Source organism: Mesoplodon densirostris, chromosome 13 (genome assembly GCF_025265405.1).
Source record: "Mesoplodon densirostris isolate mMesDen1 chromosome 13, mMesDen1 primary haplotype, whole genome shotgun sequence".
NCBI classification, from domain to species: domain Eukaryota; kingdom Metazoa; phylum Chordata; class Mammalia; order Artiodactyla; family Ziphiidae; genus Mesoplodon; species Mesoplodon densirostris.
In genome coordinates this window covers 26,095,742-26,167,830 of record NC_082673.1, presented here as the reverse complement: position 1 = coordinate 26,167,830, position 72,089 = coordinate 26,095,742, and positions in this window count along the sequence as shown.

Here is a 72,089-nt window from a genome sequence, read left to right as displayed (position 1 = left end):
CTTGCTACTCCTCACTCCCAAAAGCTTCAGATGAGATCTGGGTCAGCCAGTGGTCAAAGAGAGGCTGACCTACAGTCATACAATACTTCTTATCATCTGTTTTGGTTAAAGTGCATGCCATGAATTTTAAAGTAAAGAAAGAAGACAGGATCAAGGTAGCAGGGTAGGAAGACCCAGAGTTCACCTTCCCCCATGACCACATCAAAATTACAACTATATATATAAAAAAATAACTCTGGTTGAGAATGATCTGAGGACTAGAAGAATGGCTCTTCTACAACCAAGGCTGTAAAGAAAGAAACACATGGAGTCTGGTAGTAGGGGAGGAGAAATAATCTACTTGGGACCCACACCCTTAGCAGGTGACCCAGAAAAGGAGAGGTACATCACAGGTTTGAGGTTCCTCCTTTAGTTTGAAGGGTTTAAGTCCTATATTAGACACCACAGCCCTGAGGTCTAATGCTGGGAAAAGGAGCCTCCCCTTAGTAGGTTGGAAAAACAGTGGGGTTTACCTGAGGGGTGTAAGTAATCAAGACTCTGCTCTTGAAAAACATGCCCACAGACTTACTTGCTCCCAGTCTCAGTGAAGAGGAAGCAAACTGAAAAATGTATGGTGCTCTGGCTGAACTTCCAGGACCACACAGAGTGCGGTTGAACTTGCACTAGGCTCCCGCTTCAACCCCTCCAGCCCTAGCACTGCTTCCCGCTAAGACAGAGACCATCATTACCAATATGTGTGTCCTCATCAGGGAAGGATGGAGCCAGATCACAATCTGTTCTGCCACTAGTCAGGGCAGAGACTCAGAGACAGCTAGAAGTACAGCTCCAATTCCTAGATCTCCGAACCCAACTTGACCAAGGTGGAGGTGGAGCCAAAATTCAGAATGAGTACTTGCCTTGCCCCTACCACCACAGAGACTGCCATTATGCCAGAGAGAAGCTCCGGCTCAGATCAGGCTCTGGCTCTAGCGACTCCAACTTCCACCAAGGCAGCACACCTCAGGAGAAGATGCAGGACATCCATGCTCACTTCAGATCCAGCTCTCCCAGCAAAGAACTTGGGAACATGCAGACTGAATAGGGACATTCTGACACACCTTCCTTGCCCATGTACTTACACACCTTCAATACCAGGATAGGTTACTGTTTTGCCTACATCTATAGACAAAAACAGAGAAAGTCAAATAAAAATAAGAAGATATAAGAATATATTTCAAATGAAAGAACAAAATAAAACAGCAGAAAAAATTCTACTGAAACAGAGATAAATAATTTACCTGATAAGGAGATCAAAAAATAGTAATTGAACTCAGGAAAATAATAGAGTAAAAAAGTAAGAACCCCAATAGAGAACTACAATATATAAAAAAGAACCAATCAGAGCTGAAAAATACAGTAACTGAAATAAAAAATACACTACAGGGAAACAACAACAGATTAGTTGATACAGAAGAATGGATAACTGACTTAGAAATCAGGATAGTGGAAGTCACTCAATCACAACTACACAAAGAAAAAGAATTTAAAAAAACACAAGGCTGGTTTAAGGGACTTCATAGGCAACATCATGCGTGCTAACTTTCATATTATAGGATCCCAAAAGGAGAAGCCAGTGAGAAAGTGGCATAAAGGGTATTTGATAAAATTATGGCCAAAAACTTACCTAACCTGCAGAAGGAAAGAGATATACAGAAAGCACAGAGAGTCTCAAACATGATGAATCGAAAGAGACCCACACCAAGACATATCATAATTAAAATGGCAAAATTTATAGTTAAAGAAATAATTTTAAAGGCAGGAAGAAAACAACAGTCACATATTCCTAGTCAACACAAGGGAATTCCCATAAAACTATCAGCTGATTTTTCAGCAGAAACTTTTCAGGACAGAAGTGAGTGGCATGGTATATTTAAAGTGCTTAAAAGTAAAAATGTACAAACTGGATACTCTACCCAGTAAGGTTATCATTCAGAATTGAAGGAGATATTAAAAACTTCTCAGATGAACAAAAACTAAGAGTTTATCAATACTAAACTGACCCTAAAAGAAGTGTTAAAGGGTCTTCTCTAAGTGGGAAAGAAAAGTCTACAACAAGAAGTAAGAATTTATAAGAATGGAAAAATTCCACTAGTAAAAATATAGATAATCCAAACAGAATGATTACTAATACTGAAGTTGAATCAATAATCAAAAAATTCCCAAAAAACAAAAGTGAAAGACAAGTTGGCTTCTCAGGGGAATTCTATCCTATATATATATATATATATATATATATATATATATATATATATATATATATATATATATATATATATATATTTTTTTTTTTTTTGCAGTATGCAGGCCTCTCGCTGTTGTGGTCTCTCCTGTTGCAGAGTACAGGCTCCGAATGCACAGGCTCAGCGGCCATGGCTCAAGGGCCTAGCTGCTCTGTGGCATGTGGGATCTTCCCAGACCGGAGCACAAACCCATGTCCCCTGCATCAGCAGGCGGACTCTGAACCACTGCGCCACCAGGGACGCCCTATCCAATATTTAAAAAAGAGTTAATATCTATACTTCTTAAACAATTCCCAAAAATTTAAGAGGAGGGAACTACCAAACCCATTGCATGAGGCCAGCATTACCCTGATTACAAAAGTAGACAAAGACACTAAAAAATAAATAAATAAACTATAGGTCAATATTCCTGATGAACATATTTTCAAAAGTCCTCAACTAAATATTAAGAAACCAAATTCAATAATATATAAATTGATAATACACAATGATCAATGGAATTTATTCCAGGGGTGCAAGCATGGTTCAATACCTGCAAATCAACATGATACACCATATCTCAAAACAAAGGGGAAAAAAATGATGCTCAAAGTCACTAATCATCAGGGAAATGCAAATCAAAACCATGATGAGATATCACCTCACACATGTCAGAAGGACTACATCAAACATAGAAAAAGATAACAAGTGTTGTTGAAGATGTGGAGAAAAGGAAACACAAGTACACTGTTGGTGGGATTATAAATTGGTGAAGCCACTATAGAAAACAGTATAAAGGTTTCAAAAAAAATAAAAATAACACTATGATATGTTCCAAAGAAAATGAAAGCATTAATTCAGAAAGATATATGTACCCCATTGTTCGTAGCAGAATTATTTATAATAGCCAAGATATGGAAACAATCTAAGTGTCCATCAAGTGTTGAATGGATAAAGAAGATGTGGTATATACACATATACGTATATAAAACAAAATATTACTCAGTCATAAAAAAGAATGAAATTTTGCCAATTGCAACAACATGGTTAGATATGGAGGGTATTATGTTTAGTGAAATAAGTAAGACAGTAAGAAACAGATAAAGTATATTTCTATTAATGTATAGAATGTAAAATATAAAATAAATGAGTGAATATAACAAAGCAGAAACGACTATCAGATACAGAGAACAAACTAGTGGTTACCCATGGGGAGAGTGGTGGGTGGAAGGGCAAAATAAGTAACAGGAATTAAGAGGCATAAACTACCTTGCATAAAATAAATATGATACAAAGATGTAATGTACAGCACAAGGAATACAGCCAATATTTTATAATAACTTTATGTGAATATAAAATGAAATATATATCTATGAAAATATCAAAGCATTATGTTGTACACATGAAAATAATATAATATTTAAGTAAACTATAATTTTTAAAGATGAAATTAACACATTAAAAAGTAAAGCAACAAGAAAATTAACTTGCAACTGGAAGATGAATAAGTTATGGCAATCTATGGCACAGCAGTGTGATTATAGGCAACAATACTGGATTTCATACTTCAGAGTTGCCAAGAGACTAGATCTTAAAACTTTTCAGCACAAAAACAAAATAATTATGTGACACGATAGAAGTGTTAGTTAATGTTATGGTGGTAATCACATTGCAATGAATAAGTGCATCAAATCAACATGTTGTATACCTTAAGTTTATACCATGTTGTATGTCTGTTATATCTCAATTAAAAAAAAAAGAGAAAGAATCAGATGTCACTGTTTAGTTCAGACAGAGAGTGAAGAACCACATGTCTCTAAGCCTACCTTGAGGCAATTGACAGTCACCTTTCATAGAAAGTAGTTTAATTATAGGCTTTTTCTTAGTATTTTAAAATTGATTTTTGAGCTCTGGTGTGGCCACTCTAGAACACAGGGCTTTGCTATCCTCCATGTCTCTGTCACTCAGCAAGTGAGGTTAGTGTACTTATCAGAAGCAATAACAAACCCACAGGTTCTGGAAAACAACACTGATGCATAAAATTTCCTACAGCAAATGAGAAATCCAATAGAGAGGTAAATGGGCATTAGAACTGAACAGACATTTTGGAGAGGAGAAAATAAATCAGGACAATAAGCATATAAAGAGATTACTAATCTTAGTAATAACCAGAAAATTAAAAATTAAATCAGGTAGTATATCATTTTATATCCTTTTTATTGACAAAAACAAAGAAGTTTTTATCAGTACCAGAGGCTGGAGAGGGTGTGCATGAACAGGATCTCCTGTAATTGCTGAGGAAGCATAACTTGGTAGAGCCACTTTTAGAAATTTTGACTTATCTGGTATACTTGAAACCTCATTTATCTCATGATTCAACAAACCCACACCTAGATATATACCTAAGAGAATTAGTCACACCTCTACAATGTAGAGATTATGTACAGGATCATTCATAGTAGAACCTTTCATAAGAGCAAGAATCTGGCAACAAACCAAATCCTCACTGATGGGAGAGGGCACAAATAAACATTAATAAAGTCAGAGAATAGCATTAATATACCAGTAGTCTGAACAATTGAACCACACCCAGATAAAAAATGATGAACATAACAATATACTATTAACACATTTAATTTCCAAAAGATATTTAGCATAATCTGTTTTATAAGGTTAAAAAAATCATAAATATATTATTTAGAAATACATGGTGAAGAGAATGAACTATTTGAGGCATCAATCTAGGAAATGATAATCAAAGATTCAGGATGATGTTAAGTCAGAGGAAACAGAGTTGAGATCTTTCATAACTACATACACACATTTGAGTGTTGGGAATTTCTATTGGCATATCTTCAAGCTCACTGTCTTTTCTCAGCCGTGTCCAGTCCACTGATGAGCACGTCAGAGGCATCCTTTATTTCTGTTATTTATTTTATTTCAAGCATTTTATTTTGATTCTTTCTTAGGATTTTCATCTCACTGCTTACATTATACATTCATTCTTACATAGTGCCTACTTTTTCCATTAGATCCCTTAACATATTAGTCAGAGTTATTTCATATTCCTGTTCTGATACTCGTGAAATCTCTACCATATCTGAATATGGTCCTGAGGCTTGATTTATAACTTCCAACTATGTTTTTCTTGCCTTTTAGCCGATCTTGTAAAATTTTGTTGAAAGTCTGACATGATTGATCATAGAAGTTCTGCTGATGTGGTGGTAATATTTGTGTGTGGGTGGGAAACAAATATTCTATAATCCTTTGATTAAGTCTTAGTGTTTAGTGGCCTGTGTTCCTAAGTTATGACTTTTGCAATTGTATGTCATCTTTTACTTTCCTCTTTTGTTGAGCTAAAAGTGGTGTTAGTTGGGTAACATTCCTTCTTTCACATATGATAAATCTGTATTAAATCTTTTTACTTGATGATTACATCTTTCTTATAAAGAATACTGGGTAGATTAAAAAATAACTACTTCTCCCTTATCTATTCCAGAAACATAAGAGTTATTCTTGGCTATTCATCATCAGAACCTGCTGGGATTACTGGAGGAAAGACCCATAAAAATGTAGGGGCTCCCCAAACCCCAGTCTCCAGGAGTTTCTCTTTCACTATTCTACACTCTAGCTTTTGTACTAGCCTCAGCAAACAGTCAAGTTACTGTTTCATTGTACCTACCAGTCTATGGCTCCACATAAGCTGATATGGCCTGTGATTTTCTGTATTTGCCCATCTTTCTAGATTTTAGAGTAGTGCTTTTTTCATGTGACCTTAATTCTCTGAATAAGAAATGTCATTGATTTTCAGTTTTTCAGTATTTTCCTTATTAGAAAGAGAGAGTGATGACCTCTAATCTCTTTCTATATGAGAACTGAAACTGGAAATATTCAGGCTATATCTTAATGGCCTGTCATTTGGTTTAATCTTTGATCAAGTAAATGTCTCAATACGATACCTTTTACCTGTAAATGCAAATTCTACATTGTCTACATTTCCTGTATATTCCAGTTGCAGGCTAGCCAGTTTTTTAATTTTATTTTATTTTTCTGAACTCATCTGTTTAATGTAGACCTTAAATGTAGCAAAGTCAAGCTTTCCACCTTCTGCATGAACATCATCTTCCCTAAGTCCATACATAGTTTGATATAATTTTTGTATTATGATTTCCTTCAGATGACAGTTTTACCAATGTTTCAACACTACATAACAGTTTTTCCCAGGTATCTCTCACCCAATACCAAATACACTGCCGCATGTTTTAAATGTTTGTTATGGCGATGCTCCACTTGTAGTTATTAATTTATGCATTTATCAGATCCTGGTGCAAAATAAACACCTCAGAAATCTCAGTGGCATAACACACAAAAAAGCATTTATATGCTCACTAATCTGATTAGAGTAGATCACTTGGGGAAGCTCTGTTTCAATTCAGTTTGGGAGATGGGGAACTTAACTGATTAGGTCTATTGCAGAGGGGATGATTTGGGCACCAAACTAGGTGGAGCAAACTTACCAAGGGAAGCATTTTCACACAGTGATATTTTTGCAAAGGTATAGAGAAAACAGTACATGTTTTGTGGTGAGTCTGAAAAGTTATATCACAAATTGTGTGGATATTGTGACCAAAAAATTGTGAAAAATTGTGAGGGGTGAAAAATTGTGACCAAAGATTTTATCCTAAATAAATTAGATAGTCATTGTATCAATCTGTTAAGTCTACTGTGAGTAATATAGGAAAATGCCTTGGACAATTACCAGCGTTTGCTGAATGAAAATGCATGTCAGCTATTATTTAAGAGGTCATTTTTAAAAAGTAGTATAAGTAGTCATGGAAACTAAAGTGATTGTGTTTCTATGCATTTATTGTTGGGCTAAACTAATGAGTTTTAAACAACTAGCTTTCATTTAGATGGCATTTTGAACCTCTATATTGGCTTATAATAAATGACTGTAATCAGATAAGGAGCATGAAATTTCTAATACATGTCTCATGAAGATTTTAGTTTAAGGCAACCCATAGATTGGGAGAAAATATTTGCAAATTATTATCTGATAAAGGGTTAATCTCCAAAATATGTAAGGAACACTTACCACTCAATACTAAACAAACAAACAAGAAAATGTAATAACCCAACTGAAAAATGGGCTAAGGACTTGAATAGACATTTTTCCAAAGAAGACATAAAAATGACCTATAGGTGTATTTTTAAAAAAATGTTTAGTATCACTAATCACAGGAAAGTGAAAACCAAAACCACAATGAGATATCACTGCACAGCTGTCAGAGTGGCTACCATCAAAAAGCAAAAGGTGACAGTTGGTGAGGATGTGGAGAGACTGGAAGCTTTGAACTTTTTAGTGGGACTGCAAAATAGTGTAGCTGCTATGGAAAATAGTATGGAGTAAAATTGAATTATAATAGTATAATTGAAATTGGGATCTCTAAGTGATACTATAAAGTCTAAACATCCATTGCCAGATGAATAGATTGTATATATATATATATAGATAGATAGATAGATAGATAGATAGATAGATAGATAGATAGATAATATAGATAATCTATATGGATATTGGAATATTATTCAGGCTTAAAATAAAGAAGCCTATGCCATGATATGTAACAACATGGATGAAGTATAATGAGGACATAATTCTAAGTAAAACAAGTCAGTCTCAGAAAGACAATCTCTGAATGATTCCACTTACACGAGGTATCTAAAATAGTTAAATTCACAGAACCAGAGTGGAATGCTGGTTGCCAGTGTCTTGGGAGAGGGAAAATGGGGAGTTACTAATCAACTGACATAAGTTATCAGTTAAGCTCTAGAGATCTGCTATACAACATTGTACCAGTAGTCAACAATAATGTATCATACACGTAAAATTTTGTTAAGAAGGAAGATGAAAAAATTTAAAAAAATCAATTGTATGGTCCCATTTAAATGACAGTACATTTATTCAAAAAATATACTTGAGCTGTTTTAAATGTTATACACTGAAATGTTCATAACCAGCTAATGCACCAAAATTTTGTATAAAGATATTTCTAGATGGTGAAATGAGGAGTACTTTAATAAAACGAGAGAGAGAGAGAGAGAGAGAGAGAGAGAGAGAGAGAGAGCGAGCAATTCTTTGGCTTACCAAAAATGGAGAAATTAGAGAGCTAATTTTGCTTTATATTCCCACAATAAAAGTCAGTGTTGTGAGTATTGGAAATTTGGTGATGAAAGAGACAGAGAAGGAGAAGGGATTGTGCAGCTGACACTGCTTTCCTCTCCCACGTTTCTAAATTTGGTAAAGTAGAAAATCATTTCAGAAACAGAATGCCATAGCAGACGTTTTTTAAACAGATGAACCATGTTTGCTAATTTTATTAAGGCATTTATGCAATGTTTAGCATTCCTAAATTATTACTTGCTTTATTTTTAAACTTTTATGTACTATCAGTAGAACAGTAAATGTTCTTAAATACTGGATATAATTTTAACTACATACATTTATGTGGTCTATTTTCAATCCTGTTTGACCCACTTACTTTAACCATCTATTGTGTCTAATATTATTCAGTTTCTATTATTGGTCTAAACATCCATCAGTTGTCTACATATGAGTGAACCTATTTTTAAGTATATGTATTAACACATTTATACATATATATTAGTTTATATAACTGACTAATAAAATTGTAACTATAATCTCTCTATATATTTTCACATATACTATCAATAAGAAAGTGATAGGTATCCAGGAAATCTCTTTTCCTGATAATGGAGGATTATCTCATTTATATAAACATACATGTGTATATTTGTCTGTAGTTTTCTTCCTGTTTTTCCCCTTTCTTCTTCCCTTGCTTTAAATAGGAAGACACATTGCCTCAGAGGCAGAATATCTGAGGGTAGAAAATACAGAGTTTTGACAGGTATTGTGTTACTTTGGCAAAAGGACTCTTTTAGGCATATGTAAAGCATATTGGACAGAAGTGATAGAAAGAGCAGAGTTTCCCATCCAGGCAGTAATGCTGAATATAAACAAACAAAAATACAAACCTGGGAAGTGACAGGGAGAAATGAGTGAGAAGGAGAAAAGGGAAGATAGGACTGAACTTTTAGTAGAGATAAATGACTGCGTAGTGTATATGTGGAGATAGAATCTTAGCCTGTTTCACCAGATTTCTTCAACCCAGATAGAATTCAGAAGTCACAGAAAATAGCAACTCCTTAAAGGGCCACATTAAAACCTGCAGTAGAAGTCTCAGTAAACTCATGTATACATTGATGACCAATGCCTGGAGCCTTAATCAGTTCTCATATTCCTACAGGTATCGTGGCACATGTGAGTTCCTACAATCAGGGTACAACCTCTGGGATGACTGAAGTGAAATTTTCCAGTGAAATATCAGAATAGGTATCTGAATTCCAATTTTTAAAAAATTACATTGTTGAATTTGAGCACAATTTTAAACCCACACTCTCATTTCATTGTAAACACTAAAAATAGGATTCTTAATAATTTATATTCAATTTTCCCCATGATATTTACATTTACCAAACGTATGCAGTTTTTGTTGAACTGTGGCCATATTTATTAATGATTGCATTGCTGTGCTGCATTATAATTAAACAGATTAATGATTTATTAGGCCATGTGTTACATAACAAGCAAAGGTCTTGAGTTTCATCCCTTGCTGTCAGATTTGTTAGCCCTTCTTTCTTAACCTCTAGTAACTTTTCTCTTCTCAATTAATGTTCATCTTTTAAGTTTTTTAGATTGGGAAATATAACTAATCGTTTCACAATTGTTTCTAAATATAAATAAGCTCTGAGGTACAGTATGAAAATTTATTAAGCATGTAATATGAGTTAAGTTCAACAAATTTAATTGTGACATTTAGATAAATTTTCTGCTTTTATAAATGGAAATTAAGTGATTTTTGTTTGAATAGGAGAATACAAGTACTTATTTATTACTGAATGATGGATAGGTATATTTCTTTTCTATATGGAAATCTTGTCTTCTGCATAAGTATGTCACCTAAGGATCTGACATTGTACTGTGAAGAAGAAATCCTAAATTAGACCAAGTGTGATTAATGTTTTGGCTTTTTGTTCACTTGAACCTAATCCATAGTGAGGACAGAGATTTGTTTATATACTCTCTCGGGTCCCCCTGCACCTGGCACCATAATCAAATCTGTCAACTTACCTATTTATCTCCCTTTGTTAATAGCAGGATTTATTTATTTTTCTAGGTTGCTCTCAGGCTGTGAATGAGCCTTTTTTAGAGTCCTAATTTTTTGAGTGAGAGAGAGTCCTGTTTCTAATTTCTATCCTTACACAGGGCCATAGCTTTGCTTCCTATTCCTTAAGAATCATTCCTGTGAGATTCATTTTTTAGTCATGGTGATATAGTTTATTGCAATCCATTTGGTATACTGAACTAAAATTCAAAATCATCAATTTTAAAGCATAAGAGAGCTATCAACACAGCTAGGACAAAATGTGAGATCTAAGAGAGGAGAGGAATGCATGAAGGGAATTTGACCACCTGTACTTTCCCTTCTAGGCATTTCTTATGACTAGGATGGAGATGTTGATAAGACAAGAAGTTTGTAGGAGCTGAGAAGTTGTGTGGCTCCACTGAGTTCTCATGTTTGAGGAATAAAAAATATGTATATGACTGAGTTGTGGTTTGCCATGGTTGTCAGGACAGGAAGAGCCAAGATACTGGAATGAAAAAAAGCACACTAAGTAGCAGAAGGCTGAGGGTCTAAGAGACTGGGAAGCCATATCTGCACCCCCAGGTTCATCGCAACATTACTTAACAATAACAAAGACATGGAAACAATCTAAGTGTCCATGAATGGATGAATAGATAAAGAAAATGGTAAGTAGATATATCTATATTTTCTCTATTTAATATTCATCTATATATGTACAAAAACACAATGAAATATTTTTCAGCTGTAAAAAAAGAAAATCTTGCCATTTGCAAAAACATGGATGGATGTTGAGGGCATTATGCTAAGTGAAATAAGGCAAACAGAGGAAGATAAATACTGTGTGACCTCATTCATATGTGGAATCTAAATAAAAAACAAAAGCAAAACACATTCATAGGTACAAAGAATAGATTGGTAGTTGCCCGAGGTGGGGGGTGGTGAATGAGGTTGATCCAAAGTTATAAATTTCCAGATATAAGACAATGGGAATGTAATGCACAGCATGGAGACTATACTTTATACTATACTGTATATTTCAAAATTGCTAACAGTAGATCTTAAAAGTTCTCATCACAAGAAAAGAAAAAAAAAATTGTACCTATGTGTGGTGATGGAAATTAACTAAGCTTCCTGTCATAATCATTTAACAATATATACCAAATCATTATGTTGTACTCATAAAATGAATACAATGCTATATGTCAATTACATTTCATGAAAAAACTTTAAAATTACAAATAAAATTCCAAAAATAAAATCTGAAATAAGTATTAAATGAGTGTTTTAAAAGAGAATTGCACTTAGCAGTTTAGAGGACTAAAGAACTGAAAGATAAGACAACAGAAAACCAGCATAAAAAACAAAATCAAAAAGTTTGAAAATACATAAAATATTTAACGTCATTGAGCTAAATATTTATCTGAAGAAGTCAAAACATGTGTGACAAATTAAAATAAAGAAAATAAAATGAACATGACTATAAGAGTAGAAATAAATAAAAGAGAAAACTACATATAGTAAATAAGCAAAACCAAGATGATTTGTTTTTAAATATTAATGAAATTGAAAAAATTGACAAAGCAAAGGTTACCAAAATCAGTAGTAAATGAGGTGCATTAATAAATCTTGCAAGTATTAAAATGATAATTAGAGAGTCATATAATCTACCTTATGCTACAAATTTGAAGATTCAAATAAAATGGACAAATGTTTGGAACCACAACTTAAAAGTGACATAAAAAGAATTAGAAAATATTTTACCTGAAATTGAAGTTCAAATTACACATCTTCTTTTAAAGAAAATTCTAGGCCCAGGTAAATTATATATTGATCAAATAAATGGACATATTTTCACAACAACAAAAGGACTAAGAAGCTTGAAATAATTCACTTGATGAGGTCTGAATAATAATCATCATAAAATCAAATAAAGATAATACAAGAAAAATTACAGTTCTGTATTTTCCATGGACATAGCCATGTAAAGAGATTCTAAACCAAATACTAGCAGACCAATTCCAACTATATGTAAGAATAATTGAGAAATGCAATTTTGGTGTAAAAATCAATGTATCACATTAACATAATAAAGTAGAAAGATTATATGGATCTCTAATATATAACAAATAGCCACATTATCAATTCATGATAATGAATCATAGAAAAAACTCGGTGTAAGGATCAGTGGCATGTTGTTTGGCAGAGTCGTCGTTTACACATTCTTGTTTTTGTTAATATGTAGGGTCCTAGATTTCCATCAATGTGTTTTGTATTAAAATCTGTTGATTCTGATATTAATATAACGTCTTCAGCTTCTTTAGGTCAATATTTACAAAGTGCAACCCCTTTCTTTATTTTCAATCTTTCTGAGGAATTTGCTTTACTTAAATCACTTGTGAAGAGCAGAAAGTTGGATTTAAATTTGTAAACTAATCTAATAATCTCTGCATTGATTGTTAGTCTTTTGGTTATTTTAATTTGTTTTTTTACATTTCTGTATATCACTTTTTCCTTCTTTCATCCTTTTTTCTTTCTTGATTTCTGTTAAACTGAATAATTTTTCTTGAGGAACAGCTTTTGGTTGCCACTGCTGGTTAGGAAGCCACATAGTATTATGACTATTCTTTTAGTAATTTTTCTTAAATCAGTAATTTATGAAAACAAGTTTGAATTAGCCTCACAAAATACCCTAGTTATTCCTTAATTCCATTCTCTTCCCAATTATAAGAGGAACTATAGCACACTTTAATTACATTTGAACCAGGCTCCAATTTTCTCCCTTACTACTTCTTACACAGTGGCAATATCTTACTTTGGGTGTGAGGGGATTTTAAACATATGTTATTTATAATAAGTCTAACATAACTTAATTGGTATATGGATCAATTAATATTTTCAGGTTCATTCCATGAGTCTCATATCTTCCATTTTATTCACTTTTCTTCTTCCTTTCACTAGATCCCTTAGAGGTGGCCAGTGTGGGAATATATCAATGTAAATGAATCTGAAAATGTCTTCATTTCTTAATAATGTTTTGTTCAGGTATAAAATACTAGTTTTCAGTACTTTCTATTATTAATTTGAACTTATCTTTCCACTGTGTTCACATCCATAGGTTTTGATGAGATATTTATTATACATCTTTATAATATCTTTAATTATGATATTTTAAAAATTTATTTATCCTTGATAATTTTGAGTTCTATTATGATGCTTTTAAATGTGTAATTATCACATGTGGTACTTTTCCAATCTAAGTTTCCTATCTTGAATTAGGAAAATTTCAGGTATTATTATTATTATTATTTTAAATTGCTTTTCTGTCATCCACTATGTCAAGATTGAGAACTCCCAAAATAATATATGCCTCTACTAGAAACTAAGATTTCCGTTTTTGCGGCTAAATGAATGCTAAAAGTGGAAAGCTGAAGTGGTTTGAATCACTATTCTGTAATAATATGCAGTATCTGAACAACAAAAAAATTGGTTTAGACCTTATATATATGAACAAAAATTCCATAGTGAGGAAATCAAAATGATTCTTACCTGCTTCCAGACAGGTAAGATTTCTCCCTTTCAGAGGTTAAAACAGTTTTGTATATTTCAGTATAATGCCATCAGTTCTAGCAGTTAACAGAAAATACTCTCAAATTTTAAAAATTAGTTAAATGATTGTCTTAAATTTCCGTGTTGCACTTATATTTATTTTCTATCTTCATAAGGATTTCATTGAAAAGCTAAGAGGGTCTCTGTCAGGGATTAGTAGCTGTACATTTAAATCAATTCTATTTTAAGGTGGAAGGATAGAATTTAAAGAAACCACTCAGTAACAAGGCAGTTCCATTTGACTACTTAGATGTATCTAATTGGTCCTATATACTGGGGAGTGGGGTGTGTAAAGGTGGCAGTAAGCATTTCACACATGTGAATAAATAAAGAACACTCATACAAACTGTAGAGACCTAAAATAAAATATTTTATTCAACACAATTAGAAATAAGATAAATATAAATACATCCTCAGTATTCAGTACAAAATGTTCTAACATTTATTACAAGCTATCTAGATTTTCTGTGTGATAAATAACAACATGAATATTAGCTTTTACAAGGAAGATCATGTTATTTCAAAGTTAAATAAAGAATAGTGTGGTTTTTATGCTTTAGAAATTAAAAAAAACAAGACAAACATAATTTCAAATAAAGTAGGTGCTACTAATGTGAATAAACTCAATTTCGGTCCATTAGACTAAAAATGTCTAGTGACCAAAATAAAAGTTCATTTTGGTTTATATAAAGATTTCTTAAAGATAAGGAAAAAAGAAAAATGGATGGGAAAATTATCTCTCGAAACATATAGTTGTTTACCCACATGATTGTTTGTCTTTCCTTTGGCAATGAACAAATCTGATTATAGTTGGTGATTGATAAAAGTTATTTCCCCTGACACATGTATACCAAGAATAAAATAAGACTTAAACAAAACACAACAAAACAAAACCTAAATCACTCTATCATCTACATAATTTTAACATGCTTTTTTTGCTTTTGGTTGCTTTTAAATACTTCAGTAAGCATCTCATTACTGACAGAAAGCTCTATTTAGCAGAAAATTATTCTTACCCATAGGAATGACATTTTAGTTTCAGTCTGCCAAAGTGAGTTTAATACTATGTCGTTAATCATTGCCTTGGGGGTGACACCTGGGGAAAATGATTTAGTGGAGATTAGAGCACTTAAATATAACACTGAAAATATCCAATGTGGTCAGTGAAATATATTTCAGTAAATAATTATACTGATAAATATTTAAATCAGCTAGAGATTAAATTCATTTCTATTTATTAATACTATTAGCTCAATTTTGCTTACTAAATACAATAAATGTATTCAATTGATACATTGTTAAATATACTCTAATATATAATTATAAATTTTACAATGTAAAGTTATTATTATGTAATACTAAGCACAGAAATTCTCAGTTTATTTTTATTTATTTTTATTCTCAAAGTTTCTTATTTCAAATTCCATGAAATTGGTCTGCTGGTATTTGGTTTAAAATCTCTTTTAATACAGAAATTTCCTATTGTCTAATAAAACTCAAATATAATTTTAAATAGTGCCTAATATTCAAGTTATTATAGTCTTTTTTCATTTATTTTTTATTTTTATTTAATTATTTATTATTCATTTTATTACCAACAATTTATTTTGCAACAATAACATATTGATTTCTTAATATATACCAAGCTATTTGGCTCAGTAATAAAATGTGGAATAAAACAAACAAACAAAAAATCCTTACCAATATAAAGTTTACAAGTTTCTGGGAAAGACATCCATTAGTCAATCACTCCCACAAGCAAATTTAAATTTACAAGTGTGATTGTGTACTAGGCATGCATAAATCAGTGCTAGAACTAATGAGAGGTATATCTTTTTTTCTGAGATCATGTTGGTTTTTATTGGGGATTGGACAAATGCTTTTTTTGACCTAAATATTTATGTGGATGTTAATTTTTAAAAGTTCTAATCACTTGAAAATCATAGAAGATAGTCATGGCATGTTGAGTTCTTAGGGTGTCTATACAACATGAAATCCAAGTTCTGAGGACTAGTGGTCATGCTAACCCTGATTATCATCAAAATACCACTTATTAAGTAGTGACTGTCCATGTCCCAGTCCTTAAATGTCTCACATACATTATGTGTCAACCCATAAAACAGGAGGTCAGTATTTACCCATAATGTAGTATGAGAAAAAAAAGTCCTATAGAAAATTAGTCTTCATGTAATATTTGCAAAAAATCTGGTTTACAAATATGTTCAAATAAGAAACATATAAATTCTTAAATTGTATGAAATAATATTCAAATGAATATCCAGAATTTAATAACCCCATCTCAGTTAATCAAGAGAATGTTAAGTACCATACATACTGATATTTAACTGAATCCATTTTGCTTGCTATAAAGGTCAGAGATTCATCTATAGCAGGATTATCTCTCAAATATGAAACTTTACATGGATAGACTCTCTGTTCTTAGACAGCTGCTGACTGTTGCTACCACAACCAGAAAAGTTGAAAAGAAGGATCAATGCAGTCAAAAGTAGGACAGCTAAAGTTAACACCATGATTTGAGAACAGGTTTGCTCTTCTTATTGAAAGAAATATAAGCTGGCCTATTAATTTTTTCAAACAAAACATGCACTTATTTCTTTCAAATAAAAACAATTTTACACTCCCTAACACCATACACACAAATAAACTCAAAATGGATTAAAGACCTAAATGTAAGGCCAGACACTATCAAACTCTTGGAGGAAAACATAGGCAGAACACTCTATGACATAAATCACAGCAAGATCCTTTTGGACCCACCTCCTAGAGAAATGAAAATAAAAACAAAAATAAACAAATGGGACCTAGTGAAACTTAAAAGCTTTTGCACAGCAAAGGAAATCATAAACAAGATGAAAAGACAACCCTCAGAATGGGAGAAAATATTTGGAGCAACTGACAAAGGATTCATCTCAAAAACTTATAAGCAGCTCATGCAGCTCAGTATCAAAAAAACAAACAACCCAATCCAAAAATAGGCAGAAGATGTAAATAGATATTTCTCCAAAGAAGATATACAGATTGAAACAAAAACATGAAAAGATGTTCAACATCATTAATCATTAGAGAAATGCAAATCAAAACTGCAATGCAATGTCATCTCACACTGGTTAGAACGGCCATCATCAAAAAATCTACAAAGACTAAATGCTGGAGAAAGTGTGGAGAAAAGGGAACACTCATACACTGTTGGTAGGAATGTGAATTGGTACAGCCACTATGAAGGACAGTATGGAGGTTCCTTAAAAAACTAAAAATAGGGCTTCCCTGGTGGCGCAGTGTTTGAGAGCCTATCTGTCGATGCAGGGGACACGGGTTCATGCCCTGGTCTGGGAAGATCCCACATGCCGCGGAGTGGCTTGGCCCGTGAGCTATGGCCGCTGAGCCTGCATGCGTCCGGAGCCTGTGTTCTGCAATGGGAGAGGCCACAACAATGAGAGGCCCGTGTACCACACACACACAAAAAAAAAACAACTAAAAATAAAACTACCATACGACCCAGGAATCCCACTACTGGGCACGTACCCTGAGAAAACCATAATTCAAAAAGAGTCATGTACCACAATATCCATTGCAGTTCATTTTACAATAACCAGGACATAGAAGCAGCCTAAATGTCCATCAACAGATGAATGGATAAAGAAAATGTGGAACATATATAAAATGGAATATTACTCAGCCATAAAAAGAAATGAAATTGAGTTATTTTTAGTGAGGTGGATGGACCTAGAGTCTGTCATACAGAGTGATGTGATTCAGAAAGAGAAAAGTAAATAGCATATGGTAACCCATATATATGGAATCTAAGAAAAAAAATGTCTGAAGAACCTAGGGGCAAGATGGGAATAAAGATGCAGACCTACTAGAAAATGGACTTGAGGACACGGGAAGGGGGAAGGGTAAGCTGGAACAAAATGAGAGTGGTAGGGTATATATGGGCATATATACACTACCAAATGTAAAATAGATAGCTAGTGGGAAGCAGTTGCATAACACAGGGAGATCAGCTCAGTGCTTTGTGACCAGCTAGAAGAGTGGGATAGTGAGGGTAGGAGGGAAGGAGATGCAAGAGGGAAGATATATGGGGATATATGTATATGTATAACTGATTCACTTCATTATAAAGCAGAAACTAATGTACAATTGTAAAGCAATTATACTCCAATAAAAACGTTAAAAAATTAATTAATTAATTAGAAAGAAAAATAATTTTATAGTTCAGTTGTCATTTACTTAGATATAATTTTAATATATTTTATAATTGCTATTTTCTACATGAAATTAATTTATTTGCATGTGACTGCACATTACCAAACTACATCTCCCAAAGGTGTGATCAATAATCTGGTGGGTATACTGAATAAAAGCCAATACTTGGTCATGTTCAAATAATGAAAAATTAATTACGTGTTAAACATATACTTAATTAGCTTTATGTCCATTGGATGTTGTAACAATAATATGACATTTATTTCAAATTTAAAACTCATACCCTGTTATCATTCAGTATTGTTAGAAGAACTGGTTAATCATAGATATACAAGATACGAAATAGCTTAGCAATTCCCCTTCAGGCTCGGCCAATAGTTATTCGCATTTAGAAATAGCACCCTGATATTCGGAGTCACATTTTTTTCCGTAAAATGTTATTGGCAAAATGTAGTATAAACAATGATGTTTCAAGGTGCATAGATTTTAGTTTTATATTGGGAATGTTACCTATGCTTATGAATTAATTACAATCATTATGAATTTCCCAAAAGTGTCTTTATGTTTTAAAGTTGAAAAATTAATTACAAAAGTCCATATATTTCTTCTGAGTGACTCCAGAAATCTATCACCTCTTAGTACACTGATAACCAGCTTTCTTGAGTTATAAATGATGTACAATCATATACACATGTATAAAGTATAAATTTGTAGGGAAATATCACTATAATCACAAAAATAAACATGCTTATCACCTATAAAAGTTTCCCAGTGCCATTTTATTATATTTTCTTCATGTTGTTTTTCAAATATCACTCCTTTCTTCCTCAGGCAGACACTGGTCTAGTTTGTCTCGGATTAGTCTGAATATTCTAAGATTGTGCTATAAATAAAATCATACAGACACACTTATTTTGGTCTGGATGTTTTTAACTTACAATTAGTTTGAGAGTCATCCATGTTGATGATTCATCTTTCATTTTATGGCTATATTTCATAATTTATCTATTTATCAGTTGATGGACATTTGCATAATGTCCATATTCTGGCTATTGCAGTTGATATGAATACTCATATGCTGGTTTTTGTATAGTCTTATGCCTTCATTTCTCTTGAGTAAATACACAGTAGTATAGTGATTGAGTGATATGGTAGATATATATAACTGAAAAGAGAGCCCAGAAATAAACTCAGGCATTATGGTCACATTTTTTTTGACAAAGGAATTAAGAAAATACAATGGGGAAAAAGGATAGTCTCTTTAACAAATGATGTGGGGAAGATTGGATGACCACATGCCGAAGAATGAAACTAGATTCCTATCATATACCATAGACAAAAATCCAGTAGAATTGTTTAAAGACTTGAACACAAAAGCTGAAAACATATAACTCCTAGAAGAAAACATAGGGGGTAAGATCCTTGACATTGGTCTCAGCAATAAATTTTTTGGATTCAACACCATAGCAAAGGCAACAAAAGCAAAAATAAACAAGTGACTACATCAAGCTGCAAAGCTCCTGGATAGAAAAGGAATTCATCAACAAAATGAAAAGGCAACATATGGACTGGGAGAAAATATTTACAATCCACATATCTGATAAGTGGCTTATATCAAAATATACAAGGAACTTGTACAACTCAAAAAAAAAATCCAATTAAAAATGAGTGAAGGACCTGAATAGACATTTATCCAAAGACATCTAAATGGCCAAATGGGAAATGAAAATGTGCTGAACATCACTAGTCACCAGGGGAATGTATATCAAAACCACAATGAGATATCTTCTGACACCTATTAGGGTAGCTTTTATCAAAAAGTAAGAGATAACAAGTGCTGACAGGATGTGGAGAAAAGAGAACACTTGCATACTGTTGGTGGAAATTTAAACTGGTACCATCATTATGGAAAACAGTATGTAGGTCCCTCAAGAAATTAAAAATATAACTATCGGGCCTCCCTGGTGGCGCAGTGGTTAAGAGTCCGCCTGCCGATGCAGGGGATGCGGGTTCGTGCCCCGGTCTGGGAGGATCCCATATGCCATGGAGCGGCTGGGCCCATGAGCCATGGCCGCTGGGCCTGCGCATCCGGAGCCTGTGCTCCGCAACGGGAGAGGCCACAACAGTGAGAGGCCCGCATACAGCAAAAAAAAGAAAAAATATATATATAACTATCATGTGATTCAGCAATTCCACTTCTGGGTATATATCCAAGGAAAAAAATCATTACATTGAATATATATCTGTGCTCCCATGTTTTTTGCAGCATTATTTGTACTAGCCAAGGTATGGAAACAACCAGTGTTTATCCACAGATAAATAGATAAAGAAGATGTGGTATATAAGCACAATGAAATATTATTCAGCCTTAAGAAAAAGTGAAATCCTATCACTTGCAACAGCATGGATGAAACTGAAGGGCATCATGCCAAGTGAAATAAGCCAGAGAAAGAAAAATACTACATGGTATAATTTATATGTAAAATCTAAAAATAGGGCTTCCCTGGTGGAGCAGTGGTTGAGTCCACTTGCCAATGCAGGGGACACGGGTTCATGTCCCGGTCGAGGAAGATCCCACATGCCATGGAGTGACTAGGCCCGTGAGCCATGGCCACTGAGCCTGCACATCCAGAGCCTGTGCTCTGCAACGGGAGAGTCCACAACAGTGAGAGGTCCATGTACCACAAAGAAAAAAAAAATCGAAAAATAAAAAAAGTGGAACTCATAGAAAGCCATAGAAAGTGAAAGCGAATAGAAAAATGATTACCAGAGACTGGAAAATGGCACAAATAGCGAGAAGCTGGTAAAAGGGTACAAAACTTTCAGTTATAAGCTAAATAAGGTCTGAGGCTCTAATGTGTAACATGGTTACTATACTAGATAACACTGAACTGTATGACTGAAATTTGCTAAAAGAGTAAAATTTAAATGTTCTCACTAAAAAAAGTATCAATATATATGTGAAGCAATGGGTACATTAATTAACTTAATGGGATAAATTTTTCTACAGTGTATACATACAAGTTTCTTTGTGTCTCTTTTTATTAATTTTTTTTTTTTTTTTTTTTTTTTTTTTTTGCGGTACGTGGGCCTCTCACTGCTGTGGCCTCTCCCACTGCAGAGCACAGGCTCTGGACGCGCAGGCTCAGTGGCCATGGCTCACGGGCCCCGCCGCTCCATGGCACATGGGATCTTCCCGGACTGGGGCATGAACCCGTGTCCCCTGCATCGGCAGTCAGACTCTCAACCACTGCGCCACCAGGGAAGCCCAATATTAATTTTTTAATGGTAAGAACATTTAACATGAGATCTACCTTCTTAACAAATTTTAAAGTAAACAATACAGCATCGTTAACTATAGGGACTCTGATGTACAGTAGACTTCTAGAACTTATCTATTTTGCATAAATTGGCACTCTGTACACTTTAGTATCTCACAATTTTATTTATCAATTATACCTCAATAGAGCTGAAAAAAAGAAAGAAAAAAATAAACTACCACACTGTATGTCAGGGTGATTGTGCTGTGATACATTCCAACCAACAGTGTATAAGAGGACATAAAAGTTTATATATTTGTATTTTTATTGTCCAAAATTTATTTTACTCTGATTTTTACTGAAAAGATCACAGTCAGCCAATTTGTTGAAGTTTTCACAAGCACTGATGATGAAGCTTATCATCTATTGGATTTTTCAAGAAAGAATCTAAGGGCAGAATTATATGGGGTATTTTTGAAATACTTTGCTATAGCCTGGGTATAAGAAGAAAAGCTTGGTTAGACACAAAACTTTAGATCACATTTTATTTCTTGTGTTTCTTTAAAATGTTGTATTAATATTATCTTGTTTTGTTGCTTTTGAAAAGTATATTGCTAACTTGACTTTTCTTTCTATTGTAAATTATTTAGTATTTTCAATGAAAGGATCTGTGGATTATTTCCCTTTACTTTTAAGGATAACAATTTATTAATATATCTCATATATGGTCCTTTTTAATAAGTGCATTAGATCTTCTTTTAGCTCTAGATACACTTTCCAATTACAGTTAAAGTCAGTTATTTACATCCTGGACTCCAATATTACTGTGTTGAATTTTTTTTCTCAACTTCAACATTATCCCCTTTCTCTCTGATGTTTCTTTATTGTATTTTTATTTTCTTAGCTATTTCATGCTTTTCTGCAATATTTTTAATTACACTTTTCATTTGAGTCTATCTCTGTTTTTATGAGTTTGACTATTTTAGATACCTGACATATGTGGAATCATTCAGTATTTGTCCTTTTATGACTGGGTTATTTCACTTACTTTAATGTACTCTAGATTCATCTACATTGTCATAAATAGCAGGATTTCCTTCTTTTTTAAGTCTAAATAATATTTCATTGTGTATATTCTGTATTTTATTTATTAATTCATCTGTCAATGGACATTTGAGCTGTTTCCATATCTTGGCTATAGGAAATAATGCTTTAACGGACATAGGAGTGAAGATATTTCTTTGAGATCCTGATTTCAATTATTTTGGACAAATATCCAGAAGTGGGATTACTAGATCATAGGACAGTATTATTTTTTATATATTTTAGGAACTTCCATACTGTTTTCCATGAATTCTGCACCATTTTACATCCACATCAACCTTAATATTTTGAAAAATATTAATCAGGTATTTTGAAAAATATCTTTCAGTTTGGCTATGCCCGATATGTTCTCATGGTTAGACTGGTGTTATAGATTTTTAGAACAATACCAGAGAACTGAAGTGCCCTTTTCATCACATTATATCAAGAGGTACATAATATTAACATGACCTATTGCTGGTGGTGTCAGCTTTGATAATTTGGTCAAGGCAGCGTCTGTCAGTTTCTCCAATGTAAAGTGTGCCATTTTTTGAGATCAAATTTCATCCATTTTGTCAATTTGCATTTCTAAGTTTAAAATATTTTATTTTAATAATGTTAAATGCTCTTAAATGATATTTAATCATATTAGGACATTGTATATGATTTTTATCTACTACATTTGATTATGGAAAGAATTTTGCCATCTGAAGTATTTCAATTTTCTGTTTTATCTGTAGACAATCATTGTATAGTTATTATTTGCTTCTATTTTGAAATATTATATCTTCCTGGACTTTCAATAATAGTTGTATTTGGGCAGATGTATGGTTTGAGGTTGCTTAATTACTATTTTTTAGTTGAAATTCTTTCTGTTAATCAATAATCAATATTAGTCTTGTTTGGCTGTGGTGTGTATTACAGGCCTTTTAATTTTTTTGTCTTTTTTTTTCTTCTTCTTTCTCTTTCCTACACAGACTCCAGTGATCTTCCCGCTCTTGCAAATTGTCCCACTTCCCCAAAGAATAATATTCTTCCAACACTATCATCTAGAATTTTACCCTTCTCTTTACTATAGGAATATGTAGTCCCAGCCCATTCCCTGGTTATTGGAATTGGCTCTGCTGAATTTGGATTTACTTTCCTACTAACAGTTAATTTGAAACTTGTAATATTCTCTGTTGTATTGTTATGCCTGAAGTGTGGGTGATACTCTACATGTTGTTCTGTGTGGTTTTATTGCAAAATATATGACAAGATTCAGGTTTGAGGAAGCTGTTATTGTGTGACCTCTATCATCATTCTTTTCTCTAACAATAGAAGTTCTTCTGAATAAGAAAGAGCTATTATCTTAAAAATAATAATGATATGTTCTGGATTTTCCAGTCACTGACTATAAAGACAATGCTTTAAACATAGATTTCAAGGAAATGTTTTGGAGGGAAAAAAGATGACATTTCCAGTCAGATGAGTTAATCTTGACTGTTTTTCACATTTCACACATGAAACATTAATAAAGTGTGTTGATTCATTTCAATCACTTGGTTAATCATTATTCATTTTGAAGTCTCCTGGAAGAATTGAAGAAAAATATTAAAGTAATAAAACTGCAAATAAAAACGGTATGGTAGCTTCACAGTCTTATTTTTTTAACTCATTGCATCATCAAATACCCTTTAAATGGAGTGATCTTGTTGGATTTTTACCTTTATCTCTTCCTAGTCACATCATTATTCATCTTGCTTATTCTGAGGGACACAGATCCATCAGAAATATTATTTGGAAGAAAATTATCTTCTGCTTTATGTAGTAAATATTTGTCTTTAGTTTTCATACCTATAATTGCAGTTTAGTCAATAACTACCAAAAGATCTTTCAGAATAATTTTATGGCTTTGAGACTCCTGAGAAGAGGATATCAAAACTTGATTTCTACAACGTAGAATGAACTATTTCAATACCATTTGCTGTTTATTTTAATTATGGTAGGTCATAATACTATTTGTGTTAATCATCAAAAGCAATCTGTATTATTAATTATGTTAAATTCCCATTGTAAATGTCCACACCATGTTTATTAAGTCCTTTATAACTTATTCAGAAATATTAATTCATAACATACTATACTTGGTTTAGAAAATAGAAATGAAAAATGTATAGTCCCAGGATGTAGGGAAGCAGTGAATCCAGCACTGCAATGCAAGAAGGACTTAGAGTACCAGTTTGGTTGAATAGGAAAGAAAGGACACTTGTTTAGAAGCATAATTTATTTGACTTTCACCTACATTTGTCTAGACTCTATATTTAGTTTTTGCAGTGGGTTGGGGCACACTGATAGAGATGAGGATCAGACTACCTGCCTTTCCAACTTCCTATCAACATACCAATCCCTACCTCAAGGATGTTGCAATGTAAGGAATGAATAGAAAGGAAGAAGGAAGTTGCAATTCAATGATCTAACAAGACAGTGTAGCAGTCATCTTATAGAAAAGTTATCAAATTTGGAATATGACCAGTGGAAAACAGTTTTCCAAGCATCTATGTAGAAGAGAATAATAGCACTCTTGGAAGAAGGATCAAAATTATTCCAGAAATGATACATCTCTGCAAAAGAAATGTTAACTATGCCTTGTATCTAGTATGTGAAAGATAAACATAAATAGATTAAAAACAAAGAAGGTAAAGAAGTGACAAGTACCATAGGTCTTATAGGTCATACTATAATCATGAGCATTATCATGAGGCCAAGCAGTGTTGTAAGCAAAATAAAATAAATCACATTCATGTTTGAGAAGAACCACTTTGCTTAAATTATGTAAAATGAATGAGAAGGCAGATGGGGAGGAAGAAAGTAGAATCTGTATAACAATCCAGAGAGATAAAATAATGTTATAAATTATATAAGATAATAGCAGTATATAACATTAAAATAAGGTATTAGAAAAAGAAGAAACAATGCAGTTAACTTTTAAGAATTATTTTTAAAAATGTAATCAATTTTTTAATTGAAATAACATTGCATTACAAAATTATTAGTTTCAGATGTATAAAATAGTGATTTGATTTGTTTATAGATTGTACTCCATATAAAGTTATTATAAAGTGTTGGCTATATTTACTGTGCTGTATATTACATCCTGTATAACATTTATTTTATACCTGGTAGTTTGTATCTCTTGCTCCTTTACACCTATCTTGTCCCTCTCCCCACCACTCTCTCCACTGGTAATCACCAGTTTGTTCTCTGTAAGTCTGTTTCTATTTTATTATTCATTTATTTGTTTTATTTTTTAGATTCCACATATAAAAGAAAACAGGCTTCCCTGGTGGCACAGTGGTTGAGAGTCCACCTGCCGATGCAAGGAACACGGGTTCGTGCCCTGGTCCAGGAAGATCCCACATGCCGCAGAACGGCTGGTTCCATGCACCATGGCTGCTGAGCCTGCACGTCCGGATCCTGTGCTCTGCAATGGGAGAGGCCACAACAGTGAGAGGCCCACGTACCTCAAAAAAAAAAAAAAAAAAAAAAAAGAAATCAGAGTATTTGTCTTTCTCTTTTGGACTTACTTAACTAAACGTAATACCCGCACATCCATCCATGTTGTTGCAAATGGCAAAATTTCATTCTTTTTTATATCCATATCTGTCTGTATATCTATGCATCTATCTATCCATCTATCAATGTATCTACCACATCTTCTTTATCCATCCATCTGTTGATGGACACAAGTTGATTCCATAGTTTGTTGTGTATATAAAGCTGCTGTGACCAATGGGGTGCATATATTTTCCCAAATTAGTGTTTTCACTTTCTCCAGATATATACACAGCAGTGGAATTACTGTATCATATTGTAGTTCCATCTTTAACTTTTAGATGAAACTCTTTATAGTTTTCCATAGTGGCTCTATCAATTTACAGTCCTACCAACAATGTACTATGGTTCCCTTTTATCCAAATTCTCACCAACACTTATTTTTTGGCTTTTGGATGATAGTCTTTCTGACAGGTGTGAGGTGATATTTCACTGTGGTTTTGATCTGCATTTCCCTGATGATTAGTGGTGTTGAATATCTTTTCATGTGCCTGTTGGCTACTTGTATATATTCTATGGAAAAATGGTTATTCAGGGAATTGCTTATTTTTCAATTGGGTTACTTGTTATTTTTATATTGAGTTATACAAGTTCATTATATATTGCATATTAGCCCCTTATCAGACATATTGTTTGCAAATAGTGACAGTTTTGTTTCTTCCCTTCCTATTTGGATGTCTTTTATTTATTTTTTCTTATCTAACTGCTATGGCTAGGACTACTAATACCATGTTAAATATAAATGGTGAGAGTGGGCATCCTTATCTTATTCCTGATTTTGGAAGAAAAGCTTTTAGCTTTTCATTGTTGAGTATGGTGTTAGCTACATGTTTATCATGAATAGCCTTTATTATGTTGAGATATATTTCCACTATACCAACTTTGGTGAGAGTTTTTATAATGAAGAGGTGTTGAATTTTGTGTTTTTTCTGCATCTATTGAGATGACCATGTGATTTTTCTCTGTCCTTTGTTTAATGTGGTGTATCACATTGATCAATTTGCATATATTAAACAATCCTTGCATCCCTGGGACAAATACAACTTGATCATGGTATATGATCCTTTTTATGTGTAGTGTCTTTGATTTTCTTATCGTTGTAATGCTGGCCTCATTCAATGAGTTTGGGAGTGCTTTTTTCTCTCTTATTTTTTGGAACAGTTTGAAAAAGATAGGTATTAATTCCTCTTTATATACTTCATAGAATTCCCCTGTGAGGCTGTCCCATCCAGGACTTGTTTTTTTTGGCAGAGTTTTGACTACTCATTCAATTTCAATATTTGTATTTGGTCTGTTCATGTTATACATTTCTTCCTGATTCAGTCTGGGAAAATGGTGTGTTTCTAGGAATTTATCCATCTTTTTTAGGTTTTCTAAATTGTTGGTGTATAACTGCTCTTAGTGTTCTTTTATAATTGATTAGATTTCTGTGATATCAGTTGTGACTTCTCTTTCATTTCTAATTTTATTTGTTTCCTTTCTCATTTTTATTAATGAGCCCAGCTCAAGGCTTATAGATTTTTTTTTTTTCAAAAAACACAGCTCTTGGTTTGGGCTTACCTGGTGGTGCAGTGGTTGAGGGTCCACCTGCCGATGCAGGGGACACGGGTTCGTGCCCCAGTCCAGGAAGATCCCACATGCCGCGGAGTGGCTAGGCCTGTGATCCATGGCTGCTGAGCCTGCATGTCCGGAACCTCTGCTCCACAACGGGAGAGGCCGCAACAGTAAGAGGCCTGTGTAACACACACATACACACACACACAAAACAAACAACAACAAAATAACAGCTCTTAGTTTCTATGATCTTTCCTGTTGTTTTTGTCTCTATTTTATTTATGTCCATGCTAATCTTTATTATTTTCTTTCTTGCACTAATTTTGGGATTTCCTTGCTCTTCTTTTTCTAATTCCTTTATATGATATGTTAGGTTATTTATTTGTGATTTTTCTTATTTCTTTAGGAAGGTCTGTATTGCTATAAACTTCCCTCTTAGAACTGTTTTTGCTGCTTCTCATAGATTTTGGAAAGTTGTGTTTTATTTTCACTTGCCTCAAGGTATTTTCTGATCTCTTCTTTGGTTTATTCATTGTCCCATTGTGTTTTTAGTAACATGTTCTTCAGTATTCACGTTTGTGGGTTTTTTTTCCACTTTTCTCCTTGTAATTGATTTCTAATTTCAAATTTTTGTGGTTGTAAAAGATGTTTGATAACATTTCTATCTTCTTAAATTTGTTGAGACTTGTTTTTTGGCCTAGCGTGTGATCTGTCCTGGAGAAAGTTCCATAAACACTTGAAAAGAATATGTATTCTGCTGTTTTTTGGAAGGAATATATTTTTGATTGGAACACTTAGTCCATTGATATTTAAAGTGATTACCTATAACTATACCTACTTGATTTAAACAGATAGTCATTTAAGTTCAAGCATATTCTAAAGAATGTAATTTTTTTAAACTCCCTTCCCACCCATTTTGTGTTTTTACTGTCATATTTTATATCTTCGTGCCTATCTCTTAGTGATTTATTTTACAGTTGATTTTACAATTTTTGAATTTTGTACTATGTTTTTACTTTTTTTAACTTTTGTACTAACTTACTTAAGTGGTTCATCCATTGCCTTTACTATTATTTGCCTTTACTCATGGGATTTTCCCTTTCTATATTTTCTTAGTTCTTGTTATGGCCTTTTGTTTGTTTGTTTGTTTCTGTTTTTTTTGCTCTGGGAAACTCTTTATTTCTTCTTTAATTCTGATTGATAACCTTGCTAGGTAGAGTACTGCTCATTGTAAGTTTTTCTTTTTAAAACGTTAAATATATCATACAACTCCCTTCTCTCCTTCAACTTTTCTGCTTAAAAATCAGCTGATTGCCTTATTGTTGGGGGCTGGTGTCCTTTTCATGTTAGTATTTGTTTTTCACTTACTGCCTTTAAAATTCTCTTCTTTATCTTTCACTTTTACCATTTTACTTATGTCTTGGTGAAGGTCTCTCTGGTTCATCTTGTTTGAGATTCTCTGTGGTTCTTGTACCTTGATATCTGTTTCCTTCTTCAGGTTCAGGAACATTTTAGCCACAATTTCATCAAATAGATTTTCTGCCCCTTTTTTTCTTTCTTCTCCTTCTGGTACCACTATAATGAGAATTCTAGTACCCTTGATGTTGTCCATGAAGTCCTTTAAACTTTCCTCATTTTAAACAACACTTTTCTGCTTTTGTTGCTCTGATCGGGTGATTTCCACTATTCAATCTTCGAGATAACTCTGCTTTCTTCTATATCACTTAATGCTATTAACTCCTTCTAGTGTATTTTTCATTTCAGTTTTTGTATTCTTCATCTTTGGCTGGTTCTTTTTTATATTTTCTAGTTTTGTTTTTTGCTGAGTTCTCTCTCTGTTTGTCTATTATTTCTCAAGTTCAGTTAGCATTCTTATTACTATTGCTTTGAACTCTTTATCAGGTAAATTATTTATCTCTATTGGTAGGGTTTTTTCTAGAGGTTTTATCTTGTTCATTCATTTGAAACATATTCCTCTATTTTCTCATTTTGTTTAACTTTCTGTTTTTCTCTATGAGATTAGGTGAAACTGTTAACTCCCCAGGTCTCGAAGGCATGCCCCTGGGTGGGACCATCCTTACACAATCTGCCTGTGCCTTGTATCTTTGGTGGGAGAAAGTTGGATTTGATATGATCACTGGTGGCTGCTGCCTTGGGGTAGAGCTGGATATGGAGGAGCCTGTGCCAGGTGTAAAGAGGGGTTTCTCTTAGGCTTATTATCAGTCACTGCCCTATATGGATTGGGACTGAGTCCCAAGCCACTGGAGCAGGAGCCCTGAGGGAATTGACTTCTTCCTGGTACAACAGCAGTCTCTATCTTGGTTGGGGGTGTGGTCAGGGCCCCAGGTCTTGGGGCTACAATTCTGAGCTGGTTCCACTCGTTCTGTGGCATGTCTGCCTTAGTTAGAGACTGGGCAAGGGCCAGAGGGGTTGCAGCTGAAACACTGAACTGTTTCTGTTCCTTCCTAAGTGTGTACATGCACACACCTCCTAGAAATGTCCATCTCTATCCTGGCCAGAGGCAGGGCCAGAGCCCAAGCTGACTTAGTTCCCTCCATGTGTGTGCACATTTTTTGGCAATTGTGGTTTCCATTTTAGTAAGAAGTAGTCCTGGCGCAGGAAGTGCTGAAGCAGAAACCCAGTGCAGACTGAGGGGTATGCAGGGGTGGTAATTGCAGGCCAGCCAGAGCACTGGTTTTCAATCTGCTGCTTCCTTGCTGGGACTGCACACAAGCAAATCTGTGCATTCATTCTTCAAGAGTGGAGTTTCAGATTCTTCCAGCCCTCTGGTAAACCCTACTGATTTTCAAACCAACTAAGCGTATTCATATTTTCGTATTGAACCTCAGAAATGAGGTGCTTAATATGTGGCTCAAATCCTTCACCCCCCCAGGGAGAATCCATGAGCCTTTGTTATCACCTTCCTCTTCTATATTCCCTGCTAATGGTGTGGGTCCTGTCTACATTATTTCTCCTTCTAGCAGACCTCCTATGGATCTTTCTTTACAGCCTTGATTGTAGAAGAACTGTTCTGCTAGTCTACAGGATATTCTCAGCAAAAGCTGTTCTATATGAGGTTGTAATGTTGATGTGTTTGTGAGGGGGAATGAGTTCAGTGTCCTCCTACTCTGCCATCTTGATCCATCTTCCTGTCTCAATTTATTTTTTAAGACAGTAACTTTAGCAAAAGTTAGAGACTCGGCTTAAAGCAGAGGGTATGAGTAGGGAAAGGCATTAAAACAATGAGTTGTATTGATGCATATCATTCAGATTGAATTGTGCCAAAACTAAAACATATATATTGGAGGATTTTATACTAATTGTATTTTATACATTGCATAGAATAATTTTATGATAATCACAACTTAACTTATAGAAGAAGTTTGCCATATTTTTATTGCTTTTAACCTAATAAAATAATTGGCTAAATCAAAAGTAACACAATTAGGATGCTCACTTGAGTAACTACCAATGAACAGTGTTATAAAGGAGTCACTTGATATAATTGTTACTATCTGTGTACCACAAAGGAATGAAAAAATGAATGAAATAAGCAGTATATTTATAAAGAATATGCATTTATACATATGAGCAATCTCTTGAGCAGCATGAAATGTATATTTCTATTAATTTAAAGATTCATTATATTTTTAGTAACATTTCCTCTGTTTCCAATTCTATTTTAAACATCTCAAAAATTATTGTGTCACGCAATTTATAATCAACTGTACCTAATTCACTGGCCTCATAAAAACTGTTATCTTTCTTACCTCTCACCTTCTATCTGTATTTCCTTGATATGTTAGATTTCACTAGCCTCTTTATGTAGGGATTTTGTTTCCTCCAGAGCTTGGAATGCAATATAAAGTAAATGGAGGATTGGTATAAAACACCTGTGCAGTAATGAGATAAAAAGATAGTCTGAATGAATAAATACATAGAACATCTAGCTCATCTTGCTTCCTTAAATTTAGAGAGAAAAGTAATATATTAACTGGTTTGGTAAATAGGAATCCTTATAGAGAATATCATTTTATTTTACTTACTCTTTGAGATATTTTTCTAAAAGGGAATTTGACAGTAGAGTACAATTAAGATTTTATAGGAAGGAAAATCTTTCAACTTGCCACCTGTGTTCTTTATTTGTAATAAGAATATGGGAAATAAAAGCTAATAGTGAGATTAAGTTATATCACCTGAATTTTCTAAGTTGAACATTTGGAATAGGACCTAACATTTGTTTCTATAATTGTCTCTCAGTTACATTCTCTTCATGAGGAATTTTTGTGAAATCAGTAAATAAAATTGTATAGTAATTATACTGGAACACATTTCTAGAAACTGATATCTATAAGGTTTTAGATCCAGTATCACTTCGGTTAAGGGAATTATATGTATAATTGACTTCAAACCCTTTGGAATGAAGCAGAGCAAAGTAGATACTTCTCCTTTAGAATGCTAGGTTTGAGTGCCCATATAAAATTAATTATTTTTCCATAAGTATGTGATTTGATGAACTATCTAATCCATGTGAAAGACCCACATGGAGGGCAACAGTCTACAGAACACTACTTCTCTTAACCCAGGTGTTAAGTAAAAATTCTCCTTTCATGTATATCACTTGTTATAGAAACGAAAGATGGATTAGACCTAATAATTTAAATATAGTTATTTATGGAGGAAAAGAAAGGATCATATTATTATCAGGCTTATTTTCAGTCTAGTGATAGATATCTTTTCAAACACAAAAAAAGTGTTTATGTGGTATCTCATAGGGCCTGCCTACATACCAATCTATCAATTGTTGTGTATCCAATAGGAAAGAGACTATCATTGCTCTTATGTATGAATTATTTTTTTTAAAACTTTGCCTATTTAGATTTTATCTAGTGTAATTATCTGATGTAATTCACTTGAGAATATGCTCCCCAAATATGTAACACTCGAACTGACTTTTGCTTCTTCTGTGCTCAAAGTATTAATTAATTTATGGCCCAACTAAGACATAAGAACTTTCCTCAGCACCACAGTCTATGCAGTTGCAAATTACCAATAAGCTTTAGCACTCAATATGAACCGTATTTTTCTGTTGTAATGTTAAAGAGACTATGAGAAATGTTTCAAGATATGCTAAATCAAGCCATTCTGGACTTGTTAAAACATCTTTACTTCTGGATGAAAATATAATTATTAATATCACCTGTTCTTCCATAAGACATTATAAGAATAGCAGCCAATTAATTTCATTTTATTCAATTCTAGATTTCATATGAATGTTTCCTTATGTTTAAAAACTTTAAAAGCATATAATAAAAAATAAATATCAGATATCTGTAATTTCACTGAAACCTTAGTTTATTAAACCAGTTCATGTTTATAAATTAATATAAGTTTTATAGCACTTTGCCTTTATCCCTATAAAACATATGTAAGCTGGACAGAGTAAGTTTGTCCTGGCTTGATATGTAAATAATCTAATCTAAAGCTTTTTAACTTTGTGTGTGCTTATTGAAATTATGTAAAAAAGCTAATCAGAACTGAGGGCATCAAAACATTCAAAGGAGCTGTAAATGTAAAATTAATTTGATTTGACAAGAAAAATAATATATTAAGTGATGTAAGACATCATATATAATACAAGAATAAAATGTTACAAAATATACTACATTAAGGAATTTGAAACTGAAAGAAAACTTCCATGGAATTGAAATACCAGGCAACAACATAAAAGAAATCATAACTGCAAAAAAGACACAAATTAAATCTATAATTAATTATGTTCATCTATGCTGGTTGCACATTTAAATAAAGGCAAATTCCACTTGATTTTCACATTAAAAAAGACCAATGACCTTAAAACTGACCCCTCCATGAAAATGTAGCAAACTCGTTAGCCAATATAATGATCTGTATATGAAGTCAAAACGTTATAATCTCTCATTAGATGTCACTTATTGATTTCTTGCACTCATAATGACAATAAATGAGCTGAAAGAGGTTAAAAGGCAAAAGTTATGATTTAAGGAAAATGAACACTTCAGAAGCATCATCATTATGAGACCCTGATTAATAAAAATTGAGCTAGTCAATTAATGTTGACATTTATTTTCTGTCATAAAATAAAAAGGTTGAATAGGTTGATCCTATTCATTGCATTCTCCTAATCAGGGCCATAGACTCTCATATTTTCCTATTTCTAATATCTTTGCTCCATATATTCCACTTCCAATTTAATGAGTTCCATTAGTGGCCTCTATAAAAAGGTAGCAACCAAAACTCAGTCAGGCAACATTTTCATGTGTCTTTCTTTGAAATTTTAGATATACTTTCAAAATCATTCTCTTTAAAAAAATTACTATAAGTTTGTATGTTTTCCAAGTGAAGGAAGGAGTTCTCTAAAATCATTATAACAATTTTCTCTAATAACACAATTAAGTTTCTAATATTATCCTCTAGATAAAAAGTTGTCTCATTTAGTTGGTTTTGCAGAAAAACAGAGTTTAAATATAGGGTTAGGAAATACTTCTAGAATTTAGAAAGCAGAATATTCTTTAGAGATAATGCATAAGTATTTGACAAAACCTCATTCAGTAAAGCAACAAGGGTTAGGAGAACTGCCCATATATGCGAAATCTGAGAACACATATGTTAATATTTACTTTAGTGAGGAAATATTCACCATTTTTAAGAGCATAAACTTTGATACGACACATTTTGTATTTTAAATTTTAAACTACAGTAACTGATTAGTTGTGTGACCTTTGGCTAGTTACATAACCTTTCTAAACTTACTTTATAAAGTGAGGAAACTGTTGGTGTCTATATAATTCATTAATGAATGAAATACACATATCAAGGTGTTTCACAGATGAAAGGCATTCAATGATTGCCAATTGTTATAGTTACTACTTTTTACAATAATTTGGTTTAAACTTCAGGCTTTTGAAAAATATAAGAAACTTTTAAAGGAAGAAAGTTCATAGCTTTTGCATTTCAGTAGGTAGATCAAATTTACCATCTTCACAACTACAAAAATTATTTACTGAGTGAATCTATAATTTGGTGAAATAACATTAAGTGGTGTGTGATTTAATTAGAGATTAATTTTCATGCATATAGATAGTCAATTTTTTCAGCACAATTTTGAAAAGCCAGACAGCCTCCACTATTTTTTTTCAAATTATTCAAAAATTAATTGGGCATAAACACTTCTGGGGTAGTGGAATAAATATTCTTTAAAATTGCTACTGCATAAAAATAAAAACATAGGCAACAATTTTTAACATCAACTTTTTAAGAAACCTGAGAATTAACCAGATTTGTCACAGTCCAAGAATGATTAGTTAAGAAAAATGGTTTAATTGCTGTAAGAACAATGAGCTTTGTGGAATTATAAATTTGTCAGATTAACACTTCCTTCTATCCAGATTCATAGTAGCTTTGAAAATCAATAATTGTTCAACATTCATGACTGTGAAAAAGAACAGCCTGACAGCCACACGTGGGGGATAAATGGGTTTTAAGTTCATGCAAATTTGCATCCCCAGATTGTCACTATTTGTCTGGTCTGGCAGCTCTGTGAAAAGCTCTGTTTTCAGAATTTGTCTTTATTTGATTTTATTTAGAATTACTTCTGTGCAAAAGGCCCTATTTCCCTGTCACTTGTCAAAAAACAATCAGAGACAACTGTTCAAAATCACATCTGACTGAAACAGTGAGACAAGTTGGGGCTAAGAAAAGGCTGACAAACAACGATAAAAAAATAAATTTAAAAAATAGGAGAATAAGATGGGCATAGAAAACTTGGAAAATATTTATAATATGTCTTGAATCTAGAAGACCATAGATTGCAGGGCTGTGCATATGCTTAGGACAGACTTGAGAAAATCCTAATTATTCACCTTTGGCTGACTTTAAGAATATGCACAAGCAGAAAGTGAGGTCTAAGTCACAGTTGTAAAGTACCTGCTGGAGCAAAGAACATATGTCACTACACATACACAGAGTCCCTCTACCCCTACCCCCTCAAAAGATGGGAGATTTATTGAGTCAATGAGTTAAAGGAAATTTCTGTCCAATTATTACTGACTCTGTGAACTGAGAAGAGACTGCAGTGATCACACTGAGAAATAACACAAACTTTATGGAATTATTCTAGTAAAATCCCTAAACAAATAAATAGTAATAGTGACAAAAAACAAACCTAAACTGTGAGCAAGGGGAAATCTAATTTCCAGAGTCACCATATTATATTATTTAGAACGTCCTATTAACAAAAATCAAGAGAAACTTAAAGGAATAGGAAAATATGATCACGACAAAAGGCAAAAAAGTAGTCAATAGAGAGACTGTTCTTGAGAAAGCCCAGATGTTAAACTGATTGAGAGACAGATCTAAATCAGCTGTTATATTCTTGGTTAGAGAAATAAAGGAAATCATGGCCACAGTATGAAAGGAAAGTGGAGAACAATGTCTCACTGAATAGAGAATATCAGTACATAGATATAAATAATAAAAATCATTCAGCAAAAGCTAATAGAATGGAAGGGAGATAAGAAAAATTCAACAATATTAGCTAAGGACTTCAATAACCTATTGATTTCATTGATTGTCTCTATTGTTTTCTCTTTTCACTTTCATTGAAATCTGCTCTTATATTTATCATTTTCTTGTTTTGGATTTAACTCTTTTTCTACTTTATTAAGCTAAAAGCTTATATCACTGACTTGAGAGCTTATTTCAGTTTTAATACATGTATTAAACATTGAATATCAGCATGCTATAAATTTTAATGTACAGAATATGGTCATATGAACTGGAAAATAATATATATTCTGCTATTGTTGGGTGGTGTGTTATATACATTTCATATGTTTCACATTGGTGCATAGTGTCATTCAGACCTAATTTGAATATTTCTATTTCTCTTTTAGTTCTAACAATTGTTTCTTTATAAAGCTCTGTGGTCATGTGCAAATGGCATAGAATTATTATGTCTCATTGCTGAGTTTGTTCTCTTATCAATCTGTAATGTCCCTCTTTCTCCTTGAAAACATTCCTTGTTCTGAAGAACATTTGTCTAATATTAGTATGGCCAATTCAGTTTACTTTTGACCAGTGTTTGCATGGTGTATCTTCTCCCAAGCTTGTAATTTTAAGGTAGGTCTTTATATATATAGTAGTTTATTCTAGACAGCCTATAGTTGGTATTTTTTATGTAATTTGGTAATTTTTCTTTTATTTTGGTATGTTTAGGTAAGTTGCATTTAAATAGTATAGTTAATCAAATACAATTAATACATCCTGCAGTTTATTGATATAATCTGGGGCTACCATTTTAATATTTTAAATTTGTTTGTTCTCTTTGGTTTTTATTATGGCTCCTCCTTCCTACCTACTTTTGGATTACTTGGATGTTTTTATTATTATAATTTTTCTATTTGCATAAATTAGTAAAATGTGTTTTCAATGGTTGTTGTAAGCCTCATAATATAAATACCTAATCATTCACAGATTCTTTAGTTAATATTTTACCAAAATAATTAAAATATCAAGACTTAAAACCATATAGGCACTCATCATCCCACCTTTATGTTATAGTTGTCATAATTATCGTATTTATACACACTGGAAATTTACCTGTGTTTCAATTTTTTTGTTTAAATAGTTGTACATATTTTAGCCATAGAATATCAGTGTTTTATACTTGCACAGATATTACTATATCATATCATGCTTTATGTTTAAAGTTCTAATTTTATTTGCCTTTTGTCTGAAAAGTAGGGTCTGTGTGTGTGTATGTGTGTGTGTGGAGAGAGAAAGAACACTTCCTCTGGGGAAAAATTTACTTAGTTTTCCTTTCTTTGATAATATATTTCAATTTCATTTCTACATGATATTATCATTTTGTACAGAATTGTGTATTGACAATTTTATCTTTCAACACTTTAAATTTGTTGTTCCATTGTCACTGGAATTGTTACTCATTGAAATATTGTTCATTTCTATGTAAAACGTCATTATTCTCTGGCTGCTTTCAAGATATTTTCCTTATCTTTGGCCTTCAGAAATTTTATTTTGTGATACCTGTGAATGTATTTATTTGAGTAGACCTTATTTAGGGTTTGCTGAGTTACCTGAAACTTTAGCTCTATATTTTTCACAAAAAAAATACAAATTTTGGTGATTACTTATTCCCCTATTGCCTTCAGAACCTGTTTTTTCATATTCTCTTTCTGGTCCTCATGCAATATAAATATAAGATCTTTTAATATTGTCCCATAACTTCTTATCAATTTTTTCAGTTGTTTTTCTCTGTTCTTCTTAATACATAATTACTATTATCTATCTTCCTTTATTTAATGGAATATTTTCCTGTCATTTCCATTTTTTCTATTTATCTCCATTCTACTATTTATTCCACTGAGTAAATATTTTATTTTAGATATTATATAATTCAATTCCAATTTTTTATTTGGTTCTTTTTTCACATAATTTCTACTTCTCTTCTGAGAATGACTATCTTTTTAATTCATTTTGAGAGCCTTTACTTTATCTCATTGAGTACTCTTACAGGAGCTGCTTTAATATGCTTGTCTTATAATCCCCAATTTTGGGTCATTAAAGTGTTGGCGTGCTCATTGCCCTTTCTCTTGTTTCTTTAAAAGATGTTATGAATTTTATCATGAACATTTTTAATATTACGTTTTGAGATACTGGGCTCTGTTAAAATCTGAAAATCACTGACAGTTGTTTCTTTGCTTGTTTGTTTTACATGCAATTAATACATTTGGGCAGAACATATAATTTCATTCTCATCTGGTAGATGTGATTTCAATGACTCTTCTATGATGTTATGAGTTTGTCCTTGATATATGCTATTCAGAGATTGATGTGAGACTTGCTTAAATAGTTTATATTGCAGTTTGAACTTCTCTGTTTTGCTATGTTGTTTTGCATCTGTCTCATCTTCTGTTTTCTCTTCTCTGTGAATAACTGCATAATATCCTACTCACATGGGACCTCTCTTCCAGTTTACTGGCTTAAATCCTGGGGATTCTCTCATGGCTATAACTGGCTACAATGCATAACTAAGGCCTGGCTTTATGACAGGGTCAGGAAAAAATAATTAAGAGAAAAAAACTAATAAAAATTGAAGAAGACACTCTTAAAATAATAAAAACGATGGGAGAAAATCTTTGCAAGGTGTATATCTGATAAGAGACTGGTATCCAAAATATTCAAAGATTCTTAAAGGTTGACAATAAAAGAATAAATGATACAGTTTAAAAGTGGGCAGAAAATATGAATAGACTTTTCACCAAATAATATATACAGATGGAAACTAGGCATATGCAAATATGCTCAACATTATATGTCATCAGGGAGTTGTAATCTAAAACAATAATGATATATCACTATTCACTTATTAGAATGGCTAAAATCCAAAACACTGACAATATCAAAAGCTGACAAGGATGTGAAACATAAAGAAATTCTAGTCATTGCTGGAAGGAATGCAAAATGTTATAGTCACTTTGAAATACAGTTTTCCAGTATCTTGCAAAACAAAACAAACCCTTGTAATAGTCTCTAGCAATCAGTCTTCTCTGTATTTACACAAATAAGTTGAAAACTTATATCCACACAAAATCCCATACATATGTTTATAGAAGCATTATTTATAATTGCCAAAACTTGGAAGCAACTGAAATGTCCTTTGGCAGGTGAATGTAAAGACTGAGGAATATTTTTACTGTGGAATATTATTCAGCCATAAAAATGTCATGGACTGCCAAGTCACAAAAAAATGTAGAAGAACATTAAATTAATACTGTTAGGTGAAAGAAGCCAAATTGAAAAGGGTACATACTGAATGAATCCAATTATATAATATTCTGGAAAAGAGAAAACTTATGGAGACTTGAAAAAAACTGGTGGTCGCAGGGACTGGGGTTGGGGAGGGAAAAAGCAATGAATATGTAGAACACAGGGGATTTTTAGGGGAGTGAAATTATTCTGTATGATAACTGAACTATGTCATTAAACATGTCAAAACCTATATAATGTACAACACAGAGAATATACCTAAATGTGATTTATGGAGTTCCATCAATAATAATGTATCGATATTGACTGATCAATTATAAAAAAGGTAACACACAAATGCAAGATGCTAATAATAGAAGATACCATGGGAGGAGGAGGGCCATGAGTGAGAGGGAGTATAAATGGAATTTTATGCACTTTTGACTCAAGTTTTTGTACATTTAACCTGCTACAAAAATAAAGTTGGAGTTGAGGAAGATGACAGACGAGTAAGACACAGAGATCACCTTCCTCCACACAGATACAACAGAAATGCATCTAAACGTGGAACTGCTCCTATAGAACACCTACCGAAGGCTGGCGGAAGACCTCAGACCTCCCAAAAGGCAAGAAACTCCCCACATACCAGGGTAGGGCAAAAGAAAAAAGAAAAAACAGAGACAAAAGAATAGGAACAGGACCAGCACAAGTGGGAGGGAGCTGTTAAGGAGGAAAGGTTTCCACACACTAAGAAGCCCCTTCGTGGGTGGAGACTGCGGGTGGTGGAGGGGGGAAGCTTTGGAGCAGTGGAGGAGAGAGCAGCAACAGGGGTGCAGAGGGCAAAGTGGAGAGATGACCGCACAGAGGATCTGTGCCGACTGGAACTCACCAGCAAAAGAGGATTGTCTGCTACCCCAATGGGGCAGGTGGAGGCTGGGAGCTGAGGCTTGGGCTTTGGTCAGATCCCAAGGAGAGGACTGGGGTTGGCGGCATGAACACAGCCTGAAAGGGTTAGTGCACCACGGCTAGGAGGGAGGGAATCTGGGAAAAAATCTGGAGCTGCTGAAGAGACAAGAGACATTTTCTTCCCTCTTTGCCTCCTGGTGCACAAGGAGAGGGGATTAAGAGTGCTGCTTAGAGGAGCTCCATAGATGGGCACAAGCCACGGCTATCAGCACAGACCCCAGAGACGGGCATGGGACGCTAAGGCTGCTGCTGCCACCACCAAGAAACCTGTGTGCAAGCACAGGTCACTCTCCACACCTCCCCTCCCAGGACCCTGTGCAGCCCACCACTGCCAGGGTCCCATGATCCAGGAAAAACTACCCCGGGAGAACACACAGCACACCTCAGGCTGCTGCAACATCACATTACCACTGACACAACAGGCTCGCTCTGCACCCATACCATTCCCTCCCCCTGGCCTGAGTGAAACAGAGCCCCCAAAGCAGCTGCTCCTTTAACCTCGTCCTGTCTAAATGAAGAAGAGACACCCTCAGGCGACCTACAAGCAGAGGCATGTTCAAATACAAAGCTGAACCCCCGGAGCTGTGTGAACAAAGAAGAGAAAGGGAGGGACTCCCTGGTGGCACAGTGGTTGAGAGTCTGCCTGCTGATGCAAGGGACACGGGTTCATGCCCCAGTCCAGGAAGATCCTCCAGGCCACAGAGCAGCTAGTCCCATGAGCCATGGCCACTGAGCCTGAACATCAGAAGCCTGTGCTCCGCAATGGCAGAGGCCACAACAGTGAGAGGAGGCCCACGTACTGCAAAAAAAAAAAAAAAAAAAAAAGAGGAGAAAGGGAATTCTCTCCCAGCAGTCTCAGGAGCAGTGGATTAAATCTCCACAACCTACTTGATGTACCCTGCACCTGTGGAATACCTGAATAGACAATGAATCAACCCAAGTTGCGGAGGTGGACTTTGAGAGCAAGATATATCATTTTTCCTTTTTCCTCTTTTTGTGAGTGTGTATGTGTACGCTTCTGTGTGAGATTTTGTCTGTATAGCTTTGCTTTCACCATTTGTCCTAGGATTCTGTCTGTCCATTTTTTTTACTTAAAAAAAATCTTAATATTATTTTTTATTTTCTATTTCAATAACTTTACTTTATTTTATCTTATTTAATCCTCTTTCCTTCATTCTTTCTACTTTTTCTCCCTGTTATTCTGAGCCATGTGGATGAAAGGTACTTGGTGCTCCAGCCAGGAGTCAGTGCTGTGTCTCTGAGGTGGGAGAGCCAAATTCAGGACACTGGTCCACAAGAGACTTCCCAGCACCACATAATATCAAACGGTGAAAATCTCCCAGAGATCTCCATCTCAACACCAACACCCAGCTTCATTCAACGACAAGCAAGTTACAGTGCTGGACACCCTATGCCAAACAACTAGCAAGAGAGGAACACAACCCCACGCATTAGCAGAGAGGCTGCCTAAGATCGTAATAAGGCCATAGACACCCCAAAACACACCACCAAACGTGGACATGCTCACCAGAAGAACAATATCCAGCCTCATCCACCAGAACACAGGCACTAGTCCCCTCCACCAGGAAGCCTACACAACCCACTGAACCAACTTTAACCACTGGGGACAGACACCAAAAACAACGGGAACTACGAACCTGCAGCCTGCAAAAAGGACATCCCGAAAACAGTAAGATAAGCAAAATGAGAAGACAGAAAATCACAAAGCAGACGAAGGAGCAAGGTAAAAACCCACCAGACCTAATGACTGAAGAGGAAATAGGTAGTCTACCTGTAAAAGAATTCAGAATAATGTTGGTAAAGATGATCCAAAATCTTGGAAATAGAATAGAGAAAAGCAAGAAACATTTAACAAGGACCTAGAAGAACTAAAGATGAACCACACAATAAATGAAATTAAAAATACTCTAGAAGGGATCAATAGCAGAATAACAGAGGCAGAAGAACGGATAAGTGATGTGGAAGATAAAATTATGGAAATAACTACTGCAGAGCAGAATAAGAAAAAAAGAATGAAAAGAACTGAGGACAGTCTCAGACACCTCTGGGAAAACATTAAACACACCAACATTCGAATTATACAGGTCCCAGAAGAAGAAGAGTAAAAGAAAGGGACTGAGAAAATATTTGAAGAGATTATAGTTGAAAACTTCCCTAATATGGGAAATGAAATAGTTAAACAAGTCCAGGAAACACAAAGAGTCCCATAGAGGATAAATCCAAGGAGAAACATGCCAAGACACATATTAATCAAACTATCAAAAATTAAATACAAAGAAAGGATATTAAAAGCAGCAAGGAAAAAACAACAAATAACACACAAGGGAATCTCCATAATGTTAACAGCTGATTTTTCAGCAAAAAAATCTGCAAGCCAGAAGGGAGTCGCAGGACATATTTAAAGTGATGAAAGAGAAAAACCTACAAACAAGATTACTCTGCCCAGCAAGGATCTCATTCAGATTTGATGGAGAAATTAAAACTTTACAGACAAGCAAAAGCTGAGAGAGTTCAGCACCATCAAACCAGCTTTACAACAAATGCTAAAGGAACTTCTCTAGGCAAGAAACACAAGAGAAGGAAAAGACCTACAATAACAAACCCAAAACATTTAAGAAAATGGGAAGAGGAACATATATATTGATAATTACCTTAAATGTAAATTGAATAAATGCTCCCACCAAAAGCCACAGAATGGCTAAATGGATAGAAAAATAAGACCCATATATATGCTGTCTACAAGAGACCCACTTCAGACCTAGGGACACATAGAGACTGAAAATGAGGGAATGGAAAGTGATATACCATGCAAATGGAAATCAAAAGAAAGCTGTAGTAGCAATACTCATATTGGATAAAATAGACTTTAAAATAAAGACAATTACAAGAGACAAAGAAGGACAATATATAATGATCAAGGGATCAATTCAAGAAGAAGATATAACAATTGTAAATATTTATGTACCCAACATAGGAGCACCCCAATACAAAAGACAAATACTAATAGCCATAAAAGGGGAAATCGACAGTAACACAAACATAGTAGGGGACTTTAAAATCACACTTTAACCAATGGACAGACCATCCAAAATGAAAATAAATAAGGAAACACTAGCTTTAAATGACACATTAAACAAGATGGACTTAACTGATATATATAGGACATTCCATCCCCAAACAACAGAATACAAATTCTTCTCAAGTGCTTGTGGAATGTTCTCCAGGATAAATCATATCTTGGGTCACAAATCAAGCCTTGGTAAATTTAAGAAAACTGAAATGGTATCAAGTACCTGTTCTGACCACAAGGCTATGAGACTAGATATCAATTACAGGAAAAGATCTGTAAATAAGGCAAACACATTGAGGCTAAACAATACACTACTTAATAACGAAGTGATCACTGAAGAAGTCAAAGAGGAAATAAAAAAATACCTAGAAACAAATGACAGTGGAGACACGATGACCAAAAACCTATGGGATGCAGCAAAACCTGTTATAAGAGGGAAGTTTATAGCAATACAATCCCACCTAAAGAAACAGGAAACACCTCGAGTAAACAACCTGACATTGCACCTAAAGCAATTAGAGAAAGAAGAACAAAAAAACCCCAAAGTTAGCAGAAGGAAAGAAATCATAAAAATCAGATCAGAAATAAATGAAAAAGAAATGAAGGAAATGATAGCAAAGATCAGTAAAACTAAAAGATGGTTCTTTGAGAAGATAAACAAAATTGATAAACCATTAGCCAGACTTATCAAGAAAAAAAGGGAGAAGACTCAAATCAATAGAATTAGAAATGAAAAAGGAGAAGTAACAACTGACACAGCAGAAATACAAAGGATCATGAGAGATTACTACAGGCAACTCTATGAGAATAAAATGGACAGCCTGGAAGAAATGAACAAATTCTTAGAAATACACAACCTGCCAAGACTGAATCAGGAAGAAATAGAAAATATGAACAGACCAATCACAAGCACTGAAATTGAGACTGTGATTAAAAATCTTCCAACAACAACAAAAAATAGCCCAGAACCAGATGGCTTCACAAGTGAATTCTATCAAATATTTAGAGAAGAGCTAATGCCTATCCTTCTCAAACTCTTCCAAAATATAGCAGAGGGAGGAACACTTGCAATCTCATTCTAAGAGGTCCCCATCACCTTGATATCAAAACCAAAGATGTCACAAAGGAAGAAAACTACAGGCCAATATCACTGATGAACATAGATACAAAAATCCTCAACAAAATACTAGTAAACAGAATCCAAGAGCACATTAAAAGGATCATAAACCATGATCAAGTGGGGTTTATTCCAGGAATACAAGGGTACTTCAGTATACGCAAATCAATCAATGTGATACACCATATTAACAAATTGAAGGAGAAAAACCATATAATCATCTCAATAGATGTAGAGAAAGCTTTTCAAAAAATTCAATACCCATTTATGATAAAAACCCTGCAGAAAGTAGGCATAGAGGGAACTTTCCTCAACATAATAAAGGCCATATATGACAAACCCACAGCCAACATCATCCTCAACGGTGAAAAACTGAAAGCATTTCCACTAAGATCAGAAACAAGAAAAGGCTGCCCACTCTCACCACTCTTATTCAACTTCGTTTTGGAAGTTTTAGCCACAACAATCAGAGAAGAAAAGGAAATAAAAGGAAACCAAATTGGAAAAGAAGAAGTAAAGCTGTCACTGTTTGTAGATGACATGATACTATAAATAGAGAATCCTAAAGATGCTACCAGAAAACTACTAGAGCTAATCAATGAATTTGGTAAAGTAGCAGGATATAAAATTAATGCACCAAAATCTCTGGCATTCCTGTACACTAATGATGAAAAATCTGAAAGTGAAATCAAGAAAACACCCCCATTTACCATTGCAACAAAAAGAATAAAATATCTAGGAATAAACCTACCTAAGGAGACAAAAGACTTGTATGCAGAAAATTATAAGACACTGAGGAAAGAAATTAAAGATGATACAAATAGATGGGGAGATATACCATGCTCCTGGATTGGAAGAATCAATATTGTCACAATGACTCTGCTACCTAAAGCAATCTACAGATTCAATGCAATCCCTATCAAACTACCACTGGCATTTTTCACAGAACTAGAACAAAAAAATTCAAAATTTGTTTGGAAAAACAAAAGACCCCGAATAGCCAAAGCAATCTTGAGAACGAAAAACGGAGCTGGAGGAATCAGGCTCCATGACTTCAGACTATATTACAAAGCTACAGTAATCAAGACAGTGTGGTACTGGCACAAAAACAGAAAGATAGATCAATGGATAGAAAGCCCAGAGATAAACCCACGCACATATGGTCAACTTATCTTTGATAAAGGAGGCAGGAATGTACAGTGGAGAAAGGACAGCCTCTTCAATAAGTGGTGCTGGGAAAATTGGACAGGGACATGTAAAAGTATGAGATTAGATCATTCCCTAACACCATACACAAAAATAAGCTCAAACTGGATTAAAGACCTAAATGTAAGGCCAGAAACTATCAAACTCTTAGAGGAAAACATAGGCAGAATACTCTATGACATAAATCACAGCAAGATCCTTTTGGACCCACCTCCTAGAGAAATGGAAATGAAAACAAAGATAAACAAATGGGACCTAATGAAACTTCAAAGCTTTTGCACAGCAAAGGAAACCATAAACAAGACCAAAAGACACCCCTCAGAATGGGAGAAAATATTTGCAAATGAAGCAACTGACAAAGGATTAATCTCCAAAATTTATAAGCAGCTCATGCAGCTCAATTGCAAAAAAATAAAACAAAACAAACAAACAAAAAAAATCCAAAAATAGGCAGAAGCCTTAAATAGGCATTTCTCCAAAGAAGATATACAGACTGCCAACAAACACATGAAAGAATGCTCAACATCATTAATCATTAGAGAAATACAAATCAAAACTACAATGAGATATCATCTCACACCAGTCAGAATGGCCATCATAAAGAAATCTAGAAACAATAAATGCTAGAGAGGGTGTGGAGAAAAGGGAACACTCTTGTACTACTGGTGGGAATGTGAATTGGTACAGCCACTATGGAGAACAGTATGGATGTTCCTTAAAAAACTAAAAATAGAAGTACCATATGATCCTGCAATTGACTACTAGGCATATATCCTGAGAAAACCATAATTCAGAAAGATATATGTACCAAAATGTTCATTGCAGCTCTATTCACAATAACCCGGAGATGGAAACAACGTTAATGTCCATCATCGGATGAATGGATAGAGGAAATGTGTCACATATATACAATGGAATATTACACAGCCATAAAAAGAAATGAAACTGAGCTCTTTGTAATGAGGTGGATAGACCTAGAGTCTGTCATACAGAGTGAAGTAAGTCAGAAGGAGAAAGACAAATACCGTATGCTAACACATATATATAGAATTTAAGAAAAAAAAATGACATGAAGAACCTAGGGGTAAAACAGGAATAAGGATACAGACCTACTTGAGAATGGACTTGAGGATATGAAGAAGGGGATGGGTAAGCTGTGACAAAGCGAAAGAGAGGCATAGACATATATACAGTACCAAACGTAAGGTAGATAGATAGTGGGAAGTGGCCGCAAAGCACAGGGATATCAGCTCGGTGCTTTGTGATCGCCTGGAGGGGTGGGATAGGCAAGGTGGGAGGGAGGGAGACACAAGAGGAAAGGGATGTGCGAACAGATGTATATGTATGACTGATTCACTTTGTTATAAAGCAGAAACTAATAAAAAAAAAAAGGGGATCATACACCATGATCAAGTGGGGTTTATTCCAGGAATTCAAGGGTTCTTTAGTATATGAAAATCAATCAACGTTATACACCATATTAACAAAATGAAGGAGAAAAACCATATGATCATCTCAATAGATGCAGAGAATGCTTTCGAAAAAATTCAACACCGCTTTATGATAAAAAACCCTCCAGAAAGTAGGCATAGAGGGAACTTGCCTCAACATAATAAAGGCCATATATGACAAACCCACAGCCAACGTCGTCCTCAAAGATGAAAAACTGAAACCATTTCTGCTAAGATGAGGAACAAGACAAGGTTGCCCACGCTCACCACCCTTATTCAACATAGTTTTTGGAGTTTTAGCCACAACAATCAGAGAAGAAAAGGAAATAAAAGGAATCCAAATTGGAAAAGAAGAAGTAAAACTGTCACTCTTTGCAGCTGACATGATACTATACATAGAGAATCCTAAAGATGCTACCAGAAAACTACTAGAGCTAATCAATGAATTTGATAATGTAGCAGGATACAAAATTAATGCACCAAAATCTCTGGCATTCCTGTACACTAATGATGAAAAATCTGAAAGTGAAATCAAGAAAACACTCCCATTTACCAATGCAACAAAAAGAATAAAATATCTAGGAATAAACCTACCTAAGGAGAAAAAAGACCTGTATGCAGAAAATTATAAGGCACTGAGGAAAGAAATTAAAGATGATACAAATAGATGGAGAGATATACCATGTTCCTGGATTGGAAGAATCAACATTGTCACAATGACTCTACTACCCAAAGCAATCTACAGATTCAATACAATCCCTATCAAACTACCACTGGCATTTTTCACAGAACTACACAAAGAACTTCACAATTTGTATGGAAACACAAAAGACCCTTTGTAGCCAAAGCAATCTTGAGAATGAAAAATGGAGCTGGAGGAATCAGGCTCCCTGACTTCAGACTATACTAGAAAGCCACAGTAATCAAGACAGTATGGTACTGACACATAAAAAGAAATATTGATCAGTGGAACAGGATCGAAAGCCCAGAGATAAACCCACGGACATATGGTGAAATTATCTTTGATAAACGAGGCAAGAATATACAGTGGAGAATAGACAGCCTCTTCAATAAGTGGTGCTGTGAAAACTGGACATGTATATGTAAAATTATGAAATTAGAACACTCCCAAACACCATACACAAAAATAAACCCAACATGGATTAAAGACCTAAATATAAGGCCAGCCACTATTAAACTCTTAGAGGAAAACATAGGCAGAATACTGTATGACATAAATCACAGCACGATCCTTTTTGGCCCACCTGCTAGAGGAATAGAAATAAAAATAAAAGTAAACAAATGGGACCTAATGAAACTTAAAACCTTTTGCACAGCAAAGGAAACCGTAAACAAGATGAAAAGACAACCCTCAGAATGGGAGAAAATATTTGCAATTGAAGCAACTGACAAAGGATTAATCTCCAAAATTTGCAAGCAGCTCATGAAGCTCAATAACAAACAAACAAACAACCCAATTGAAAAATAAGCAGAAGACATAAATAGACATTACTCCAAAGATATACAGATTTGCCAACAAACACATGAAAGGATGCTTATCATCATTAATTATTAGAGAAATGCAAATTAAAACTACAAAGTGATATCATCTCACACCAGTCAGTATGGCCGTCATCAAAAGATCTAGAAACATTAATTGCTGGAGAGGCTGTGGAGAAAAGGGAACACTCTTGCACTGTTGGTGGGAATGTAAATTGAGACAGCCAGTATGGAGGACAGTGTGGAGGTTCCTTAAAAAACTAAAAATGGAACTACCATATGACCCAGCAATCCCACTACTGGGCATATACCCTGAGAAAACCATAATTCAAAAAGAGTCATGTACCAAAATGTTCATTGCGGTTCTATTTACAATAGCCAGGACATGGAAGCCACCTAAGTGTCCATGAACTGATGAATGGATAAAGAAGATGTGGCACATAGATGCAATGGAATATTACCCAGCCATGAAAAGAAATGAAATTTAGTTATTTTTAGTGAGATGGATGGACCTAGAGTCTGTCATTCAGAGTGAAGTAAGTCAGAAAGAGAAAAACAAATACCGTATGCTAACATATATATATGGAATCTAAGGAAAATAAAAAGTCATGAAGAACCTATGGGTAAGACAGGAATAAAGACACAGACCTACTAGAGAATGGACTTGAGGATATGGGGAGGGGGAAGGGTAAGCTGGGACAAAGTGAGAGAGAGGCATGGACATATATACACTACCAAACATAAAATAGATAGCTAGTGGGAAAAGCCACCTAGCACAGGGAGATCAGCTCGGTGGTTTGTGACCACCTAGAGGGGTGGGATAAGGAGGGTGGGAGTGAGGGAGATGCAAGAGGGAAGAGATATGGGGACATATGTATATGTATTATTGATTCACTTTGTTATAAAACAGAAACTAACATCATTATAAATCAATTATACTCCAATAAAGATGTTAAAAATAAATAAATAAAATAAAATAAATTTTATTTCCTCCTACAGTCTGCAGCTAACAAAGCCATGTTTTCCCTATAGAGGCTCGTAACTAAGTCTTTGTGCTTTAAAGTCTGTCATTACTTTGCATGGGGCTCACCCTCGGATCAATGCCTGAAGAGAAAGTAAAAAAAACAAAAATAAACAAAAGATTAAAATCTCCCCAGTACAAGTCACTTAATTCAAGTTTCCCCTTCCTGAAACTAATGCACCTGCTTTGCTTAATTTTCAGAATCCACAAGTAGTTGAGGTTTTAGGGTTTTTTTTCTTTTCTTTTTTTTTTTGTTGTTGTTTTAATTTTTGAGAGTTGTTCTTGTAAGAGGTTGGCTGTAATGTACTTTTGTCAGCTTGGTGAACCTCAAAAATCCCCACTGCTTTAATTTTATTTTTTATTTGTTACTATTGAAGTATAGTTGGTTTACCAAAAAAGTCAAATACTGTATGTTATCACTTATTCATGGAATCTAAAAAATAAAACAAAGGAATATAACAAAACAGCAATAGACCTACAGATATAAAGTGTGCACTTCATTGGTTTTAAATATATTTCTTAACCACTCACTCATTAATCCATTACTTACAAACAGAAGAAATAATAATGAGTCGTTTAAATTCTGACAAAAATATATTAGAAGTGTCCTTATAAACACAAACCAAAAAACAAACAAACAAACAAAAAACTAAAAATGTGGTTTTTTTTTTTAGGGGAAACATACATTTAAATATCAATAACACACATAATAGTCATTTTGATGATGGGTGTATCTATGTGATGTTAAGACTGTGCATAAGATGGTCTTATTTATCGCGGTTTGTAGTTTTATTTTGATATTTTTTATTCATAGGCTCAGATTTGTCACTATGTTATTACAGTATATTGTTTATTTCATTCTCATTTTGATCAGTGTGTCTTTGTTACTAAGAAAGTTAAACTTTTTGAATTTTAAGACATGTTTCTTTTGAAAAGAATTATACATAAATAGATCATTATAGATAGATATTTATTCTGGTATAGATGACCCTGGATATTGATGGACTTGTATTATGAACATATGAATTTGTGCACCAAATGGCTTAATCTCTTTCATAATTTTATAATATTGAAAAATGTCCATATGTTTACAATATAGTCAGTTTAAAAAATGTTCATTTCCAGTAAGTATAAAAAAAGATATAAAATTAATGAACTAATTTAATTCCAAATATATTTAAGATAGTAAAGAACTCCTCATGTTTTGTTTTATATAAAAATTATGTCTAAACATTTTTAAATGTTTTGTTTTTAAATGATTTTTAAGTAAGTAATTTATATAATGCCATATTATGTTATTGCAAACCAACATCTCCCATCAATTCTTTTCAGGTATTCATTTGTTCCCTTATGCAAAACATTTTGACACCTATTATGTTTCTGACACAGTTCTATGTGCTGTGTGTAAGGACTAATACAATATATGATATGAATCCTGTTTTCAAAGTGATTACAGTTTCCCGATTAAGAATGCAAGGGAATGTATGAAAAGTGTTCAAATTCAATTATTGTGTGGGAGAAATAAGTGGATTTTACAAAATAGATAATTTACTAAGGGCATAAAAACACAAGTTAAGAATGTTATGCGTGCATGAAGTGAGGGCAAAGAAGTCACAGGGAGGTTAGTAACTTAACAGATTTAGAGGTGGGAATCTACATAAGCATATTTGGCTACAGTTCAGATATTCTGTCAGTAGATATGTTTGGAAGCCCAGAGCAGTAAGTCTTTTTGTAGCTCAGAAGCTTGAAAGAAACCTACATATAATGGGGGACTTATTCTCATGCATTGAAAAATATGCATAAATTGTCTTGAAATGTAATGTTTATTTTAACAACAAAATTAGGTTGGTTTAACAATCATTTATTTACTTCAATGTGATTAACACTGTCCTAGGGGGAAAATATTGCTGAATATTCACAATAAACCTGGAAAGGAAGGAGCTATTATTTCATTTCTAGCAAGGAGGATCCTAAGGCTCAGACATGCAGCATAGCATGGAAGTTAAACATAACATCTAGAACCTGGTATCTACATTCGAAAACCAGCTGGGACAATATGTGTGTGTTCTGCAGGTTTTGCCTTTACCCTGGTGATAGGTACACCATTGGGAGAGGAGCAGCTCAACCTAGGATGAACTCACATGCTTAATTTTTTTTTTCCAGGAGAGGTGTTTTATGGGGCATGCATCTGCCAATTCCATTAAACTGGTAATTGTCAGATATTTACTTAGATATGAAGTGATGGTCTGTGTTCAAAACAAACATTTTGGTGAGAGATATTCCTTCAACATTTTGTAGTCCAGTAGATTGAACATCAACAATTTTCTCATTTATTACATATGGATATATTGATATAAATATGTTTATGATTTTTATTGTTTTAGCAAGAATGATACAATTAGCAGAGGCGCCATCTCTTAGGACAAATTTGAAATAAACACACCAGAAAATACTTACATCACTTCTGTATCAGAGCTAATAATTATGGAACTAAACACTGGAAACTAAGCCTTGAAAATGGTAAGCATTGGCTGACCTAATGCAGCAAAGTACTTTGGTTTTGAATAGTATGTTCGTATAGTCATTAATGCAACACATATTGTTTGCCTATTTTGTTTAGAAAGGTTCTAACTACAGAAAAGTTTGGTGTCTTTTGTTGTCTTACTGACTGACTCAAATTGCCAGCCCTATTAATATGAGTGATTTTCACTTTGTTTGTTTGTTTGTTTGTTTCTAAAATCAGCCAATCCCTATCACTGCAAGATTTTACCTATATTAGAAAATACACCCTGTTATTTCTTTGAAAGACAGAAATCAACATATCTTACCAGTTCTGGTATGTTATTTGTAACACATGTACCTATTCTCCAATGTTTTGACAAATACCAATCCATGTAAGTATAAATTATTGTTTGAAACTGTTACAAATGATTCATGCCATTGTTCATGTAGACATAAAGACAAGAAGAATTCCTTTATCAAGCATAAGATTATAAAAAGAAATACGTGGAAAATTTTGATCCATTCAATATATTTTTACATTGTACATTTATGTTATCTATTTTATATTTATAGTCCATTTAGTTTGTCCATGCAGCTAATTTTATCAGTGTAATAGGATACTCTAGACACAAATTATAGACTTTTAAAATGTAAGTTCTAGAATAAAATAAATTCATATTTGTAGATGTACAGAAAATTATGTTTAAGTGGAAAAAATATTTATAGTAATTAAAATATTGGGAAAGCATGCTTAAACAATCTCCAGTAAATAAATCTACTAATTAAAGCACTACTAAAGTAATGAGGAGATAATTGTTGTGTATAGGTGAGTGGTCAGGAAGTAAGTAAAGACAAATAATATGTAGTGCAATGATAGGTTGACTGAATGATAGATGATAGATAATTGAGAGATGATAGGTAGGTAGATGTAGGAAGTAATGGGAATTAATTTTAAAAGTAGGTTCTTAATTGATAAATATTCTTCATTTTTTTGTTTGTATTTAGAGCTACATGGGAGACAGGGAGAGACTGCATGTGTTTATCTCGAGTTCTTTAAGCGTATATAAGACCATCTATGCTTGCTAGTCTGTCTTTTCCATTAGAAAAAAAAATAAACATATACATGCCATGATTTATGCTCTTTGAAGCTAAGGTTGAAGAGAGTAGAAGAATGAAAAGGAAAAGAAAGATCTAGAGAAAATATGGAGGAAGAAAAAATGAATGTATCTGACTATCTCTAAGTGGAAGAAATTATAGTATCTGCTGTGTGGTGACCTAAAAATGAGCTTTGCAAAAGAAATTGAGAAAAATGAGAGTTCAAAGACACAGTTGCTGTACCATATTAGTGTCCAAGGTCCTTAAACTATTTCCTTTAGCCTGTGCTGTGTTCATGTGGTTTAGAAGTTATCTGTTCTGTTTTCCTGAATTAAGTGCACAAACTATGAAGGTAATCACAGTTTAAATGAATTGAAGTCACTTCTCTCTGGTAAAACAATGTGTATATGTGTACTGTGTTTTCCCTGCTAGGGAGTAAGCCCATTGAGGGAAAGAATAAACATGTAATTTTTAATGATAATGTAATCATACAAAAATAATTTATAGCTTTGCTATGCTAAAATATAATTCTTGACCATCTCAGTGTTCTCTGACTAATTCCACATTTTCATCTCTGAAATTTCATAGATTTGTTGAATCTTAGTTCAAATGACACAAATATGAATCAAAGAGGAGAATAAAGTTTACATAATCAGAAGCTATATGTGGAGCTGTCCTCAAATAAATGAGTACTCAATAAATAATTAATTTGTTATAAACATGTTAACAATTTTTACTTTGTAGTTCAGATGTACATGCTAGCTTTCAACACTTATAGCTAATGATCAAAGGTACTGATTTTTGCATGTGCTAACAAAAATATAATAATGAATATGTATAAGACAAAAATTCAAAATTATAAAACCTGGTGTCATAATGTCAGTAAACACTATTTGTGTGAGTCTGAAAATTTCTTCTTAAATATTTATTAAAATTCAGTTTCTGGAGTACAACTTAAATGTGTTGAAAGAAATAGGCACATTTTTCACATGAAGATCTTGTTAGAGTGGAATTGTATTCTGTTCCATCTGTTATAATGTGGCCTATCAAAATCTTAAGTAATGTAGAACTTTTACATTTAATGTCATAATAGCTAATGAAACATAATATAGAGATATTTCTATGGGTTCTGAATCTCTGTTTTTTTATTCAGCAAAAAGTTTAGATGATGCACAAGCATACTACTGCAGCTATATCACAGAACATAATAAATGAAATCATATAAGGATAGATAAAAATACCTCTTAATAGCTTCCTCTGTCAGCATGTTAAAAGATTATTGATGGTAGACATTTAAAAGAAGCTCAGAACAGCTAAGGAACCAAAAGAGACAACTGAAATGGAAAAGAAATCTGTCCCAATTTACTTCCCACCAATTGGTTTGCAACTGAGAATATGTCAAAATAAGGTTATACCAGGAAAGTAAATGCTTCCTTTAAAATTAAAAAAGATAGTATCTATAAAATAATAAATATTATTTGACACATACACTTCATAAGAAATGAATACATATATAACAACAGAGTACTAGTCAGATTCAGCTCTTCTATGGTAATCAAATATTAATATATTAAATTGAGTGGTAGAAATTCCACTAAAAAATTAGAGATTAAAATATACAGACATTGGGCTTCCCTGGTGGCGCAGTGATTGAGAGTCTGCCTGCCGTTGCAGGGGACATGGGTTCACACCCCGGTCTGGGAGGATCCCACATGCCGTGGAGTGGCTGGGCCCATGAGCCATGGCCACTAAGGCTGCGCATCCGGAGCCTGTGCCCCACAACAGGAGAGGCCACAGCAGTGAGAGGCCCGTGTACCAAAAAAAAAAAAAAAAAAAAAGAAAAGACATTAAGCAACTGGAGTTTTTGTGTTGAAAAGGACACACATAAAGGAAACTGGGAATGAAGCAATATTTTCTACCAAGTAATAAAGAAAACTATGGGGTGGTGATTTTAAAATTTTTGAAGTAACTGACATAATAAGACCAATTAATATGTTCAAAACTTCGAGCTCTTATCCTATTTCAATACTATGGCTTTTGGTTATATTCATTTCCTCACAATCATTAGAGAACGTAAACTTAGTAAAAATCCACATCTAGGCTATATATTATAAATGGATAATAAATTATTTTAATTTCAGAGAGTATACAACTAAGTTGAATTCTGTTAAAACACTATACTTGTTAAGATGATATTAAAAAATAAAAGAGTGTCTGTACTAGAGAAGATGAAATTGGTTTCTAAAATTGGAAATTTTAAAAGAACAAAGTCGTTATTAGGAGGGACTAGTAAATGGAGGATACTTGTGCCTTTGAATCTTCAAAGGGGCTGGTCACAAATGGTATTCCATTATCCATATAGGAGTACAACAAAGGACATTTAGCAGTTATTCAGTCTAAAGACCTTGGAAAGTCCTAAATAAATTACTTTCCCTTGGAGATTTGTATCTAAGTTTGAAATGTTGACTTTAATGTCTAGGATAAAGGACATCCACATAAAAGGTACATTAAAAATAAGACTTTCTATATGTAGAAAAGATTAGAGTGGGAAATACATTTCCAATAATGTTTATTTTTCCTGAAAGAAGGGTTAAAATGTTTGTTATCGTGATTTGTCCCAGAACATTCAAATTCAGAGAAGCAAAATAGTTAAATTATGATCAGTTACCCAAAGATGACACATGTCAAATTCTCACATAGAAGTGATAATATTGTAGATATTTTTAATAATTAGATGGCAATGCTAGTAGAGTACCAGTTAAAGATTAACAGAATTATTGGCAGAGAGTACATTTTTTGCAGCAGCACTGGTGTTTGTTGAGGAATGAATCTTAAAAAATGAAGCTGCTTTGCAATCAATATAACTGAGGAGGCTTGGATTGAATAAATCTTCTTTAATTCTATAGCTTCAAAATTGTTTGTTGTGTGTACACTGAAGTTTACAGCATTGATGGTGTTCTTTTTGAGACTATGTATTCTTTCTTATGTCTGATCTTTTGAAACAATATGGTTTGTAGATTTTTGTTTGTTTGTTTTAGCATAAAGGCAAGGGACCATTGTCGGCAAATGTGGTTAAGAGTTGGAGTTAAATATAGAATCCTTTCAGGAACTATTAAGTAAATCACAGCAGCAAGAACTTCCTTGCTAGTTTCTTCCTTGTCACTAAGAGTCAAGATTTAGTTTCAGTATTTGACCTAATCCCTCTCCTTCAGACCCTGTGAGTTTTTTCTTCTTGTTTAGAGCTTTGCCAAAAGCAAAAGCAACCATCCCAACCAGAAGGCATTTACACAAGAAATAGACATCTCTCAGTACAGAGATAAAATAGCTATGCCAAATGAGAAAATCAAAGATTCCTAGTGGATTCTTGGTAAAATATTTGGACCTTCTAAAGCAATCTCACTAGTTTTAGAATAATCACTATTGACACTTACCTGCACCTGGAATAGGCAAGAAAAGGACATGAGAGGCAGATGTTCTGTGTTCAGAGCTGGTGTTTTGGTAGGAAGCTGAGACAGGCTGGGACCTGGAATGTGCGACCCTTTGCTGCAGTGCTTGCATCTGGACAAATGTCTCCTCGAGCAATAAAATACAAAGAAATTTATGAGGGACTAAAATAACTGCACTCTGCAGCAATTGGGGCAAATTATGGACAATAAGATACAGAAAGGCCACAAATCAACTGCCATTTCTGAGGTGCCAGGAGATAAAGCAAGGTACTGCACATGATCCCTGCATACAGCACCACCAATGGACAGCTCGCCTAAGACACACGTGTAGCCTGACCCACTGATCCATACCTACTCTCACCATGTTTAAGGGAACCCTCAAGGAGCGAGCAAGGGTATCTGTTACTTGTTCTCGGTCCTTTGCGCTACAGTACGAGTCCCAATAAAGCCTTGCCTGAATCTCCCCTCTGGCCTCCTCTCAATTTCTATTGATTAAAGAGTTCAAGAACCCCAACTGGTAACAAAACAATATAACTTAATATTCCTCATGTAGATTTATTCCAACCAGATTATTTTATTTAAAACAAAGAAAAATTTGTTTATCTTGTTTTGTATATGCTAGTTTAAAAATGATGCCTTTAAAAATGGTGCTTGGTCACTTATCTGGTGCTTGGTCACTTATCTGTTGGTTAGTCTGTCCAGGGGAGGAAATTGTTTCTGTAAGTAATAGCAGGTGAAGAGGGGCAGTGACATTTACACATGCAAGCCTTCCTGTGCCAGGGAAATATTGTTGTCGTTCAACAGTGATAGGTCTTCCGCCAAAAGTGATCAGCAAGATATCACTCATTTTAAGCACAAGTATCATCTAATGAGCAAGGAGTTCCAAGGAAACCATAAAAGTATGTCTTTCTTTCTCTCTCTCATATTTAAAAAATCCTTTTCTGAGTCAAGGACCAATTATCTCCTTTTTTATGTTTATTTTAAAATAGTATTTAAGGACTCCCCTGGTGGCACAGTGGTTAAGGATCCACCTGCCAATGTAGGGGACACAGGTTTGAGCCCTGGTCCGGGAAGATCCCACATGTCGCGGAACAACTAAGCCCTTGTGCCACAACCACTGAACCTGCACTCTAGAGCCCACGAGCCACAATTATTGAGCCTGTGTGCCACAACTACTGAAGCCTGAGAGCCTAGAGCCCATGCTCCGCAACAAGAGAAGACACCAAAATGAGAAGCCCACACACCGCAATGAAGAGTAAACCCCACTCGCTGCAACCAGAGGAAGCCTGCATGCAGCGACGAAGACCTAATGCAGCCAAAAATAAATAACTTAATTAATTAAAAAAAAGGTGAGAATAGATATACTTGCCTTGTTAAAAAATAAAAATAAAATTGTATTTAAAATTGTACCCTTTTCCGAACCACGACCTCTTTTTTCCTATCAGCCAAATTTACACCCTTCCTTTCCCAAGGATAATCAGCATTGCCAGTTCTGTGTTTATCTTTCCAGATATTTTTTCTTTCAACATATTTATTTATCATTTATCTATTGACTAGATATGGGTGTGTACCTACAAATATTTAAAGAAAATATATGATTCTATACGTTTATGTGTTTGTATTATTTTTCATGAATAGGGTCAAGTCTCACGTATCATTCCAGAATTTTCTTTTCATGTAAAAATATTCCATGGAGATCATCCCCTGTCAGTGCATGTAGTACTTTCTGATCACTGTATAATATTCCATAACATGGATGTAGCTCATTTAATAATTTTTCTATTGGTACTCATTAGGTTATTTCCAATTACTTATTAATATGCACAAGTCTGTAATGAGCATTTTTGTAGACAGTTATAGTGTATCTAAATACATATTTCTGTAGAAAGAGAATTCTTAATAGAACTGCTGAGTTAAAGGATGTATGCAGTAGATACCACCAAATTATTTTTAAAAGACTATAAAGTTTTGCTTCTATCAGAGTGTATAGAATAACTGGTCTCTTCACATTCTCACCAAATTTGAACATAACTGATATATTTTTATTTTAAATTTCTAGCAAACTGATGGGTGAAAATATTTCTTTGTTTAACTTTTAAGATGATTTTGGAGGTTGAAAACATTTGTATCTGATTCTTAGGCATTTGCAGTCCCTTCTTTTTTAGATTGTTCATAATCTTTACCCATTTTGTCTTATTAATCTAAACATTTTATTGAATGGTTGTAAATAAATGTCATATGTATGTTGACTAGACTCTGGACTTTAATTAGATTTACTTTGTGACCTGAAATATACCAAAATTTCTTGTGAGGTTCGTGTGTACTTGAATAGAAAGACTATTTTATGTATAAATTATGTGTTCTGCTAAATGAAATTTACAGCCACATTATATGTAATTTTTCATTAAATATAGGATAAATGTGATCTCTAAGAGAACTGTTGTTAAAACTCTAGGAGAGGAGAAAAAATTTAGAAAATTGCTGTAGGGAATGACAGAAAAAAAAAAGGAGGATTTAGATAAGATTATATGCCAGGATTTAAAGTTAAATATACACTGACAATTGTGGAATGTTTGAGATCCAGAAGCAAAGGTCTAGCCAAAGAATTTATATAGAAGACTGTGTGTATGGGCACACAAGAAGTTAACAATACTAGAAAAATAACATATAGAATGGCAATAAACCAACCATTGCAAAACCACAACCAAGTAATTACGATTGGGTCCATAGCAAGAATCATCTCAATGTGAAACAGTATATTCTAAGATAGGTAATCCTCATATACTTCCAGACAAATCAGAGGTAGTGGTGATTTATTGTTGATTTGGATACTAATATTAAACCTTTTCATTATCAGATAAAAGAGCTTAACTGGAAAAAGAAACAGAAACAAAACTCTGTGAAGAAAATGAAGTCTACATTACTAAATAAGCTTAGCTACAAGGAGCTGGTTTCTTGTGTATCTTTATGATAAAGGGACTGGGATTTTGTAAGAGGGCCTCTTTCAGGGCAGATATGGATTTTATAACTCCAAAAAGAATAAAAAATACACACATATTCCCAGTAACCCTGAAGGCTTTGTGAGTAACAAGACTGTGACAGTTTAAATGATTGTAATAATACTGGTATGGTGAACTTCTTTTTGCACCCAGAAATAAGAAGGTCTGTGCTATTGTGTAAGCCACTAACTGATATACTCTCCTGCATTTATGATTATGACCTGCTTGGAATATTCTGAGAATGTCCTAGCAAGAGAATCATCGGGGCAAATTTTAGTACTGCTGGAAACTGAAACATATTTTTTTCATTTTATTCAAATATTTACTCTGTTTGGAATTGATCTAACTAAAGTATTTCTATTTTTCAAGTAGAAATACAAAATAGAGAGAAAGAAAAAAAAAAACAAATAAAACTGCCAAAAATGTGTAATAAAAATATGAAAAAAACTCATTGCAGAATCCAGCCAATAATTATTATAAACATTCAATCAAAAGTCAAATTATTTATTTTATCCAGCAGAATTCTTTTTCAATAAAATAGTTGAATTATCATGTGAGAATAATTTTCTATTAATTTCGTGAAGATTTTAACCTCTGCCAGTGAGGGTTGAAAAGGGCTCTAAAAGCTTATGAATTTTCACAAGAGCCAACAGTGTCTTTTTTATATATGATTGCATTTGTATCTTATAAATCTGGAGCTAAATTATAGCTATCATTCCTCTTAAACCTCATCCAAAAATAGAATTAAATTGCCTTAAGTCTTTTTCTTGTGAGTGCAAAATACACATTTATTTTTCTCCACATCTTGTACAGGGATAGAGGTCAATGGGAAAAAGAAACAAAAAACAAACAAACAGAAAAAAACATGTATTCAGAGATATTTGAATAAACTCACTTGTATCTGTGTCTATTTCTGCTGCATTTGAATTGATGAAATTTCACAGTATAAAAATATAAATCTCTAGTTAATTATGCAAATAAGTCATCCAGTTCAGGTATGTTATATTTTCAGATTGTTTTGAAGATTGTGTTTATTGGTAAAGATACAGAATGAATAATGGGGAGCATTGTTTTCTTGCTGTCAAAATGCATGTTTTAGTAGGAGTAACCAGTTGAAAACAATCAATTCAGTGCTGGGAGCAGCTGCAGTATGCCTTTATGGAACACAATAATTTCAAATTAATTTAATCCAAAATGAATTACAAATTATTTTTGTAAACTACACATTAATCCTTAAGGATTATTTAAACAGCTGAACTTGATGTCATTTGCCCCATCTGCCACAACAGATGCTTTATTCCAATATGAATATTAAATGAATTTTGAAGGCAATTTCCATTATTGTAAGAAATATTTACAGAATGGAGAAAAGAGGACAATTTCTCTGATGATTGGGAATACTTTTCTGTAAATTTTATCATGAAAGGTATTAAAAATATAAAGCATAGCACAAACCTAAGTTTAACTGCAGAACACAAGGACATTAAATACCCCTCACATAGATAATTTTCACTGTCAGCCTTTTCCCGTAGATTATTTAAGCATTTTATACATTAGCTGTTCTTGTAATATTTTGGTTGAATTTACTACCTTCTTTCTAAATGACACATTTTAATTTTATTTACCATGACTTACTTTTAGACTCATGTATTTCTTTTGATTGGAGAAAATCAGATTTGTCATATAGTTATCTTCTATTTTCAATGAGAAAAATTCCATTGAAATTTTACAAGCATTGATTATATATTGAGAGATTTAAAACATTGGGCGAACAAGAGCTCTAAAGACTATAATATAAATCACTGAAGAAATACACATGAAGAATGATTTCTTTGTGAGCATAGATTACAAAGAATCAAGTAGCAATTGTGGAACAGGTGAATGTGATGATATATGCAATTATATGAATTGCAACATTGTTTGTGATGGTAGTGATTTGGTGACGATCTATTTTGCACCACCGAGATGAACTGTAGACAAAACATGGTAGATGAGCACTAGGAAGTATTAAACAACAGTTAGAAGCAACAGAATATATGCAAGGCAGCAACATGGATAAATCATTAAAATATAGTGTTTAGTGACCAGAGTAGAATACAGAATGCCAGTTTCAATTTATTTATTTTTATTCTCATTATAGTCATATGTTACTTCTTCTATGCATTCTTGGTATTTTTGGATGTCAGACAATTTTAATTTTATATGGAAATTATGGGACACAGTTAAGACACTTGATCCTTTTGCTTCTTGTCTTTAAAGTTTCTCAGGCAGGACCAATGACATTTTTAGCCTAGAGTTAATTATTTCCCACTACTGAGGCAACGCTTTTGAGTAACTCATACATCATGAGGTTTTCCTGTCTTGCTGGGGGGAAAAAGCAGTATTCACAGTGCCGTGTGAGTGTCAGGTATTGCTGCCTCTTTCCTTATGGGTAATTCTTTCTCAAGCATTGGCTAGCTTCCTCACGTGCATTTGCTGATCAGTACTCACCCGTATTCTCAAGAGGGGACCCTCTGTAGATCTCTGTGGTTCTTTCTTTATGCAACTCTTTCCTCTCATGTTCTAGCTTGAAAACACCAGTCACTTTGGCCTCTTTGGATTCTCAGTTCTGTCTCCTCAACTCAGGGAGTCTGCTTACATCTACTTAGGTTGTCCCGCTTTTGCCAGAACCTGGAAACTCTCCTAAGAAAATAATACTGGGCAATTGTAAGGCTCACTTGATTTGTTCCCTGTCTTTCAGGAATTACTATACTTTGCTACCTGATATCTAGTGTTTGGATAGTCAATGTCTCAAATATGTGTTTTGCTTTTTCAGGTTGCTAGAGATGAGAAGGTAAATCTAGTCCATGTTACTCTATTTTGGCCAGAAGCAAAAACTCTCCAGCTATAATGTAGCTAGGCTCTCTAGAACTTTTCCAGTATTCAGAGCCTAAGAGTTTTGAAGAGAAAATCCTAATGCTATGCCTAAAATATTTGAAGCCAGTAGTGGATTGACTCTAACTTAAGCTCAATAAAACCAAGAAACAGCTCCATCAAAGATTAGATGGGCACAGTACTAGTGACCTAAGGGAAAAAAACGATACTTGTCATTTTGGGGGACAGATGTTATTGACTTTAATCTCTAATGTTCTTTTATATCCATCAAACAATCAAAAATTTTATGTCTACATGAATAAGCAAGACCATGTCTATATAGGCAACAGATTAAACAGTCACTAGGAACATATCCAGAAACTAGTCAAATTTAGGAATAAAGTACGGAAAATTTTAAACCTACTTTAAAATAACCATGTAAATTATTTTAAATAATCTATTGAAAAGATAATGAAATGCAAGCACAAAGAGGAATTTCAGCAAGGTCATGGAAACTGATTCTAATATTTATATGGAAATGGAAATTATAAAGAATATCCAAAATAATAATGAATAACAGAAACAAAATTGGGGACTTAAATACTTCATTTTAAGGATTACTATAATGCTATAATTATTAGTGTGTCACTAGTGTAGGGGTGAACATAAAAATGAAAAGAACACATTGAGAGTCAAGTAGTAGCCCCACAGATGTTTAGTCAAGCACATTTTCCAACCAAGACAGTAATTAAACTCAATGGAAAATGAAAAGTCTTTTTTAACAAATGTTGTTGTAACACCTGGATATTTATGGAAAATTATTAACCTAGACTGCTAATCACCCATACACAAATATTACTTTGAGACAAACCATAGACTTAAACATAAAAGCTAGAAATATAAAGTTTGTAGAATAAAAGATAAGTGAATGTCTTCACAACCTTGGGATGGGCAAAGTTTTCTTAAAGAAGACATTTAAGACACATCATAAAATAAAACAAATGAAAAACTGAATCCCATTCCAATTAAAATAATTTCCTATTAAAATAAACCTTTTAAAAATTATTAGGCAAATTACAGAGTGGTAAAATATTCATAATATATATTTCCATGCACAGTATATAAAAGGTTCACTCAAAAATGAAAATAACATATTTAAATATGAGCAAAAGAGGATAGAAAATACACAAATGTCCAATAAGTACATGGAATATGATCAAGATCATTAGAAATTAGGGAAATGCATTTTAAATGGTCAAAAATGCTCTGTAACATCCTCTAAAACAGCTAAAAATTTCACATACACACACTCAATATCAAAAGTTACAGAATTTGAGCAACTAGAACTCTCCCACATTGCTGATGTGTATATAATAAGATGATGCCATCACCTTGGCAGTTTATTATAAACCAAAGGTCATTACCCTACTACCCAGTTATTCTGCTTTAGGCTATGTAACTAACCATAACAAATTACTTACACAAGAATTTTCACAGGAGCTATATTGTAATATCCTCAAACTGGAAACAATCCAAATTTTCATCAACATGAGAATAGTTATCAAAAATTAAAGAATATTCACATAAAATATTACTAAATTAAAAGGAACAAACTTGATACACAAAATGACATGATACATCTCAAATGCATTACTCTGAATGGTCATATGGGGTATCTATATGGATGTCATCAAAGTGAACCCATGAGATCTTTACTTTGCCCATTTATGCAGTCTTTCAATTCAATTCCACTCTACTCTGCACAAAACTAATATTTCTTCATTCTATAATAGTTTTGGGGGGATCTAAACTTTTAAATTCCCCCTGAAATTTCAGCAATTCATTGAGAAAGTCCTAATTCTTACTTTATTTCTTGGGTTCATCTTAAGAACAGCAATCACTTCAGAGCACCATGTGTTTTTCCTATTTAAATTAGTTGGAAGGGTATGGTGGAACTTACTGGTTGCTACCCTATCAGTCCACACGCACACAAACAAAACATAACAAAAGGGAGTATACTAGGTAAAACAAAATAATAAGGTTAAGATTTAAAAAATCAAAATAATTTTCTGGGAAAGAATAGATTTGTGTGGGTTAGAGAATGGTCATGGCAGGCAGTGACTCTGTCCAGTAAAACCCATTTTTCTTCATTTTCCATAGTAATAAATTTGAGTTGGACTTGAGAGCTCCTAGCTGGGGATTACCTTTTCTTGATCTCACTGCAGTTTAAGTATCCACTGACCATATAATCTTTAATGAAATATGAGAAAAGGTGATGTGTATCTTTACAACATGGGATCATTTAGAGAAGAGGTGAGACTTCCTTACTTTACTGTCCCCTGCTTACTAGCTGGAATCTTGATATAAGAACTTACAAGATGTACTGTGAAAGTCCTTGCACCTCGTAAATGACATTTATTGAAAAACTCACTCCTCATGTAAATAACTTCCCAGATCAATATTATAAGGGGAATAGAGCAACTTCTGAAAAATAAAACATTTTCCATGTTTGATTGAATTTATCTGTGACTGAACCCATGTACAGTATATTATTGTGAAGTTAGGGAATTGTAAATTCAAATCACAGCTGAAGAAACAAAAAAAAAACTTTTGACTGTTTCATCTTCTCTCAACCTATATTTTCTGAACAGTAAGATCAGGATAATAGTATAATATTGTAAAAAGTATATTTAAAATTTGAAGGAGTGTTACAGAGTAGGTGCTCAAAATATTATAATTTTCTAACATTCATTTTCATTCTATTTATATTGCATACACACTTTGAAGGATCAAATACATACCTTAAGTGTTTCCCTGGTGGCACAGTGGTTAAGAATCCACCTGCCAATGCAGGGGACACGGGTTCGAGCCCTGGCCGGGAAGATCCCACATGCCATGGAGCAGCTAAGCCCATGTGCCACAACTGCTGAGCCTGAGCTCTAGAGCTCGCAAGCCACAACTACTGAGCCCACGTGCCACAACTACTAAAGCCTGCATGCCTAGAGCCCATGCTCTGCAACAAGAGAAGCCACAACAATTAGAAGCCCACACACCACAACGAAGAGTAGCCCCCTCTCACAACATCTAGAGAAAGCCTGTGCACAGCAATGAAGACCTAACACAGCCAAAAATAAATTAAAAAAAAAACATACCTTATTGTAGGTTGTAACAAATGGAAGTGACTGTCAAATAGTTACGTGCTGCATTAAACAGTATACAGTGCTCCAACAATTTGATAACCTGTCCTTCTACTACCGTTTCATCACCTAGGCCTACAGTAATTGCTAAACTTGTAAATTTCAAAAAGAACTAGGTAGATTGATTCACTACTATTCAGTAATTTAAACTTTGCAAATGAAAGAAGACTCTACTGCTTTTCTGAGTCTTGTTACATCTGTTTCATGATTACAACTTTGAAGATGGCCTCTTTTAGGGAAACTTACTTTTGATATTCACTATATCTCACTTTAAAGTTAACTTTTGCCTGAATATGATGCAATCAAAAAATCACATCACTCATTTAAAAATACATATACTTTGAAAAGTATAGAAGAAAAGGCTGAAAAAAATATAGCAAATTATAAACATTAATCAGCTTTAAATGTATAAACAAAAACAAAACAACAGAAATAGTTTTTATTTTGATGTATGTGGATATGTGATACATGCTGGAAAAAAATTTAAGAATAAAAATATTTTCCTTAAAGATTACTAGGCCATGTAAAAAATATGGAGTCATTCTGATATTCTCTCCACTAAACGTTTTTAGCTAAGTGTTTACAATATATAAACAATTCTCTTTGCGACCTTGACTTGAATGAACAAACATAAAATCTACTGAAAATAGCTCTGTGTGACTCAGTTCTTCTTAGGAAAAGAAATTCAATTCACTTCTTGGCTATTATCAAGATGAATGCTTCAGTTTTGAGCTTCTCTCCCCAGTTTAGATTTTGGTAAATGTAAGGTCGTTCATTTTTTGAACATTTAACTCAAGCAAGTTAAAGGCTGTGCTATTCAGATTAAAGATACACCTTACTTGTAAACTGAAATGTCATGCAGCAATTAAAGTGAAAAGAAATCTTTTATGTGTTGGCAATCTATTTCTATTACCACTTCAGTTATCTGATTTTTCTACAGAACTGCACAGAGCAAGACGGATCATACTTATGTGTAAAGAATATCAATGTTGTATTCCAAGTGTTGTGAAATACATTTTATGATGTATCCAGAACCAGAAATGTGTTATTTATTAATGAGTTTCTATAATATATGTTAAGGAAATGAATATTTTTTCAATAGACTTTAATTCCTTTGCCATGGTATTTCCTGGCAAATAGTGAAATGAATAGTGACTAGATATCCAAGTGATATTTTACCTACTCAACATCAGAAATAAATTTACAAGATCAACATTTAAAAAGCCCTAAAAATATGCTGTATCAAATTATTAAAGGGAAGAATGCAGCAAAAATATGTGTTTTATTTTTTCTGAAAGTCTAACCTGTGGGAAGCTTAGTGCTGTTTTCCTACGTTATCTCCTTTAATCCTTACAAGTTATGGTAGCTAGGTATTCTGGCCACAACATTACATCTGAGGAACATGAGGATCTTACATCTTCAGTTACCTTCCCAGAGTCATACAAAACATGGAAAAATGGTTAAGAGGATTCAGTACCCCATGTTATTTCACTGTACAATGCCATCTACGTTACATGAAGTCTCACATAGCATTGAAAAGAAAGATTTAATTTAAAAAAAAATTGTTGAAGTATAGTTGATTTACAATGTTGTGTGAATTGTCTGCTGTACAGCAAGGTGACTCAGGTATATATATACACACACATTCTTTTTCATATTCTTTTCCATTATGGTTTATTACAGGATATTGAATATAGTTAGTTCCCTTTGCTATACAGTAGGGCTTCGTTGTTTATCCACCCTATATATACTAGTTTGCATCCGTTAATCCCAAACTCCCAATCTTTCCCCCCATGCCCCTCCCCCCTTGGCAAACACAAGTCTCTTCTCTATGTCTATGAGTCTGTTTCTGTTTCATAGGTATGTTCATTTGTGTCATATTTTCGATTCCACATATAAGTGATATCATATGGTATTTGTCTTTCTCTTTCTGACTTACTTTGCTTAGTATGATAATCTCTGGGTCCAGCCTTGCTTTATGGCTGAGTAATATTCCATTTTATATATGCACCAGGTTTAATTTTTTTTTTTTCTTGTGGCCTCTCCCATTGCGGAGCGCAGGCTCAGTGGCCATGGCTCATGGGCCTAGCTGCTCCACAACATCGGCAGGCAGACTCTCAACCACTGTGCCACCAGGGAAGCCCCCAGGTTTAGTTTTTATGGTAATCCACAGCCATATTTTCTCCAATATATTGCAAGATTACTTTTTCCTTTAACTTTCTTTCTCAGTAAATATGTTTCATGAACCATATTTCTTTGTCAAGATCTTCATTTTAATTCTTTGGTCCACCTAGAACATTCCACAGATTTTTTTTTTAATTACGACTATTTTTTTAAAGCAGTTTAAGGTTCACAGCAAAGTTGAGGGGAAGGTAAAGCAAATTTCCACTTACTCCTTGTCCCCACACATGCATAGCCTCCCCTATTACTAATATCCCCCACTAGAGTGGTACATTTATTACAATTGATATTTTCATTTTATTATAAATACTTTTAATTATTCTGAAGATTTCCTCTTTGAGCCGTGTTGTTTAATTTCCATGTATTTTGGTATTCTCCTGTTATCTTTCTATTATTGATTTCTAGTTTAATTCCATTGTGGTCATACTGTATGATTTGTATTCTTTTAACTTTGTTAAGGTGTGCTTTATTGCCCAGAATATGGTCCATTTTGGTGACTTTCCCATATGAGCTTGAGAAGAATGTGTATTCTTCTGTTGTTGGATGAAGTAGTCTATAGATGTCTTTTACATCCAGTTGATTGATTGTGTTGTTGATGTCAACTATGTCCTTGCTGATTTTCTGTCTGCTGGATCTGTCCATTTCTGGGAGAAGAATGTTGAAGACTCCAACTATGATAGTGGATTCATCTATTTCTCCTTGCATTTCTGTTGGTTTTTGCCTCATGTAGCTTGATGCTCTGTTGTCAGGTACATACATGTTAAGGATTGTTATGTTTTCCTGGAGAAGTGACCTCTTTATCATTATATAATGCCCTTCTTTATGCTTGATCATTTTCCCTCCTTTGAAATCTGTTTTATCTGAAATTAATAAAGCTACTCTTGCCTTTTGTTTTGATTAGTGTTAATTTGGCATATTTTTCTCTATTTACTTTCATATGTGTCTTATATATTAAGTGAGTTTTTTACAGACAACATATAGTTAGGTCTTGGTTTTTGGTCCACTCTAACAATCTCTGTCCTTTAATTGATTTCTTTAAACCATTGACATCTATAGTGATTATTAATACAGTTGGATTAATATCTACCATATTTGTTACTGTTTTCTATTTATTGCCCTAGTTCTTTTTTCTTATTTTTTGTGTTCCACCTTTATTTTTTTGCCTTTTGTGATTTTAATTTAGTATTTTATATGATTCCATTTATCTCTTCTTTAGCATATTGATTATGCTTCTTTTTTAACTTTTTTTCTTTATTTTTGTGTTTCTCCTGGAATTTCCAATGCTTATAGTTAATCCAAATCTACTTTCAAATACCACTGCATCACTTCATTGGTAGTGTGAATATCTTATATAATAATCCTAATTCCTTTTACTTGTCCCTTGTATCATTGCTGTCATTAATTTCTGATATATATGCATACAGATGCATATAAACATAGACACATAAAATACATACATAACCAAATATACTGCTGTTATTATTTTGATGTTAATATTAATTAATTTTTGAGGTTCAAAATTTTATACTTATTTTTTCAAAGATTTCTGTTTTTTTAATGTCATGTTTAGAATAGGAACTATTGGTAGTAAAGTTTATTAAGACTCTTGATACATACAGCAAAAATTATTTTATAAGGATTACAACAATTAAGTTCTCATTGCCTTATATAATTACTCATTTACCAATATACATTAAATAAATTTTTCAATCAAATAAACAAATATTTGATCTCATCATCTTTTAAAGAAATAAAGAATATTTTCACAAGCTTTATAGCAATGGTTTTATTGAGCAAATTACTTGCTCATGTAATTTGTTTTCTTTTTTCTTTTATTAATGGTTCTCAGAAACAGTTGAATTAAACAAATTAATCATCTACCTCAGATGATGAAATATTATTATTATCAGTTCAGTTGATGTCTCTATTTTTTTTTTTTTTTTTTTTTTTTTTTTTTTTTTTTTTGCTGTACGCAGGCCTCTCACTGCTGTGGCCTCTCCCGCTGCGGAGCACAGGCCCCGGACACACAGGCTCCGCGGCCATGGCCCGCGGGCCCAGCCGCTCCGCAGCATGTGGGATCCTCCGGGATAGGGGCACGAACCCGTGTCCCCTGCACCGGCAGGCGGACTCTCAACCACTGCGCCACCATGGAAGCCCTGATGTCTCTATTTTTTTAAATTTTATTTTTCATTCTTTTTAATGCCATCTCTATTCTTTTTTCTAGTCCTCATGATAAAGTACCATTTTAGTGTTTGGGTATGTTTCTTTTCATTTGTCAACATCCTTAGAAGTCATAAAGTGTCTTTTACACATGTACATTTAATTTACTTCACTTAAATGGCACAGTGTTATACACCTAATTCCTTTTTCTATGATTCCCTTCTTCCACACTATAAACTCTTTTAAAAGTATATTTATCATTTATTCTCTTGGATTTTTGTCTTTTTCTAATTTCCTTTTGTGACTTTGTTTTTTTAAAGACATAAACCATTTTGGAGGATATTAGAAATAATTTAGAGTTAGAAATAATTTTCTGATTTTGTTTTTTATCTTCCTGTAATATTTGGATAATATAGTAACTGATGATTGATATTCAGGAAATTAATGCATAACTGTTATGGACTGAATGTTTCTTTTTCCTTCAATGTTCCTCCAAATTCATATGATAAATGTTTCTTCCAAAATCATATTCTAAAACCCTAACTTCTAGTGTGGTTATATTTGGAAATGGGGACTCTAAGGAAGTAATTAAGTTTAAGTTAGTTCATAAAGGTAAGGCTCCAATTTCATAGGATTAGTGCCCTTATAAGAAGAGATATCAGAGAGCTAGCTCTTGCTCTCTTGCACAAAGAAAAAGGTCATGTGAGCATACATCAAGATGGTAGCTGCCTACATGCCAAGAGAAGTAGCCACAGAATGAAACCTATCTTGCTGGCACCTTGATCTAGGACTTTACAGACTCTGGAATTGTGAGAAATAAATTTCTCTTGTTTAAGTCCTCTAGTCTGTGTTATTTTGCTATGGCAGCCCAAACAGATTAATACAATGTCCTGCCCCCATTTTTTCATGTTGTTTTCTTGTTTAACAATGTGTCATGAATTACACTCTTCTCCATCTAGGTCTATCCTTATCCTAAGCACTTTTGGTGGCCATATCAAAATATTTTGAGAAGTATTTTCAAAATTTCTAATTTTCCCTCAGGATTCAGACAAGTGAGGTTCTTTTACTGATGGGATGGCTCATACCTCATACATATTCATGTTGTAAAATTGTTTTGATAGTCTTCCCTCACCCAAAACATCTAGAATTTCAAAAATATTTTCTTATTTTTGGAGTTTCAATTGTCCATTTAATTTAGCCTTTTGAGATCCATGGGTTGAGGATCACTTGCAACAGACACACCTGAAATGCAGTTGAAAATTTAACATTACTGGCCTATACTAACATCAGAATCAGTAGTGCTTTGATAAGGAGATTAGAATATGGGTTAATGACAAGTTCTCCAGGTCATTATAACACATCTTAGGCATGTTAAAGTGTAATTCTCATATAGACAGTCCATTGGGAAATATGTAAATATATATAAAACTGTATAGAAGTTCATTTTTTTTCCCTCTAAATAGTTCATTTTTCTAGCAAAATGTATCCTTGATCTTGTTGTATATCTGGTGCTATTTTCTCATAATCTGAAAGAAACTATTTTCCCTATTTCAGAGGTGATAATCAGAACTACTTGAGAAGGAACAATAAATGTTTTGGAAGAATCAACTTTTTATAATTAGTAATATAACTCACTGAAAGCATCTGTTATTATCTTTGTTTATAGTATAATTTTCTGAAGGAAAT